At 43.0% G+C, this 72,089-nt stretch overlaps 1 protein-coding gene across 1 annotated transcript; it reads right to left on the bottom strand.

Moving 5' to 3' along the window:
* Positions 1 to 14,439: 14,439 nt before the first annotated feature.
* RAB39A (RAB39A, member RAS oncogene family) lies at positions 14,440 to 48,605 on the bottom strand. Its single transcript, XM_008020744.3, has 2 exons — positions 48,243 to 48,605; positions 14,440 to 15,446 (listed from the first exon to the last, which is right to left on the bottom strand). Exons 1-2 carry the CDS (start codon positions 48,467 to 48,469, stop codon positions 15,020 to 15,022), a joined length of 654 nt encoding a protein of 217 aa, XP_008018935.1. The 5' UTR covers positions 48,470 to 48,605; the 3' UTR covers positions 14,440 to 15,019.
* Positions 48,606 to 72,089: the final 23,484 nt, after the last annotated feature.

The raw sequence follows: 72,089 nt of genomic DNA, 5'->3' as shown, positions 1-72,089 counted from the left end.
AAAGTAGCCATGATGGCAGGGAGGAAGGCTGTACATAGACTCAACAGTATGGGCCCTCACTTATCCAGGTTGAATGTCCACCATCGTATGTCCAATCTGCCTGCAGCAGAGACCAACACGGAGTCATTGACAAAGTACCATCCCTCAAAGTAACTAACTGGCAACTTGGTGGCAAGTAGACTACATTGAAAGGTCAATTGTTAATTCTGGCAGGAATAGACACATATACTAGGTATGATTCTGCCTTTCTTGCTTGCATTGACTCAGCAAAGCATGCAGTATGTCATCACACCACACCAGGGACCCACTTTGTATTCAAGGATGTGCAGGGGTGGGCCATGACCATGAGATCCATGGTTATATTGTATACTGCATCACCCAGAAGCTGCTGACCTGATGGAGCTGACCTGATGGCCTGTTGAAGGCAGAGCTGATGTGCCTGCTCGGTGAAGATACTTTGCAAGGATGGGCACTATCCTCCATGATGCAAAGTTTACCTTGAATAGAAGACCTATGTATAGCACTGTGTCCCCAATAGGAAGAATACATGGATCTAGGAACTAAGGGGTGAAAGCAGAAGTGGACTCACCATCACTCACAGTGAGCTACTTGAGACTTCACAATTGTGTTTCTCTATCTCTGCAATCCTGGACTCTGCAGGTTAAGAGGTCTCGATCTCCAAAGGGGAACATTTTTTCCAGCGGCCACAGTAAGAGTCCTGTTCTAAGAGTTCTAAGCTATGCCTGCACTGGGCACTTTGTATTGTATGGCAAGGGATCAGCTGAGAAGAAAGGGAGTCTTCATTCTGGTAAGGGTAATTGAATTTTCTCAGGAGAGGGTAAGGATACTGTTATGCAACGGGGTAGGGAAAAATATGTGCATCACTTGGGTGCCTTGTGGGACTCCCTTGTCCAGTTTGATTGTAAATGGAGAAGTGCAGTAACCTCAGGCTGAGAAGGGCATATTCTATTAGTTTCCCATTGCTGATGTAAAAATTTGCCACAAGCTCAGTGGCTTAAAACAACACAAATTTGTTATCTTGCAGGTCTCGAAGTCAGAAGTCCAAAAATGGGTCTTATGGGCTAAAATCAAGATGTCAGGAAGTGGAAGGATTTCTTGAAGTTACAATGAGCTATGATTGTGCCACTGCACTCCAGCCTGGGTGAGAGAGCTAGATCCAGTCTCTCTCTCTCTCCCTCTCTCCCTTTTTTTTCTATTCTTTTTTAAGACAGGGTCTCACTCTGTCATCCAGACTGGAGGGCAGTGGTGTGATGATAGCTCACCACAACCACCTTGACCTCCCAGGCTCAAAGCGATCCTCTCACCTTAGCCTCCTGAGTAGCTGAGACCACAGATGCATGCTACCATGCCCAGCTAATGTTTTATATTTTTTTGTAGAGATGGGGTTTCACCATGTTGCCCAAGCTGGTCTTGAACTCCTGGGCTCAAGTAACCTGTCTGACTGGGCCTTCCAAAATGCTGGGATTACAGGTGTAAGCAACTGCATGTGGCCTAAGACCCTGTTTCATTACAAAAAAAAAAAAAGTCCGCAGGTTGCATTATTCTGGAAGCTCTAAAGGAGAATTGGTTCCTTGCATTTTCCAGCTCCGAGAGGGCACCTGCATCCCTTGGCGCATAGCCCTGTTCCAACAATGGCATCACTCCTCTTCTTCCATCATCATAGCTTCTCTGACTCTGACTCTCCTGCCTCCCTCTTTCCCTTGTAATTCCCTTGGACCTACCTGGATATTCCAGAATAATCTTCCTGTCTTGAAATCCTTAACTCAATCACATATTTGCCTGGGGACCCTGCAAAGTCTCTCTCTCTCAATCTTTTTTTTTTTTTGAGATGGAGTCTTGCTCTGTAACCCAGGCTGGAGTGCAGTGGTGTGATCTAGGCTCACTGCAGCCTCTGCCTCCCAGGCTCAAGTTCTCCTACCTCAGCCTACCAAGTAGCTGGGACTACAGGCATGAGCCACCACACCTGGCTAATTTTTTGTATTTTTAGTAGAGATGGGGTTTCACCATGCTGCCCAGGCTGGTCTTGAACTCCTGAGCTCAAGCAACCTACCCTGGGCCTTCCAAAGTGCTAGGATTATAGGCCTGAGCCACTGCACCTGGCTACAAGGTCTTTGTGCCGTGTAAGCTAACACAGTCACTGGTCCTGGGATTAAGGTGCTTGCGGCATCAGGAATGAGGGTCTGTATCACATGACCAGGCAAATCCTTGTAACCAGCAGAGATGCTAGATGAGGGTGAGGGGAATCCAGAATGGATTGTAGAGGAGAAGATGATGAGTGTCAGTTGTGGCCTCGAGACTAGTTGCCGAGGAATCTCCTTGTATTTTGTTCCACTAACCTTCCTCTTCTTCTGAAGTTTCCCTGTAAGGAGAGGTCCACTGGAATCCTGGAGGGTTGCTCCCAAACATAAATGAAGTAGATTGCAGCAGCTTTGAGAGTTGTCATTTGATGGCTTCTGGCACCAAATTTAACTTCCTTTGCCTTGCTTTGTGCTTGAACTCAACAGCATGGGCCCCAACTTGCCGTGTGACCTAGCTATTGCCCCCACTGAATGTCCAACAGAAGAGACCAACATGGGGCCCCTGACTTGTTATTACTCCCCAGGGGGAACAGGCAGAAAAGAGTTAACATAGCAGGCCTGACTGTTATACTTTGAAAGGTCTGCTTACAAGCTCGGCCCTTGGCTGGCATCTAGGAACTTGGATTTCAAGAGGGTTCTCACCATTCCCAGAATGGATAAAAATGGTATATCATGCCTAAACGGTCCATATAAACCATATAGTTTATGCTGAATTCCCACTTTCCTTCAGGGAGTCTGGAACTTTGGCATATTCCAGGAAGAAGCTGCCTGTGTGACCCGCCCTCAGTAAAAACCCTGGGCACTGAGTCTCTTAACAAACCTCTCTGGTAGACAACATTTCACACATATTGTCACAACAGCTGATGGGGAGATTGAGTACATCCTGTGTGACTCTACCCAGAGAGGATCCTTGGAAGCAGGTGCCTTTTCCTCAGACTTCATCCCATGCACCTTTTCCCTTGAGTGATTTGCTTTGTATCCTTGGTGGTAACAAGTCACAACTCTGAGTGCAACTATATGCTGCAACCTGTGAATCCTCCTGGTGAATCACTGAACCTCGGCATGGTCTTAGGAATCCTCCATACAGGAATCAACCAGCCGTCCTTTGCAGATTAATTACACTGGACCTTTTCCATCATGGGGCGGGGACAGAAATCTGTTCTTACTGGAATAGATACAGATTCTGGATGTGGTTTGACCTTTGCTGTCCACAATCATTTTGGCAGCAGTACCATCCTTGAACTTGCAGAATGCCTTATCAAGGTAATGCCATCATCCACAACATTGTGTCTGATCAAGGAACTCATTTCGTGGTAAAGGAACTGCAGCAGTGGGGTCATGCCTATGGAATTATTTGGTCTTACCACATATCTCATCGCCCAGAAGTAGCTGACCTAATTGAAAGGTAAAATGGCTTACTGAAGACTCAGTTATACAGCCATTTAGGAGATAAAAGTCTGAAAGGATGGGGTTCTGTCTCTTAGGATGCAGTACTGTATAGTCTTTGAATCAGAGGCCATTATATGCTAAAGTCTCCCCGTGGGTCTGGGGATCATGGAATAGAAGTGTAAGGGGCTCCTTTCACTACACAATTATTATTTTTTTAGTGTCATTTTGAACTCATAGATTTATAAGTACTTAATGTTCTTTTACTCCACTATTATTCATTTTGATCTTCATATTGTCTCAGCTTTGGCCTCTTCAGGTTTGCTTCTAAGTGCTTTGGCAAGTTCTTAATATTCTTTTGTAGTTTCCTTATTTTCTGGTGTGACAAGATGCCCAGACTCATTTTATACATTTCCTGCCTCAGACTAGGAATCAGCCATTTCACCAAAAAATTTTGGTTCTTTTTAGTGGGAAATAGTATTTAGGGACCATTGTCTGGTTGCTGGTGGGCATGGGGGTGCTTATAGCAACTGGGATGGTCATCATCAAACCATATTTTAAAGTTTTAGTAAATGACAGTGTGGTATTAACTCAACATTGAACCAATAATCAGTGGCTCTGAATAGTCTGGAAACAGATTCAGTATAGATACAGATAGAGCTAAAATATAGATATGTAAATATAGATAGAGTATATATAAAAACCGCAATCCAAATGTTTGGAGAGAGGAATAAATGACATTGGAATAACAAATTACTTACTCAGAAAAAAATCCCAGCTGGGCACGGTGGCTCACGCCTGTAATCCCAGCACTTTGGGAGGCGGAGGCAGGTGGGTCCTGAGGTCAGGCATTCGAGACCACCCTGGCCAACATGGTGAAACCCCGTCTCCACTAAAAATACAAAAATTAGCTGGGTGTGGTGGTGTACGCATGTAGTCCTAGCTACTCAGGAGGCTGAGGCAGGAGAATTGCTTGAACCTGGGGGGCGGAGGTTGCAGTGAGTCAAGATTATGCCACTGCACTCCAGCCTAGGCAACAGAGACTCCAGCTCAAAAACAAAAGCAAACAAACAAACAAACAAACACCCCTCTATATTATACCACATATAAATAAGTTCTGGGCCAATCACAGTAGCTCACCCCTGTAATCCCAGCACTTTGGGAGGCCAAGGCGGGTGGGTCGTTTCAGCCCAAGTGTTTGAGACCAGCCTGGCCAACATGTCAAAACCCTGTCTCTTCAAAAAATTAAGGAAAATTATCTGGGCATGGTGGTGTGCGCCTGTAGTCCCAGCTACTCAGTAGGCCAAGGTGGGAGAATTGCTTGAGCCCAGGTTGGCTGTGGTGAGCCAAGATCGCGCCACTGCACTCCAGCCTCGATGACAGAGCGAGACCCTGTCTCAAAAATAAATACATAAAAAATTAAAAACTAAAAAAAGTTCGCTATATAAAAGTATAAATATAAAAAACAAGATATAGGACAGTATTTTGTAATTTGGGGCTGGGGAAGAAGGTCCTAATGAAGACACAAGTCCTTGAAGACACAAGGAAAAAAATAGACTTGAGATGCCTGAAAATTAAAACTTCACAACAAAAGATAGCATAAACCAGTCCTAACAGACTGGAAGAGAATACTTTCAACACACAAAACAAAGTATTTCTGTCCATAGTATAGAGAGTGTTCCTAAAAAATCAATAAGAAAAATTCTAACAATCCAATAGAGAATTGGAAAAGGATGCAATTAGGCAATTCATCAAAGGAATACAAACAATCAATAAATTTTATGAAAGCTAATGTACTCAGAAGAACAGAAAAATGTAAATTAAATGGGAATTTTTTTGCCCATCATTTGTCAATATATCAGGTTTTGCCATTATTAAGTATTAATGAGGATCTGAGGGAAACAAAGGTTCTTATAATTTTTTTTTAAGACAGTTTCTCATCGTGGCCCAGGCTGCAGTGCAGTGGTGCAATATCGGCTCACTACAGCCTCAACCTCCCAGACTCCAGTGATCCTCCCACCTCAGCCTTCCAAGCATCTGGGACCACAGGTGTGTGCCACTGTGCCCTGCTAATTTTTTTTTTTTTTCAGAGACGGGGTCTCACTATGTTGCCAGAACTCCTGGGCTCAAGCAATTCCCCTCCCTTGGCGTCCCAAAGTGCTGGGATTATAGGCATGAGCAACCACGCCTGGCTCTGGAAACAATCTTAATGTCTATTATTGGAAGTAAATAAATGGTTTTCCGGGCCAGGCGTGGTGGTTCATGTCTGTATTCACAGCACTTTGGGAGGCTGAAGTGGGAGGATTGCTTGAACCCATGAGTTCCAGACCAGCCTGGGCGACATAGATAGGGAGACCCCATCTCTACAAAAAATTATTAGCTGGCCCTAGTCTAATGAGGATTTCTCTCTATCTTTCTATGTTTCTGTATTTTCCAAATGTTGTACAATGAACTAGTATCTATTACATAATGGGAAAATTTTTATTAAAATGATGTTACTACTTTGACTTATTTATTTATTTTTGAAATGGAGTCTTGCTCTGTCACCCAGGCTGGAGTGCAATGGTGTGATCTCAGCTCACTACAACTTCTGCCTCCAGGGTTCAAGCTATTCTCTTGCCTCAGCCTCCCAAGTAGTTGGGATTACAGGCATGCGCCACCACGCCCAGCTAATTTTGTGTTTTTAGTAGAGACAAGGTTTTGCCATGTTGGCCAGGCTGGTCTCAAACTCCTGACCTCAGATGATCCACCCTCCTTGGCCTCCCAAAGTGTTGGGATTACAGGCATGAGCCACCATGCCCAGTCAGGTGCTACTACTTTGAAAACATTAAGCTAATTGAAAGAAGCTGGTCACAAAAGGCCACACACTATATGACTATCTGATGTAGGAGCCGCAAGCCCCCAAATTGGGGCTTAGTCCAGGCAGTTTCTTGGCTTCACTCAGGAAAAGAATTCAAGGGCGAGTGAAGGTGTTAGACAGTAACTTATATCAAAGCAGTGGTGGACTATAGCAGCAAAAGTACTGCTTTTTGCAGAGCAGGGCTACCTCATAGGCAAATGTGCTCAGAGAAGCAGCTCAGAGGCAGGTCTGCAGTCATATTTATACTCACTTTTAATTACATGCAAATTAAGGGGCAGATTATAAGAAATTTCTAGGAAAAGGGAGGTAACTTCCCAGTTGTTGCAATGGAAAGGGGCAGTAACTTTCAGTGTTGCCACGGCAATGGTAAACTGACATGGCACACTGGTGGGTTTGTCTTATGGAAAGCTGCTTCTACCCAGTCCCTGTTTGAACTAGTCCTCAATTTGGTCCAGTGTTCGAGCCCCACCTCCAAGTTGATTCCCACCTCCTACCTGACATCTATGTGAAATATCCACTATAGGCAAGTATACAGATTAATGGTTGTTTAGGACTCTGGTGCTGGGTAGGGTACAGTGAGGGGATGAAGACTGTTAGGGTAATAGCTAAAGGTACAGGGATTTCTTTTTGAGGTCATGAAAATGTTTTAAAATAGATTATGTTGATGGTTGCACAACTGAATATACTAAAAACCACTGTGATATGGTTTGGGTGTTTCGTCTGCTCCAAATTTCACGTTGAAATGTAATCTAGCTGGGCGCGGTGGCTCAAGCCTGTAATCCCAGCACTTTGGGAGGCCGAGACGGGCGGATCACGAGGTCAGGAGATTGAGACCATCCTGGCTAACACAGTGAAACCCCATCTCTACTAAAAAATACAAAAAGCTAGCTGGGCGAGGTGGCGGGTGCCTGTAGTCCCAGCTACTCGGGAGGCTGAGGCAGGAGAATGGCGTAAACCCGGGAGGTGGAGCTTGCAATGAGCTGAGATCGTGCCACTGCACTCCAGCCTGGGCGACAGAGCAAAACTCTGTCTCAAAAAAAAAAAAAAAAAAAAGAAATGTAATCTAAATGTTGGAGGTTGGGCTTGGTGAGTTCCAGCCTCCAAGGAGCTGGGACCAGAGGTGTGTGCCACTATGCCCAGCTAATTTATTTAAAAAAATTTTGTAGAGATGGGATCTCAGTATGCTGCCCAGGCTAGTCTTGAACTCCTGGCCTCAAGTGATCCTTTTGCTTCAGCCTTCCAAAGTGCTGGGATTACAGGCATGAGCCACTGTGCTCAGTCTGGCATTTCTTTAAAGCAATGCAAAAGTGGACACACACACACTGAATTGTACATTTTAAATAATTTAATTGTATGGCATGTAAATTATCTGTCAAAGCTGTTACCAAAAAAAAAAAAAAATCTTTTAGAAAATGATGCTAGTGATAATCATTTTACACAAACTAAAAGCCTAATCCTCTGACCCACAGTCCTTACCACACTGGGCGCATGCACCAACTCTTTCTGCTGGTGAATTTGCAGTGCTGCTGTTGGGACACTCCTTCAAGCCCTCGTCTATCTGGTCAGATGCTGTTGTTGATGACCAGCAATCCCCAGGAGCTCTATGTCCTTTAGGGCACTACTGAAGCATTCTCTAAGAATTAGGCCATTTCAGGGAGTCATGACCACTTAAAATGAACTAACCAGAGAGCCATTATCAACAGTTACTAGCCAACAATAGGGATTAAGATTGGCTTCTTGACAATTTAGTGATTATAATAAGAACAATACTAAAAATAAAACAGGACTGGGAGGAGCGGCTCACGCCTGTAATCCCAGCACTTTGGGAGGCCGAGGCGGGCGAATCACCTTAGGTCAGGAGTTCAAGATCACCCTGGTCAACATGGTGAAACCCTGTCTCTACTAAAAATACAAAAAATTAGCTGGATGTGGTGGCGGGCACCTGTAATCCTAGCTACTCAGGAGGCTGAGGCAGGAGAATCACTTGAACCTGGGAGGCAGAGGTTGCAGTGAGCCGAGATCACGCCACTGCACTCCAGCCTGGGCAACAAGTGCAAAACTCTGTCTCAAAAATAGTAATTATAATAATATAATTATGTGCCAAGCACTGTTACAAACATTTTACATAGTTAACTGCTTAAGCAGAAGGTATAAATATTTTCTGTGTGATTTAACAGCTCAATTCAAAATTTCATAAGCTCCCACTACCTGCAAGGCTGAAGCATGACAAATATGAGCCAAGTAGAGAAAAGTTACACATTTTGAAACATGTGTTAAAGCATAGTACAAGGCATAGTACATAGTACATGACCCTTTTCTGCAATTCTGAAATCCAAAAAGCTCTGAAAAATCCAAGATTCTTTTTATAACTCATTTGACAACAAAAATCTGACCTGGGCTGATGACAGATTATTTACAGATCTTATCTCTTATAGTGTGAATATTCATATATTTGCCGCACAAATATTAATGTCTGATTATGGGGTTCTACCCTACATTCCACCACGGTATAATATAATATGTAAAGCATTGTGGATCTCGAATTGATTATTTTTTGCCCTTCATTTGTGAATACATACACACAAAATTGTAGTTAAATAGTTGTTTCTATTTTAAAAGCACCACCAAAGATGGCTAGTTAAAGATGGATACTGTGAGGCAACCCACTTGGGTCCCCTTTCACGCTGTGGAAGCTTTGTTCTTTTGCTCTTCACGATAAACCTTGCTACCTCTCAAAAAAAAAAAAAAAAGGATGGATACCATGATAATTATATGACAATCATAGTTCTCATTCTCATTCTTTTATTCATTATTTAAAATCAAATAACATTAATAACATACTTCAAAAAGTTTACACTTATCCTACTTCCATTGTCTGTCATCCTGAAAAAAAAAATGCTGAGAGATGATGATAATAAAACATGTTTATTCTTCCATGGAATATATAAATTGAAACCAAATATGTGGAACCCACATTTAATAGAAGTAATTCAACACAATAACTATCAATTAGTAGTCACTGAATGTCACATAGATAAGACAATGTTTTAGGCACTATTTTTTAAAAAGACAAAAAATTTACCCAGAAATAATAACGAGGTACACTAATTTTTTTATACCTTAAAATTTTGTTTTCATTTATTTTCTACCATGATTATGTGCAGTAAGTGAACTAGACTGTGTAATGATTGAAATAGATTGTCACAGCTCATCACTCGTGTCTACTTGCATCAGTCATTAGCAGTATAGAAACACCAGGTCATGCAGCAGTCCATTAAGGTTCAGGAGATTAGTTTGTTATTTTAAGATCAAGTGAAGATCAGTAGCTCAGGAAGATTTGGTGAAAACATTCAGAGTTGAGAAAGATTCTGAAGCAGAGATGGCTATTTATCAGCTGTGAAATTTCCAAGAGTTAGCTTCTGGTTGGGATTGTATCCTACCATTTTAAAATACAAAGAATCTAAGAATAAAGCCTTTATAGGCTGGGCGCAGGGTGACTCATGCCTATAATCCGAGCACCTTGGGAGACCTGGGTGGGAGGATGGCTTGAGGCCAGGAGTTTGAGGCTCCTACGACCTATCACTGTGCCACTGCACTCCAGCCTAGGCGAGGGAACAAGACCTTGTCTCTAAAAAACAAACAAACAAACAAACGAACAGTAAAACCTTTATAGTCTTTCAGTTTTTTCTTTTTTCAGCTCCCCATGCTGAAAGAGGATCTTTCTGTTTTTTCTTAAAGGAAGATTACATGTTTCTTTTGCATTTCCAAGTGAAATCTTTTAGGTAGTTACCGAGAAGCAAATAAGTTAGTTTATGAATGGGTCTTTAGTCTTGCGAGTTCTTCTGTGTGAGACCTAAGGAAATTATTCTTTCTTTCTTTCTTTTCTTTTCTTTTTTTGAGACAGTCTTGCTCTGTCACCCAGGCTGTAGCACAGTGGCTTGATCTCGGCTCACTGCAAGCTCCGTCTCCCGGGTTCACGCCATTCTCCTGCCTCAGTCTCCAGAGTAGCTGGGACTACAGGTGCCTGCCACCATGCCCAGCTAATTTTTTTTCTTTTTCTTTTTCTTTTTTTTTCTGTATTTTTGGTAGAGACGGCGTTCCACTGTGTTAGCCAGGATGGTCTCGATCTCCTGACCTCGTGATCCGCCCGCCTCGGCCTCCCAAAGTTCTGGGATTACAGGTGTGAGCCACCGCACCCGGCCAGGAAATTATTCAAATACAGTGCACTCTTTAAAGCTGCTTTGAAAGCTTTGTTCTTAACTGAACCAAGGGCAGTATAAAATCTGACAAAAATACTCTTAAAATGATTTTATTAATCCATAGATTCATTTTTTTTAATGACGTAAAGTTGGATAAAAAGACTTTGTTCTGATAAAGTTATCTTAACAATAATATAAAAGACTGTTTTGGTTGCCACACACAAAAAGTATGGAATGCTTGAGGTTTTTGGAAATCTAGAATAAACTCTCAAGTTTCCAGGCTCAGGAAATCTTGTTTGCCACTATTATGCCTATAAAGGCCACATTAAAAAACATTCTGATTAAACATTTTGGCTTATACTTACTATCACATCACTACATGAACTGGGAGTGTGAATGCAGCTCAAGATGAGCAGTTTCCATCAGGGACAAGTTTACCATAAGAAGTGGACTGTTTTCATTTCTTTAAAAAAAAATCACATTTACAGCCAGGCGCTGGTGGCTCACGTCTGTAATCCCAGCACTTTGGGAGGCCGAGGCAGGTGGATCACTTGAGGTCAGGAGGTGGAGACCAGCTTGGCCAACATGGTGAAACCCTGTCTCTACTCAAAATACAAAAATTAGGCCAGGCGCAGTGGCTCACACCTGTAATCCCAGCACTTTGGGAGGCTGAGGCAGGTGGATCACTTAAGGTCTGGAGTTCGCGACCAGCCTGACCAACATGGAGAAACCCCATCTCTAAAAAAAAAAAAAAAAAAAAAAGAAAGAAAAGAAAAAAAAATTAGTCTGGCATGGTGGCGCATGCCTGTAATCTGAGCTACTTGGTAGGCTGAGGCAGGAGAATTGATTGAACCCGGTAGGCAAATGTTGCGGTGAGCCAAGATCGCACTATTGTACTCCAGCCTGAGCAACAAGAGCGAAACTCCGTCTCAAAAATAATAATAATAATAATCAGCTGGATGTGGTGGTGCATGCCTGTAATCCTAGCTGCTCAGGAGGCTGAGGCAGGAGAATTGTTTGAACCCAGGAGGCGGAGGTTGCAGTGAGCTGAGTTCACGCCACCGCATTCCAGCCTGGGAGACAGAACCAGACTCTGTCTCAAAAAATCAAAACCCACATTTACTTAAACTATTTAGTAATTAGCTACATCATTTACTGGTTTTAAATTTTAAATAAAGTAACTTTAATATAAAATAAAGGATACTTGATTTCTAAGAAACTTGGTAAAAGCATTTTGCCTGGAGCAAATATTTTTACTATTTTGGCATTGTTATCCATATTCTCTATAACGATGTGTAAGAAAATAGGTCAGCTATTATATATATATATAAATAAATGGATAAAGATAACTGGCTAAGGTTAGACAGATGTTTGGCAATCTTGTACAAGCACTCGGATTTTTGCAGTGATCGTTGTTCACTTTACTATTGTTTTACCATAAATAGCTCCTCTATTATATGAAAATTATTTAACCCTATTTTAGTATTTTGTGGATTCAGTTAGAACACATTTCCCCTTTTCTTGACATCCTCTCTCTCCCTCTCCCTCCCTCCACCCAATACACACACACTAAGCACAGCGTGGTGAATAAGGTGCTAGGAGATGAGTTCTAGGCTTCCTTCTGTTCATGCCTTGAATTTTGGACCCTGCCTTCCTGTTTTTATTCTAGTTCTTTAGCTCTGTTTTAAATCTTGGAACACATGATATCCTTCAGCCCAAATATTAGTCCCTTCCGACATTAGTATTATAAAGGGCGTCCACTGAAATTTAAATCACATTTTACGTTTTAGCTATTTAACTTTAGAAGTAGGCACAGGTGACTGTACTTTCAGCTGCTGTTAGATTTTCAGTGTTTGGGTTTATGCCATTTTGGATTGATGGGAAATTGTCATATAAGATTGAAAACTGTAATAGTAAAATGGACTACTTCACATTTTGGGGGACAAGTATTTTCTCATTTGGTTAATTATGGTTTGAAGTCATGTGAAATTAACTTAAGGATATCAAGAAAATGCTGACAATATAAATAGTGATACCTTATATAGTTATAATTTATATTCTCTCCATAAGCACAATTAAAAATACACGAACTCAGAAAATGTACAAGTATTTGAAATTACAATTAAACATCTATTTCAAAGATGCACAAAAAGTACAAACCTGACTTTTGATTGGGTTAAGACTGCAGGAACGTCCCTCTCTATTATTTCCACTTTGCGGGAACAATAGCTCAAGGGTAAAAAAAACAGAGGAACCTGGCGCGGGGGCTCATGCCTGTAATTCCAGCACTTTGTGAAGCCGAGGCGGAGGGATCGCTTGTGCCCTGGAGTACGAGACCTATACACTGGGCAACACAGGGAGACCCTTCTCTACAAAAAATAAAAAATTAGCCAGGCGTGGTGGCGTGTACCTGTGGTCCCAGCTAGCAGGAGGCTAAAGTGGGAGGCTCGCTCGAGACTGGGAGGTCCAGGATGCAGTGAGCTGTGATCATGCCACTGCACTCCACCCTGGTCAACAGAACGAGACCCCTCCCTCTCCTCCCCCCTCCCCACCAAAATAAGCTAGAGGATATGCATCAATCAAGAATTCCTACGGGTCCACGAAAACACACATCTTTTTCTACTCCCTCTGTATAGGAATGAAAGGAAAAATTATGAGAAAACAAAATTCTCACCCGTTGTAAATATAATGGTATGCCCATGAGCAGCATATCATTCTCAAATCTGTAAAATGCTTACTCTATTTACAAAGCGTTTGTTGCATGATTCACTAGATTCTCAAAATAATTTTCCATGAAACACACTAACGGGTTATTAGCCTAATTTTACAGATAAGAAAAATGGTGCTTAGAGAGGTCAAGTGACTTACTCATGGTTAGATACTGGTAACCAAGTTTTCTGATTTCTTATCAAATATTCTTTCTACTATGCCACTTTGATTTTCAAACACATGAAGCAACTAAAGGTTAAGAGTAAAAACCTTATGACTCCAAAAAACTTCACTTGGTACTCTTTTGCCATTAAGAAGTGTACAGGACAGAATAGAAATGTACATTATAAAATATTTGACACTATGATCAAAATATCCCTTCCAGGAGAGTTTAATCAATAAGTTAAAAGTTAGGAAACTCAAAAGTCATTTTACTGTCTTAATTGATTATTCTATCTTCACTTGTACTGATGAGATTGTAAAATGCAATTTGAAGGCTAAATATATCAAACATCTAACCAATTTTCCCTTGCCCAGAAAAATCTTTTCTGCTTTCTTTTCATATTGGAAATGAGGAAATTTGGAAATTTACTTGGACAAAAATGCTATTATTAAAAACATTCTATGTTTACCTATATTAATAATTTTGACAATAGTTCAAGGCAAATTGCATTTACTTTCTTTGAAAATGTCAATATATAAATAAATTTAGTTTTTCTTGTCTAAATATGAACAGTACACTGTAACAGCAAAACATTTGCTGCTGATAGGCCGGGCACAGCCGCACTTCCTGGAGGTTGAGGTGGGCGAATTGCTTGAGGCCAGGAGTTGGAGACCAGCCTGGGGAACATGGAAAAATCCCGTGTCTACTAAAAATACAAAAATTAGCCGGGCATGGTGGCGCACATCTGCAGTTCCAGCTACTCAGGAGGCTGAGGTAAGGTACTGACAATCACCTGAACCCAGGAAGCAGAGGTTGCAGGGAGCCAAGATTGCCCCACTGCACTCCAGCTTGGGTGACAAAACAAGATCCTGTCTCAAAAAAAAAAAAAAAAAAAAAAAAAAATCAACATTTCAAACATTTGGTGAGTGGTCCTCTGTTTTTAATTTTACAAATATTTGCTTAAAATAGTTTGCTTGGATCCTTTAGATATACTTGTAAAACATAATGCATTTTTAGAAGCAATAAATTAGAGAACAAAAATGAACATAAAACTTATTTTCTTGTGTTGAGGCAAAATTAAGGGAGGGCAAACATTTCCAGACAATGGGGAGAAAATCTGGTACCTTATACAAGGAACTGCTATTTACGTCCTAGTCGATACTTCTGAGATTGTTTATTCTGCAGGTGAACAGTGCATATTTAAATGCATTTTGCTATTCAATATTAATTAACTCAAGAGAATGTAATTCCTAATAAAATCTTTTCAATTGACTGTATATTCACAAAAATCCATTTGAACTGTCAAGAAAAATGAGTAATATTGACATAGTTGGACACTAAGGTCAGCGTATGCTAACAAAGTGAGAATGGAGGTACTTTCAAGAAAAAGGTTGTCTGCTTTGCTTGATAATTTAGCAAAATATCCAATCTAGTAGTGTAACAAGTAAGCATAGTGCTCTGAATCAAATACCTTACAAAATAGTACTGGTGTGGGTTTGTAACCTTTTTAAATGCTTTTATTGCATCATTCTGCTGTTAATGTTGGTATTTATCCTGAAATGACAGCCAATCTGTTCCTGTGAGTTCTTTGGCATGTTTGAAGTCAGCAGAAGCACTCTTTCCTGGGCTTTACTGCTTCCTCAGAAGAATGCACAGTATTTGGAACAAAACCACTTTTAACCCCTTCCCAGCCATCCTGAATACAAATTTCTCCCTTTTTAATAAGTTCGTATATGTCTCTTGTCAAGATTGTGAAGGATTCTTCAACATTTGTAGCATCCTTTGCTGAGGTTTCTATATACTTCATTCCACAGTCTGCTGACAGTTTTTCAGCTTCTTCCCTTGTAACTTGACGTTGTGAAGCTAAATCACATTTATGTCCCACTAGCAGAAATACAATCCGAAACGGCTGTACATACATTTTTGCTTCTTCTAGCCAATCTTTCACATGTTCAAAAGATCGTCGGTTGGTAATGTCAAATACTAAAAATCCACCAACTGAGTTGCGGTAATAAGATCGGGTTATTGATCTGAAAAATAAACAGAAAAAAGGTTGTATAAGGACAACTTGTTCTTTTTCTTCTCCTTCCAACAATCTAGCACCATAATAACATTTGAAGATATCTTAATATGATTTAACTAGAATTTATAAATAAAATATGAGGTATCTCAAGTGAACAAAAATATTCTACAAGACTAATATGCAAGTTTCATACACTGACAGAACAGGAAAGTAGCAGTTATTTTTAGATAGACAAATAAGCACTTACATGCTATGTCATCTCGTACTGTCTGATTGTTTTTGCTTTTAAAAATCTGATAGATTATTACATCGCTGTGGTTAAAAATAAGCATATTGAAAGATTGAGTGAAGGGCACAGGTTGCACAACAAACCAGATCTTAAGAATCTCATTCGTCATAAACTTTAATGAACTCAACTTTCTATCAATTTAGGAAAAAGAAACAAGGGCTGTAATATGGATCGAACGTCTGTGTCCCTCCCAGATTCTTACGTTGAAATGCTAACCTTGATGTGGTGGTATTAGGATTAGGAGGTGGGGCCTTTGGGATGTAATTTAGGTCATGAGGGTGGAACCCTCATGAATGGGATCAGTGCCCTTAAAAAAACATACCCCAGAGAAGGCCGGATGCGGTGGCTCACGCCTGTAATCCCAGCACTTTTGGAGGCTGAGGTGGGCGGATCATGAGGTCAGGAGATCGAGATCATCCTGACTAACACGTGAAACCCCGTCTCTACTAAAAATACACACACAGAAAAAATTAGCCGGGCGTGGTGGCGGGTGCCTGTAGTCCCAGCTACTCGGGAGGCTGAGGCAGGAGAATGGTGTGAACCCGGGAGGCGGAGCTTGCAGTGAGCCGAGATCGTGCCACTGCACTTCAGCCTGGGCGACAGAGAGAGACTCCGTCTCAAAAAAATAAATAAAAAAAAAAAAAAAAAAAAAAGGATACCCCCAGAATGCTCTAGTCCTCTTTCTTTCTACCATGTGAGATACAAGATGGCTGTCTGCAACCCAGAAGAGGGCCCTCACTGGAACCTGACCATGCTGGCACCGTAATCTCCCTGATCATCCACTTCCAGCCTCCAAAATTGTGAGAACTAAATTTCTGTTGCTTAAATCCCCATTCTGTGGTAATTTGTTATAACAGCCCAAACTCACTAAGACAGCAGACTTGTCACAGTATTAGTTACAGGTACAGTCTTGTGTTACACCTATTCAAGAAACAGGAGACTGTATGGACCTGGGATATGAATCCGAGGTGTGCTAGTGATTCTCTGTATGCCTCTCCAGATCTGGTCTCTATCCTTCTCTATGCCTGAGGAAGCTGTCCTTCACAGAAAGCTTTCCCAAAGCCCCTTGCCCTCTGGCTTGCAGGGGGGTTCAGCCAATGGGAGGTGTCCGCTGGAGATGGAAGGAAAGAGAGGTCAGAGTATTTATCCCTCTCTTTGCTTCTGCTGGGCTGTGGTTTAGCAGTGGTGGTATTCCTCTGCTTCTAGTCAGGGTTTCTGTTGGGTAGACCCTTTCCCATGGCTACAGCTGTCACCACGTTCTGGTAATACCATTCTCTGTCCTCTCCTCTTCCAACCAGGTGGCTAATGGCTTCCCACGGTTGCTATCTCTGAGTGCTTCACCATCCTTTATTAGTGTCCTCGATGCTGACTCTATCTCTGGAAATAGTCACTTTATTAAACTCTTCTCGGTTAACCTACAATTGTGCCATCTGTTTCCTGGCTGAATCATGAGGCAAGGTGGCAAGGCTATACTGTTTTATGTTTCTTGCCCCTCCACATGTTGTTTTATCTATCTGGAATGTCTTCTACCCCTTTTCTGTCTAAGAAACTCCTATTTCTGCTTCAGTAGTCAGCTCAATAATCATACCATCTGAGCAGCCTTCCCTGCCACTCACCTCTCTCTTAGGTACGCTTCTTATGGTTCCTCTGAACCACTGGCATACTGCCATTATGATATGTTAATTTTCTTGATATGCTGACTGGATTTGCTGTTATGTCAATCATATTGCATGGCAAATGACAGATGTCATAAAATGTTTGTTATATTGGAGTTTTCTTTTTTTTTTTTTTTGAGACGGAGTCTCACTTTTTCACCCAGGCTGGAGTGCCGTGGTGCGATCTTGGCTCACTGCAACCTCCACCTCCCGGGTTCAAGCGATTCTTCTGCCTCAGCCTCCCGAGTAGCTGGGACTACAGGCGCACGCCACCACCCCCAGCTAATTTTTGTATTTTCAGTAGAGAAGGGGTTTCACCATGTTGGCCAGGATGGTCTCGATCTCTTGACCTCGTGATCCACCTGCCTCAGCCTCCCAAAGTGCTGGGATTACAGGTGTGAGTCACTGTGCTCGGCCAATATTGGATTAATTCACCTAATTGGAGAGGGAAAGTGCTAAATGTTGTATAAGCCAGAGATCCCATGCGTCTGTTTCCAGTTTGTCAATGGTCTTTTAGCAAACTCATCTGACTACATGCCTGAGGCACCAAGATCTTTGTGAATGGCCAGTGGGTTATTTGGTACCGTCATACTTTCCTACTTGTCCTCATTGCTGAAATCACAGCTCAGTTCAGTGACCTGATGCCATAAATAGCTTTGTTGTGGGAGTGCAAACCATTTTACCTCCTCTTTTTTTCTATTTCTCCTGCTTCCCTGTTTCTCCTCAGAATTCTTAGTAGAGAGATTCCCAAGTGGCTATTTTTGAAAAACTTTTGTCGAGGACTATAGTATTATAGAGAAATTGAGTTTTTCACCAACCCGATGCTTAGACTCTAAAAATAAAAAAAAAGAAAAGAACTTGACAATAAGAAAAAATCTCCCACCATCTTTGGCAGGCTATGAATAATGCAGTTGCTATATTTTAACTTTGAGGCATAACTAATTTGTTATTGTTTTGTCACTCATCTTTATATGTGTGAATTTAGGCAGATGTGCAGTGTCTTAAGAGAAATCTAATTATGGCTATGTTCTTAGACTGAAAGCTTGAATTTACTCAGCACCAAGTCTGCATAACTTTTTTCCCTCCTATCCATTTAATTTACCATTACTAGAATATTTAAAAAATGCTTTTTGTGGCTGAAAACTCAATGCTGAAATGCTTATATGTTACACAGAGGCATGTTTTACACTGTAGGAAATACTATGTTTTCTTTTCTTTCTTTTTTTTTTTTTTTTGAGACAGAGTTTTTGTTCTGTTGCCCAGGCTGGAATGCAATGGCACGATCTCGGCTTACTGCAACCTCTGCCTCCTAGGTTCAAGCAATTCTCCTGCCTCAGCCTCCCGAGTAGCTGGAATTACAGGTGTCCGCCACCTTGCCCAGCTAATTTTTGTATTTTTAGTACAGATGAGTTTTCACCATCTTGGACAGACTGGTCTCGAACTCCTGACCTCAGGTGATCCACCAGCCTCAGCCTCCCAAAGTGCTAGGATTACAGGCATGAGCCACCACACCCGGCCAGGAAGTACTATTTTTTCAAAAACTTATCTTTATTTTCTTTTTAAAATAGGCAACCCTATTAACTGATTGTATTTAATTTTGAAAACACATTTAGAATACACTTGGCAAATCATCCTACAGAATAAAATTATAGCAAAGTATACGTAATACACATGATAAAACAACCCTTATTAATAATTAGTTGGGAATAAAAGGACTCAGTGTAACATCTGTCATTTCTATGCAGTAACCTGATTTCTAGTTTCTGTGTGTGGGTCTGTGGGGCTTCAGATTCGAATATAGTTGTTCTGCAGGTAGTGCTTTTCCTAAAACAATTGCGCGCTGCTGCTATCAATCATCTGGGGGAAGAAGCAGGCCTTCAGATGGAAAACTTGAACTGAAAGACAGGTCTTTTAGAGGTGTGGAGGGAGCAGCTATCTTTCTCTTGACCTTCCTCCCGTAAATTGAGACACTTAGGTCTCTAGAAGTTCTTGAAGGAATTATGAGAAGGTAGGGAACAGACACTAAAAGCACTAGGTAGGGAGGCCTCCCTGTAAGGAACTCAAGAGTTGATGATGAATAACAATTCTTTTTAAGCAACAATATCTTGTAGTATGATTCTTTATATCTATTTCCCTCTAGGATTTGAAAGTCTCCCTGAATGGGCCGGGTGCAGTGGCTTTCACTTGAGTAATCCCAGCACTTTGGGAGGCCGAGGTCAGGAATTCGAGACCAACGTGGCGAACATAGTGAAACCCCGTCACTACCAAAAATACAAAAATTAGCCAGCGTGGTGGCGTGCTACCAAAAATACAAAAATTAGCCAGGCATGGTGGCGTGCTACCAAAAATACAAATATTAGCCAGCGTGGTGGCGTGCTACCAAAAATACAAAAATTAGCCAGGCGTGGTGGTGCGTGCCTGTAGTCCCAGCTACTCGGGAGGCTGAGGCAGGACAATTGCATGAACCCAGGAGGTGGAAGTTGCAGTGAGCTGAGATCACACCACTGCACTCCAGCCTGGGCAACAGAGACTCTGTCTCAAAAAAAAAAAAAAAAAAAAAAAAGAAAGAAAAAGAAAAAAAAAAGTCTCCCTGAATTAATGGATGATTTAAGGGAAGGCAAAAAATTGTGGGGTTGGGGAATGGAGGGAAGAAAAGAACAGAAGCAAGGAAGGAAGAGAGTAATAAATGGCATGGATTCTAATCTGGTCTCTCGTATTATGAGGGAATGAAGAGGTGAGACTATTCTCTGGCAAGAATGATAAAGCAGACACAAAACCCCTAAATACAGTGTGAGGGTGATGTGATGATGGGGAAGGTGAATTTTGGAGGAAAGGGATTGGGGTTATAAGCTCCTAGCAGTCCCTTGTCCCTCTTAAGTGGAAGATCTAGTTTTAATAATAAAAGAAAGCTGCTGGTTCTTTCATACTGTGAAGGCTACACTATCAGCAAATCTTATCCCCTTGCCAGAGGAGCAGTCTCCTCTGCTTGCCTTAAGTGAAAACTGCTCGTCCCTGAGAACACTGCTTCCCCTGCAGCACACTCACATTGCCCATTCTCTAGGATCAGGAGGAGACAGCTCCTGTTTCCCCAGTGCAACTTCCTGAAAAATATTCTTTTCCAACCCCTGTTGTAAAAAAAATCCCTGCTCCTTTGAGGCTTATGCCATCTGGCTCTATCGTCTGCTGTCATCTGCCAACTGCTTGGTCATTCTCCATGTACTAAAGATTTTAGCACTTTGTTTTTCTTTCTGTTTCAATTCCTGTCATTCTGCTTACTGATTTCAACATCCATTTGGATGAGCTGCCTGGTGTCACTTCTCAAATTCCTGAACTTCCTCATCTCTAATAAACCTTTCTCTCTATTCTTCCTTTCTTATCTATTTCTTTTTCATCAGAAATATTAATTACTTCCAAAATTGGAAATTTACACAGTCCACTAAAAATATCAAAACCTCATAGCCTGCCAGCCTGTCTATTCTTTTTGACTGTGGTGATTCTTTAGTTTCATCAAGATTTGTAATCCACTGACCAACTCTGTCACTTTCTACCCACTAATACTCTCCTATCTTTGCCTTCTTCCATATCTTGAGTTCAATGAGACATCATTATAATTGTTCTCTTGGAAATATCTCAATTTCCAAGCCCCTATCCCTCTGTCATATTCATCTGGGAAACCTCTATCTCGGGATCAGTCCAGCCTGCAGCTGAATGTTTCTGGGGAAAATCACTCAACCAGGCAGGCTGGTGTCACTATGAATTAATTATAACCCAATCCCAAGTGGGCACTCAACACTGGCAAGGAATACTGCTAATATCAGGAGAAACTCTTCCTTTTTTCCTCACATTTATGCTTCTGCTATAGGAAGAAATGGAAGTTCCATTCAATCTTCCTCTCCCCATAAAAGAGAACTGGAGGCACACTTTAACCCTCTTCCTAATCACTCCACAGAAGGACAAATGGCTGCTCTGTTTGGCTAGAGTCTGTTTCTTAGGCTGTGGGCAGGATCATTGTGTGTTCAAGGTCAGTACTCTTGTATACCATCCTTTTCCCTCCTTTCCTCTTTCTGGATCCATGCTACTGGCTTGCTGATTATCAGAGGCATGCAGGTGCCATGTCAATACTGCTCACTGTTGAATATCAATGGTTTTCAAGTACCTAGCACATAGTGGGCACCCAGTGCACCTTAGTGAATGAATGAATGGCTGATTGGGTCTAAGCCACATACATAGCTGTTGTGAAAACAGGAGAAATATCAGAGAGAGTGAGGAAGTTTGAGGGCAAGAGATACTAGCAGTGCAAAAAAAGAAAGGTGCCCAACATTATGTCTATTACTAGTGTGGTCTTATGTTCTCACACTGAGGTCACTGAGTTGCTGTGAGCATTATCAGTGTTCGAGGGGGTGGATAAATTATATATTCAGAAATACGTGTATCCTAAAGATATATCCAATGAAAATACAGTAGCCAGCAATCTCTGTGAAGCTTCTTGGGGGAAGGGAGCCCTTTAATCAGGGGTATGTTGATGAAACCTCTCCAAAGAAGAAAAGTTACCATATCTTATACCCTCTACTGAGAAAAAAAAAGCCTAATACTTGGTGAACCATTTTTATTTTTTAAATTTTTTTATTGTTTTTTTCTGAGATGGAGTTTCACTCTTGTTACCCAGGCTAGAGTGCAATGGTGTGATCTTGGCTCCCCACAACCTCCGCCTCCCAGGCTCAAGCGATTCTCCTGCCTCAGCCTCCCGAGTAGCAGGGATTATAGGTATGCACCACCACACCTGGCTAATTTTGTATTTTTAGTAGAGATGGGGTTTCTCCATGTTGGTCAGGCTGGTCTCGACCTCCCAACCTCTGGTGATCCGCCTGCCTTGGCCTCCCAAAGTGCTAGGATTACAGGTGTGAGCCACCTTGTCCAGCAAGTGAACCTTTTTTAATTTCAGAGGAAACATTATCAGTATAATGTGCTTCTCTGATCCATTAAGTGGGAAACCCCAAAGCTGCTAGCTTTGATAGAGCTGAAAGCAAGAGAAGTCCCTTCGGCTGGTCCAAGCTACAATGCAAGCAACATTGCCATTTGGCCCATGGTCCATCAGATCTAATGGTACCTGCCTGAAGTACCTCTAGTAGCCTGGAATGCTCCATCAGGCCCAGGAAGCCTCCACTGGACAATTACAGAAGTGACATGCTTTCGGCCGGGCGCGGTGGCTCACGCCTGTAATCCCAGCACTTTGGGAGCCTGAGGCAGGTGGATCATGAGGTCAGGAGATTGAGACCATCCTGGCTAACATGGTGAAACGCTGTCTCTACTAAAAATACAAAAAAAATTAGCCGGGTGTGGTGGTGGGCACCTGTAGTCCCAGCTACTTGGGAGGCTGAGGCAGGAGAATGGCATGAACCCAGGAGGCGGAGCTTGCAGTGAGCCTAGATCGTGCCATTGCACTCCAGCCTGGGCAACAAAACGAGACTCCATCTCCAAAAAAAAAAAAAGCATGCTTTCTTTGTTATATACTATTATACTTTTGAAAAATAATTCTTGGCTTATAACTTGGTTTTGATAGAGACTAAATGCCTGATGGTGGAACACCAAGTGACTGTGCAATCTGAATGTCCATCATGAGCTGGGTGTTCTGATTCACCAGGCTGGAGCTTTATCACCAAAGAGAGGTTGCATATATAGGAAGGAATATGGAGTGGGACCTGAATGGACCTGGAATAACAAAGTTCACAGACTCAGCACATCTATTCTTACAGCACCCTCTCAACTCATGGCCTTGTCTGGATTTCCCTATAATAACAGAGGAAAAAAAATTCAAGTCTGCCTTACAAATGGCTCTAAACAATATGCTAGCATCAGTAAGCCCCACTCAATGGAGAACTTGAAGGTCAGTGAAAAAGTTCCATTTGTGGAACCTCTAGTGCTACATCTCACTGTCTGCTTTTTCCAGAGGAAGAGATGGAGAGATGTAGGTAAAGATCCATACCAATTCATGAGCAGACATGAAGGGTTTGGCATGTTGGGTAAAAAACAAGATCAGGGGGCTGGTAATTAGGAGGTTTGAGGAAGAGGTCTGTTGATGAGTCTAGAGTATGCGCATACTTGTATCTTATGTGAATGGCCACCAAAAGTCCCCTCCATGAAACAATTTTCATAATCAATGGAACAAAATGTTCTGTCCTACAATTGTCAATCAGTATTTTCATCCTACTTTGAACTCATGGTAGGGAGATGGAGGCTGTACCTGGGCTCAGTATTAATCTTACCTAGGTTGGCCTGAACTGTTATTGCTTATTGCTTACCACCCAGTTTTCCAGCAGCTACTGACATCCTGAATATGGTACCATATTCTGGGGGACCATCATGGAGGGGACACAGATATGTCCTCATTGTAATATATTTAATCTGGATTTAGGCCATGCTAGTACCATCATCCATAAACATACAGAATGTCTTATACATAGTCATGCTATCCTACACATTGCCACAGATCAAGTAATTCACTTAACAGTGGTGGAGATAGGGAAATGGAATGACGCCATGGGATTCATTGATCATATCACACCACTATCACCTAGAGGCGTCTGGCCCTATAAAACTGTGAAATGGGTTATTAAGAGGTAGGCATGCCCATTTCCAGGAGATGACACCTTGTAAGATTTTAGCATAATCCTTCAGGATGTCTATGTTCTAAATTAGTGAGCAAGATAGTAGGTGGTATTTTCCCCCATAAACAGAAGCTGTGGTATGGGAAGCAAAGGGTGAAAATAGGGTGATGTGCCTCTCACAATTCCACTTAATGAGTCACTAAAATTTTTTGTTGCATCTAATCCCTGTGACTCTGAACTTTGCTGATATAAAGGTTTTAGTATTCAAGGGAGAAATGCTTTCACTAGAAAACCCCGTGATGCTTCTACTGAATTAACAGCTGAAGCTGCCGACTGGCCATTTGGAGCTTCTTATGGCAGGGGGTGAGCAGGCAGAAAGGGGGCAACTGCATCATGGGGACCACACTGGCCTCCTGCAGTTCTTACTGCCCAGACTCCCGGGATCTTTTGATTCATTCCAAACCTGGTCCTCCATCTTCCCATCAAGTCTCTGCACCTCAAACATGCTTCTACTAACTCCCTTTTCTGAATAAGGTTCTCAAGCTGGTTTTGTTGCAGGCAACCAAGGACCTGACCGATAGAGTCAACATCGACTTTGTAAGAAAAAAATGGTACAAAACAAGCTCACAAATCTCTTATATCTTTCAACATAGTTTTATAAGACTGAAGTTCAGTTTTAAAAAAAAACTGTAGTGAAGGACACATAGCATGAGATCTAGCCTCTTAACAATTTGTAAGTGTATAGTGAAGTGTACAGCATTGTTAATTATACGTGCCAAGGTGTACAGTAGATCTTTAGAAATTTCTCATCTTGCATGACTAAAATCCTATCCCTAAGAACAGCAACTCCCCATTTCCCCAGCCCACAGCCTCCAAGAGCCATCATTCCACTTTCTGCTTTTGTGAGTTTTGACTATTTTAGATACCTCATGTATAGGTGGAATCACACAGAATTTGTCCTCTGACTGACTTGTTTTATTTTTTATTTTTATTTATTTTTTTGAGACAGAGTCTCGCTCTGTCGCCAGGCTGGAGCGCAATGGCGCGATCTCGGCTCACTGCAACATGCACCTCCCAGGTTCAAGTGATTCTCCTGCCTCAGCCTCCTGAGTAGCTGGGACTACAGGTACGCACCACCATGCCCAGCTAATTTTTTTGTAGTTTTAGTAGAGATGGGGTTTCACCATATTGGCCAGGATGGTCTTGATCGCTTGACCTCATGATCTGCCTGCCTCAGCCTCCCAAAGTGCTGGGATTACAGGCGTGAGTCACAGCAACTGGTCTTTTTTATTTTTATTTTTGAGACGGAGTTTCACTCTTGTTGCTCAGGCTGGAATGCAATAGCGCGGTCTCAGTTTACTGCAACCTCCACCTCCTGGGTTCAAGTGATCCTCCTGCCTCAGCCTCCCAAGCAGCTGGGATTACAGGCATGCGCCACTATATCCAGCTAATTTCTGTATTTTTTGTAGAGACAGAGTTTCACATGTTGGCCAGGCTGGTCTCAAACTCTTGACCTCAGGTGATCTGCCCACCTCGGCTTCCCAAAGTGCTGGGATTATAGGCATGAGCCACCATGCCTGGCCTGACTGGCTTATTTTACTTAGCACAGTGTCCTCAAGGTCCATCCATGTTGTAGCCTATGACAGAATTTCCTTCTACTCAATGGAATAATGTTCCATTGTATGTATATGGCATACTTGCTCTATTCATCCACAAGGTTCATTCTTATACATATTTGCTTTAGCATAATGAGACAAAGTGGTTGCTTTGTTTATATAAACATTTTTAACTGCTTGATTTTCCTCTATTTAATTATTTTTCCTAAAATAATAAATAGACAAGGGATTATTTGACAGCACTGGAGTTTGCATACATTTACAAAGAATTACTTAATATATGATTAATGCAATCAAGTGTGAATTATATGTTGGGGAATTTGGAATTTTACACAAATGACATGATTGCTGAGGTTCTAAAAAATGTAAATGATATCTCAGAGTAAACAGTTGTCTAGTTTCCTAAAAGGCACTGAAGATAAGATGCTGTTTTTAAATGAAGGACAAAACTCCAGAGGCCCTGGACTGCTCAAGATTATTTTTGGTAGATGCCAGGCACAGTGGCTCACACCTATAATCCCAGTGCTTTGGGAGTCTGAGGTGGGAGGATAGCTTGAACTCAGGAGTCCAAGTTTGCAGTGAACTATGACTGCGCCCCTGCACTTCAGCCTGGGTGACAGATTGAGACCCTATCTCAAAAAAAAAAAGATCTGACAATGGCAACATTATATAGATCTTTTTTTTTTTTTTTTTTTTTTTTTTTTTTGAGACGGAGTCTTGCTCTGTCGCCCGGGCTGGAGTGCAGTGGCCGGATCTCAGCTCACTGCAAGCTCCGCCTCCCGGGTTTACGCCATTCTCCTGCCTCAGCCTCCCGAGTAGCTGGGACTACAGGCGCCTGCCACCTCGCCCGGCTAGTTTTTTGTGTTTTTAGTAGAGACTTATGTGTTATTATCATGAACTTTGTTGGATATGCACAGGCCTCTTAAAAAAGCAACAAAATAGTAAGCACTTGCTGACTTACTTAGGTAAAATGAACCAGATGTTCCTACCCTGGAACTTGTGGCTTTGCCAATTGTAAAATAGGCATTTAGAGGACAAAAGTACTTTGATGCCAGAGTCTCTTGGCATCAAGTAGCCTGTGAATGCATTAGCCTTGTGGGTGCCTGTTTTTCAGCATGACATTACATTCCTACTGCCCTTCTGGGAACAGTCGTTGTGTTGATGCTTTATTTTATTTGCTTCACTTGCCTTGTGGCCCTCAGCACTGTTTTCAAGAGGCTAAAACACAAGCCTCCCTACTCCTTTGATTATTATTGACTCTAACAGTCCCTGCCCTCGTCTAAGATTCTGAAACTTCGCACTTGTAACTTAGAATATTCTTTCTTCATACAAACAATCTTAAGATTCTTTTTCTTTGTGTAATTCCAGGGTCTTTCCATCAAAAATCAAGTGTGTGGTTGTAGAGGCCATATATATACTGACAAGACGTAATGGGTCATATTTCCCCTTTGAATATATGAATCAATTCCCCTATGGCTACCTTTTATTTTTCTTTCATGAAGTGATGCTTTCTTACTGTCCCTAGGACTCTCTGTTCAGCATTTACACTCTGTTTTCCTCTGTAGCAATTAATACATTCTGATATCCTATATAAATTTTACAGTTTATTTGGTTATAACCCAATTAGAAGATAAGCTCTATGAGAGCAAGGATTTTGTCTTTTTTTATTTTTATTTTTGAGACAGAGTCTTGCTCTGTGGCCCAGTCTGGAGTGCAGTGGTATGATCTTGGCTCACTGCAACCTTTGCCTCCCAGGCTCAACTGATCCTCCCACTTCAGCATCCCAGGAGCTGAGATTATAGACGCCTGCCACCTTGCCTAGCTAATTTTTGTATTTTTTTGTAGAAACGAAGTTTCGCCATGTTGCCCAGGCTGGTCTTGAACTCCTGAGCTCAAGTGATCTGCCCGCCTTGGCCTCCCAAAGTGCTGGGATTACAGGCATGAGCCACCACGCCCAGTCTTTTTTTCTTTCTTAAACGTTGTATCCCTAGTGTTTAAAACTGAACTGGGCATGCATGAGTCCTACCAGTATTTGTAAATGAACAAATAAACAACTGAATACATTCATACCTCATTAGCTTGTGCCCAGGCAGCATTCAAATGCTGAGGAAATGGGAGAATAAAAGAGATATATAAAAAAAGTTTATTTCTTTTCAATACTTATAGTAGAGATTTATAAAGTCAAAAGGGGAGAAATGGGCTGAAAATTGCACACTCTATACACATATAGGTGAAATAATCCACATTTTCTAAAGAACTAATGCATTTAAATGGGTAGTAATTCAAATTGTACTTTGCAGTGGATTCTGGAAGGCAGAACAAGTTATGTGTGAAAATGGAAATAATTTATTTGGAAATTAAAGAGAAATGTTTCTAGCTTCACTAATTGTCTTCAAGGTGTTAATGAAAGGATGCTTATTTTCTATTTGATACGGTACCAGAAAGTGTATAAAAGACTTCGCACTTATTCCAGTGCTTTCTGGTATCCTTTTGCAGAACAATAATGAGACAATGACCAGCTTCTCAAGATTATTTTATATTCCATATAACACAGTGGATTATGTGATCTAACATAACGAAAGGATATGTTTTCTTGGGTTGTAATTCTCCCACCATTTCTATGACTGCTGTTTGTTTCCATATGACTTTTTCTATATGGCTTTGTTTCATATGGCTTCATGTATCTTTCTACATCCTGGAATTTGTAACTGATGTGAATCCTTTTCTCATTTCATTTTACTTCTGAAATTATTCAGCTTTTATTTTCAAGTCATTTACACTCATTCTGTTCATTCTTTTGTCTATTTTTTTTTTTTTTAGATGGAGTCTCGCTCTGTCACCAGGCTGGAGTATAGTGACACAATCTCAGCTCACTGCAACCTCCACCTCCCAGGTTCAAGCAATTCTCCTGCCTCAGCCTCCTGAGTAGCTGGGATTGCAGGCACGTGCCACCACACCCAGCTACTTTTTGTATTTCTTTGTAGAGATGGAGTTTCACCATGTTGCCCAGGCTAGTCTCAAACTCCTGGGCTCAAGCAATTGGCCTGCCTTGGCCTCCCAAAGTGCTAGGATTACAGGCGTGAGCCATCGGCCTGGCCCCAAATTCTTTAATGTTCTTCCTATTGATAATTGGGTTGTTTGTTACTGTAGCATAACCTGGCCCATCTTGACTAATATGCAAGATAATTAACTGGAAGGAAAAGTTGTGCAGGAAAGGAAAAGAAAGTCATAGCGTATTCCAGGGCTCAACAATGAAAAGTATCTACATGGTCAGAGTAACCTAAGTGCTAAGAAATGACCTTACTAAAATTATGGTGTAACAATATTGACAAGTTTGGGGAGTGGGAAAAGTGAGGATATATGGTAAGTGTACAGATAACATAAAAACACAAACTTTAGCTGGGCACAGTGGCTCATGCCTATAATCCCAGCACTTTGGGAGGTTGAGGCAGGAGGATCATGAGGTCAAGAGATCAAGACCATCCTGGCCAACATGTAGTCCCAGCTACCTGTAGTCCCACCTACTTGGGAGGCTGAGGTGGGAAAATCACCTGAGCCCGGAAAGGTTGAAGCTGCAGTGAGCTGAGATCACACCACTGCACTCCGGCCTGGGGGATGGGCAATGGACTGAGAATCCTTTTAGGCTGGGGGTGGTGGGTGTGGGGGGTGGTGCGGGGTGAAGGCTGTGCTTTAAAACCACCACATGCAACTTCTGCTCAAATCCCCTGGCCAGAACTACTCACATGACTCTGCCTAAGTGCAATAGAGAAGGGAAATATAATCCTCCCATGTGTCCAGAAAAACAAGAAGCATTAGATATGAATGAACCCTAAATGTCCCTACCACATCGTCTTTTTCTTGTTTTCTGCTTTTTGCTAAATTTTCCATGTACTTCTCAATAATTCAATCTCAAACTCTGCCAGTTGCCTTATTGTAAGAAGTTTATTTCCATTAGCTTTTCTATCAATTTCATCTTCCCGAGGTCTCTCCTACAACCTTCTGCCCTGCTCCAATCTGGCATGGCTGTCCTTGGTATCTGCAGCACATATGTGATCCTAAGATCTCCCTTCACCATCTTCCTGGGGAGTTCCCTTGCCTTTCTTCAGAGGTGGAGCTGTTCCTTGTACCCCATGTCTTCTTCAGCCCTGGTTTACTTGTGTGTGTGAATGTGTGTGTGTAGCACATCTTCAAGTAGCTTCCTTAAAAAAAGTTGCATGAGGTAATATTTTGAAATCTTGCATATTGATTTATTCTGCTCTCACAGTTGAGTGATAACATGGCAAGACAGAGAATTCGCCCAGATTTTTATTCTTTTTTTTTTTTTTTTCCAGTTGATGCTATTTCTTTCTCAAAAATTTGAAGTCATTTCTCCATTGCCTTTCAGTTTCCACTGTTGTTTTTGGAAAGTCTCAAGCCAATCTGATTCCGGATCGATATTTTTTTTCAATGTGTCCTGTTTTTTCTCTCTGGAAGTTTGTAGGAACTTCTCTGTGGTTCCAGTGTTCCGAAATTTCCTAATGACTGCCTTCGTGTTTCTACTTTCATCTATTGTGTTGGGTCATTCTAATCTGAAAACTCAGGTCCCTACATTTTAGAAAACTTTCTTGAATTGCTTTACTAATTCTTTCTCTCCTCTGTTTTTTCTCTTCTATCTTTCCAGAATGCCTAATATTTGCATATTGAACTTTGTGGATTATAGTCCTTTATTGTTTTTTAAAAAAATCATCTTGGTGGGGTGCCGTGGCTCACGCCTGTAATCCCAGCACATTGGGAGGCCGGGCCAAGGTGGGTGGATCACGAGGTCAGGAGATCAAGACCCTCTTGGCTAACACGGTGAAACCCCGTCTCTACTAAAAAAATTACAAAAAATTAGCCAGGCGTGGTGGTGGGCGCCTGTAATCCCAGCTACTCCGGAGGCTGAAGCAGGAGAATGACGTGAGCCTGGGAGGAGGAGCTTGCAGTGAGCTGAGATGGCGCCACTGCACTCCAGCCTGCATGACAGAGCAAGACTCCATCTCAAAACACACACACACACACACACACACACACACACACACACACACACATATATATAGTATCCTGTTCCTTTATGGTTGCAATTTTTTCCTTATTATCTCTTAGAGAAAATTAAGGACAGGTTTTGTTTTTGTATTTTAACATTCTCGTTTTCCCTTATTAAGTTTCTGTTTCTCCCGTTGCTGTTTCCTGTCTGTTTGTTTGTTTTGGTCCCTAGGTTTCACATTACAAATTTCCTAATATTTCTTGTCATCTTTCATGAAGACTAAATGCTTCACTGTAAGATGATCATGCTGGACCATTTAATTCAGCAAACTCGAATGTTGGTATCTTTAATTCTTTCCTCTTGGCTTGGTCAGACTCCCCAGAAATAATTTTACCAGGGTTTTGCCTGAAGGGTGAAGGCTTGACTGCCAGCACTTTGAGGAGCTGAGTGGGGAAAGGGGGCTAGACAGTTTTAGCATCCAACATGACAATATTCACTTAAAGCCCTTACTTTCAATAAGGAACCCCAACCTCAAAATGCCTGGTGCTTCCAGCCAAAGACCCTATTTTTGATTCTTTTCAAAGAATAAGTTTCCAGTTTTTTTGCCAATGTGGTTGGCGGGGGAGAGAAAATTGTTTGATATATGGAATGGGGGAAGAAATGGCAGAATCCCATCCTTCTTAAATAGACTGACACTCAATGATCCTTATTTTAGTACTGCCACTTCCAGAAGTATCTGGTGCCACCATTTCCCAAGTCTTTGGAGGGAGGGATTCAAGAGTATACATTGGGTTGGGTTTTAGATTTTTTTTTTTTTACCATTAGCTCAGAAATCAGTTTTCTTGAATCTGCGAATTCATTTACCATTCCCCATTTGCTTTCCTGCTTCCAAAATTTTGTTGCTCTTGGCTCCTACCTGTTTTCCTTGTTCAAGGATTTATGGTTGGAAAAAATACTATTGTCATTTTAGTAAGGTTTCAGGAAAAAAAAAGCTAAAATAGACACAGATGTTCCATCTGCTATCTTCACAAGAAACCCCCCCCCCCTTTTTTTTTTGTAGAGATGGGGTTTTGCTGTGTTGCCAGGCGGTCTTGAACTCATGAGCTCAGGCGATCTGCTGACCTCAGTCTCCCAGAGTGCTGGGATTACAGGCATGAGCCACCATGGCTGGCTGGCTTCTTTTTTTTTTTTTTTTTTTTTTGAGATGGAGTCTTACTCTGTCACCCAGGGGATTGTAGTGGGACAATCTCGGCTCACTGCAACCTCCGCCCCCCGGGGTTCAAGCAATTCTCCTGCCTCAGCCTCCCAAGTAGCTGGGATTACAGGCGCCTGCCACCACGCCTGGCTAATTTTTGTATTTTTAGTAGAGATGCCGTTTCACCATCTTGGCCAGACTGGTCTTGAACTCCTTACCTTGTGATCCACCCGCCTCAGCCTCCCAAAGTGCTGGGATTACAGGTGTGAGCCACCATGCCTGGCCTGGCTGGCTTCTTTTTCTATTGTTATTGTTTCCTACTGTCCTCTTACTACTGATAAATCCAGCACGTCCCAGAATCAAGCATCACCTTCTTTGGGATACATCCCCTGAAACTGGTCATCACCCTAGGCACAGATGACAATTCCTCCTGTTCTGTCACTGAAACTTAATTAAGTACTCACCAGCTCTTTCTGCAATTGTTTGATTATTTTCTTTCTGGCCTGGTGCGGTGGCTCATGCCTGTAATCCCAGCACTTTGGAAGGCCGAGGTGGGCAGATCATGAGGTCAGGAGTTTGAGACCAGCCTGGCTAACACAGTGAAACCCTGTTTCTACTAAAAATACAAAAGTTAGCCAGGCGTGGTGGCATGCGCCTGTAATCCCAGCTACTTGGGAGGCTGAGGCAGGAGAATCTGGGAGGTGGAGGTTGCCTTGAGCTGAGATTATTTTCTTTCTTTGCTATAAGTCTGTGAGAAAGACGTCTGACTAGTCTCCAGTATCTATTAACAGAACTCCAGGAGTTTTAGCTGACACATAGTAACCCATCGAGAGACTATATTCCCCCAGCTTCTCTTGCAGCTAATTGTGGTGGCCATGACACTAAATTTGGATCAACGGGATATAAGAAGGATTGTATGCAGTCTGACATTCATCTACATGAAGAAGTCAATTGCCCACACTTCCTCTTTTTCCTTCCTGCTTGCTAAGAAATGAAAATGACCAGAGAACCCTAGAAACTGATGTTGAGGCAGAGCCCCCTGATTATCCAGGACCGCTCATTCTGGATTACTACTTTTTTTTTTTTTTTTTTTTTTGAGATGGAGTCTCTGTTACCCAGGATGGAGTGCAGTAGCATGATCTCAGCTCACTGCAACCTCTGCCTCCTGAGTTCAAGCAATTCTCCTGCCTCAGCCCCCCGAGTAGCTGGGACTACAGGCAACTGCCACTATGTCCAGCTAATTTTTGTATTTTTAGTAGAGATAGGGTTTCACTATGTTGGCCAGGCTGGTCTCAAACTCCTGACCTCAAGTAATCCACCCGCCTCAGCCTCCCAAAGGGCTGGGATTACAGGCATGAGCCACCGCACCCAGCCTCTGGACTACTATTATAAGAGAGAAATAAAGCTCTACCTTATTTAAGTTGCCATATCTTGGCAGTCTATTATAACAGTGTAGCCTGGATTCTACCCGATACAGAGACTGTATGGACCTTGAATGTGAGATTATAACTTATTTATTTTATCTTTAATGCCTGGCATATATTTAAGGTAAATAAATGCATGGATTTCCACAAGTAAATCCTTGTCTTGATTAATTTCATCTTCTCCAGGAAAAAAAAAAATGGGACAGCATTTAAGGTTTGGAAAGTTATTTCATAGTACTTATGAAGCTTTAGGACATCACATTCAGTATGTGCCCAGCTTTGCCCAATACCCAGCACTTCTTATCTAACAAGGCTAACCATTTCACAGAAGTTTCTCCACTTCAGTGTTAAAGTTCATTGCTGTTACTAAGTGTAGCAGTGTAGTCACTGAGTATTGCACAGAGGGGAGAGTTATTTGTTACTGATGCCACCGGTGTTTGCTGACAGTTATCTCTATTGCTACTACTGTGTAAAGCTATTTCTCCTTTTGTTTTCAGAATATAGCAATAAAATAATGGTTTGGGTAAACATAATAATTAACTTGGGTGGATGGGAAGTTGAGTTGTATGCAAACCAAAATACTTCTCAGGACAGAAATCATACAAAATTCTAGCTTGCCCTCTGGGGGGACACACACACACACACACACATACACACCCCCCCACCCACACACACACCCATACACCATGCCATTAAAACTTGTTTCAACCATGACAAGAAGATGGGCATAGCAGAAAGAGCATTGAAAACGTTCAGAGAACTGGGTTATTGTGCAAACCAATAATAAACTATAAGTCCTTGGGCAAGTAACAGCCTCTATGGACATTAATTATATTATATAAGAAATGAGGCTGAGTGTTGGTGGCTCATGCTTGTAATCCCAAAAGGCCGCGGCAGGAGGATCGTTTGAAGCCAAGAGTTACAGCCTAGGCAACAAAGCAAGACCCCATCTCTAAACAAGCAAGCAAACAAACAAATAACAAAAATTAGCCCAGGAGTTCCAGGATGCAGTGAGCTATGATCATGCCACTGCACTTCAGCCTGAGTGACAGAGCAAGAACCCCTCTCAAAAAACAAATAAACCAAGAGACTATTGTTTTAGATTGTCTCTCTGCTCCTTCCCAGTCCGATGGCTGTAGTTACTTACCTATCAAAATGGCCAAAATGTTCACCACAGTGCGGTTGACCTCTGTAGTTTTCTCATGTGTCCTTGCTTCTTCACTTGGACTTTGTTTTCAATTTACCTCTTACTCTTTTTCCTCTCTTCCAAAAGTTCTCTGCTATACAATAATTATACTTTCTATTCCATTTTTGATTATCTTTTTAGCATCTACCCATCTGTTCTATCAAATGTCAGTCTTTTTTTTTTTTTTTTTTTGAGATGGAATCTCTCTCCGTTGCCCAGGCTGCAGTGCAGCAGTGCGGTCTCGGCTCGCTGCAACCTTCCCCTCCCAGGTTCAAGCAATTCTCCTGCCTTAGCTTCCTCAGTAGCTGGGATTACAGGTGTCTGCCATCACACCCAGCTACTTTCTGTATTTTCAGTAGAGACAGGCTTTCACTAAGCCAGGCTCGTCTCCAACTCCTGACCACAAGTGATCTGCCTGCCTCAGCCTCCCAAAGTGCTGGGATTATAGGCATGAGCCACTGCGACTGGCCCAAATCTGTCTTAAATTTCCCCTCCTATTAGCTTCATTAAATTTTGCTTTCTTAATGCCATTGCCTTTCTACAGTCTTTTATATCTAAGAAATCTAAAATCATGATCATTTGTCCATTTGCTCCTTTATCTTTCATCCAGATTTACTAGTGATCCTCATCGGAAGGCTTTGTGCTTAAAACAAGTGCTAATAGTTTATATGATCTGTGTAAAAATATGACAAGTGGCTAGAAGTCAGGCAAGAAGATAAATCTTTTAATTTTGAATGAGGGGACAAAAAGTAGGGACTCTCAAGAGCTATTAGATCTCTACCTAAAATATAGTAATCAAGTATTTAAAAAAGCAGAGTTGAGGAAATCATCCAGAAGCATCACTAACACATAGAGAATCATATGAGAGAATAAACGGCAAAGGTCCTCAAATATATTCCTAAAATTTAAGGAATTGCCTACACTTTTTCTTTAAAGTATCAGTTCCTAAAGTGTGTTTTGCAGAACACTAGTACTGCAAAACACTGTGTAATAGAACTGTGGGTTGGGAAACACCGTATCTGCCTTGGGGGTTCACAATGTGTATTAGTATAGTAAAAGTCCTCTGAGAAGTCCTGCAATGACCCAGCATTTTCAAAACTATTTGATCAAGAAACCCTTTTCTCAAATTACATCTATTAATATCACGTGGAAAAATGCTACTGTAAAGAAAAATGATAGGCAATGCCTATAATTTGAGAACATATACTCTGTCTTCATAATGCCTTCTCTTATAGCTAGGAACTTCTTAGTATCTACCTAACTTAGGTAGATTGTGCGAGGTGGAATTTTTTTTTTTTTCCTGAGATGGAGTCTTGTTCTGTCGCCTGGCTGGAAGGCAGTGGCGTGATCTTGGCTCACTGCAACCTCTGCCTCCCGGGTTTGAGCGATTCTCCTTCCTCAGTCTCCTGAGTAGCTGGGATTATAGGCACTTGCCACCACGCCTGGCTAATTTTTTGTATTTTAGTAGAGACAGGGTTTCACCATGTTGGCCAGGATGGTCCCGATCTCTAGACCTCGTGATCCAACCACCTCGGCCTCCCAAAATGCTGGGATTACAGGCATGAGTTACTGAGCCCAGCCGAGGTGGTCATTTTTAAAACAAACTTCCCTGAATCATATATTACCAGAATTGATTAACAGTTACTGACATTTAGAGGCAGATTTATTAAAATCATGAAGGATAAGCTTGTAGCAATTTTGCTTTAGAAATAATTAAAATAGGCGGGGCACAGTGGCTCACCCCTGTAATCCCAGTACTTTGGGAGGCTGAGGCAGACGGATCATTTGAGGTCAGGAGTTTAAGACCAGCCAGGCCAACATAGTGAAACCCCATCTCTATTAAAAATACAAAAATTAGCCAGGCGTGGTGGCGTGTGCCTGCAGTCCCAGCTACTTGGGAGGCTGAGGTGGTAGGATTGCTTGAACCGGGAGGCAGAGGTTGCAGCGAGCCGAGATCATGCCACTGTACTAGAACCTAGGTGACAGAGTGTGACTCATCTAAAAAAAAAAACTAATAATAATAATAATATTGCTTAAATTATATCTGATGATGTTCCCTGGTGTGTGTGTGTGTGTACCTCAATATCACTTAAGGGGCTTACCTTTCTTTGCCACTGCTTGACAGAGCAGGCCAGAAGAAAGCAAATTCCCTCTAAATCAGTCAGGATACAAATAACTGGCTCTTTATATATTAAAGTAAATATTTTTGGACAATTTCAAGAAATTCCTCTTCAAACTTTTAAGTCACATTGCTATGGAAGGTAAATTATCAAAAAATCATTGCATGCTAGCCAAATTGACTGACAACGCCTGGAAATTTCCTCTCTCTCGGACTGAGTAAAGCACTTTTCTTCCCACAACAACTTCACTGCGGCGATCCATGGACTCACAACCATATCTCTAACTTTTTCTAGCCCTTGTTTTGAAAGCTCAATATGAAGCCAGTGAGTCAGAATAGGTGATCACTGCTACGGCATGATGAGAGAAAATTCCAACACCCATCGACCACGTATGAATACTTCTGCAACAGGGAAATGTTATTTCCAGATGAAATAAATACTCCAGGCAGGTCTCTCATTACATTCTTTTCTTTTCTTTCTTTTTTTTTTTTTTGTGTTGCCCAGGCTGGAGTGCAGTGGTGCGATCTCGGCTCACTGCAAGCTCCGCCTCGCGGGTTCACGCCATCCTCCTGCCTCAGCCTCCAGCCGGGACTACAGGCGCCTGCCACCATGCCCAGCTAATTTTTTTTTTTCTATTTTTAGTAGAGACGGGGTTTCACTGTGTTAGCCAGGATGGTCTCGATCTCCCGACCTTGTGATCTGCCCGCCTCGGCCTCCCAAAGTGCTGGGATTACAGGCATGAGCCATCAAGCCCAGCCCCATTCCTTAATGTTCTATCTTAGCTTAAGAGAGAGAAGTGGCTGGACATGGGTGGTTCATGCCTGTAATCCCAGCACTTTGGGAGGTCGAGGCAGGCAGATTGCCTGAGGTCAAGAGTTCAAGACCAGTCTGGCCAACATGGTGAAATCCCGTCCCTACTAAAAATAGAAAAAAGTTAGCCAGGCATGGTGGCATCCCCCTGTAATCTGAGCTACTTTAGAGGCTGACGCAGGGGAATCACTTGAACCTGGGAGGTGGAGGTTGCAGTGAGCTGAGATGGTGCCACTGCACTCCAGCCTGGGCGGCAGAGTGAGACTCTGTCAAAAAAAAAAAAAAAAAAGAGAGAGAGAGAGAGAGAGAGAGAAGTAGCTGAACAACCAAGACACACAAAATTATTAATAGTTGAAAATAACGTGGCCGGCCATGGTGGCTCATGCCTGTAATCCCAGCACTTTGGGAGGCCGAGGTGGGTAGATTGCTTGAGCTCAGATGTTTGAGATCAGCCTGGGCAACACAGTGAGACCCCATCTCTACCAAAAATACAAAAAAAAAAAAAAAAAACAAAAAATTGCCAGGTGTGGTGGTGTGTATCTGTGGTCCTAGCTAACTAATTGGGAGGCTGAGGTAGAAGAATCAGTTGAGCCTGGGAGGCAGAGGCTGCAGTATGTTGGGGGTTGGGGGAAAGAACATTAAGAAATGGCTTTTCGATTGAGATATAGGGAGAGTAAAAGGGAGGATAAGTCAAGGTTTTACTATCCAAAAACATAAAGAAAGGTGGGAAGGTCCCACATGCCCCAAGAGTGAGCTTTACCTACTTTACAATTTTGCCTGTGGTTGGCCCAGGGCCCTCAGACATTTGGTGTAGAATATTTAGTTTACTTCAGGGTGTATTAATCACCTACACAGACTAATACAACACTGAGGCTGTGGCTATATACATGCTAAACCAATTAATTTATTGGTGAAAAAAAGAAAGAAAAATAATCACAGGTTTTCAAATGTCTGGCTAGCTTCTAGACTAAACTGATGATACAACCACACAAAATGTTCTGAGTGCTCTGAGTAGACACTGAAAATAATCTTTTTCTCCTTTTTTTTTTTTTTGAGACAAGGCCTCTCTCTGTTGCCCAGGCTGGAGTGCAGTGGCACAGTCATGGCTCACTGCAGCCTCGGCCTTCAGGACTCAAGTGATACTCTTACCTCAGCCTCCCATGTAGCTGGGATTACAGGGGCACACCACCATGCCTGCCTAATTTTTTTATATTTTTGTACAGACGAGGTCTCACTATGTTGCCCAGACTGGTCTCGAACTCCTGGGCTTAAGAGATCCACTCGCTTTAGCCTCTCAAAGTGTTGGGATTACAAGCATGAGCCACGTGCCCAAAAATGTCTGGCTACACAGATTATCTCTTGGCACTCTGGTGCACTTGTTAGAAATGATGCTGTCTCATTCTTTTTTTTTTTTGAGATGGAGTCTTGCTCTGTTGCCTAGACTGGAGTGCAGTGGTGTGATCTCGGCTCACTGCAACCTGCCCCTTCTGGGTTCAAGCAATTCTCCTGCCTCTGCCTCTCGAGTAGCTGGGATTACAGGTGTGCCCCATGCCCAGCTAATTTTTGTAGTTTTAGTAGAGACGGGGGTTTCACCATGTTGACCAGGCTGGTCTCGAACTCCTGACCTCAGGTGATCTGCCCGGCTCGGCCTCCCAAAGTGCTGGGAGAACAGGTGTGAGCCACCACGCCCGGCCATCTCATTCTTATATGCCATTTTACTCTCAAACACCATAAAATAGACACTTTGGAGGTGACTGCTCATTTCCCTTGTCTGTGAATTTCTCTTTCCAAAAAAGTGGACCTTTACAGATACATTTACATTATCTGACTCATAATACCTACTTAGCATATTTATGTTATAATACATTTGCATTATATGTATGTGTAACTCAATAACCTGACTGCAGGGGAGCTGATTCACTAGCTAGTTAAATAGTCAATGAGCTATTTTTTCTTTCAAGAGTTTGAATAAGAGGCTCAGAGACTGAAAGTTGGGAGCCAACAGAGTTGGAGAATGGAAATAGACTAGAGGGGAAGTCCACAAACTCTCATTTTAAAATTTTCCATACTTCCTAGCCGGGCGTGGTGGCAGGTGCTTGTAATCCCAGCTACCCGAGAAGCTGAGGCAGGAGAATCACTTGAACTCAGGAGGCAGGGCTTGCAGTGAGCCGAGATTGCGCTACTGCACTCCAGCCTGGGCGACAGAGCAAGACTCCGTCTCAAATAATAATAATAATAATAATAATAATAATTCCGTACTTCCAAACACCTGGATGTTCAGTGAACTTTTGCTTTCATGAAATCTGTATCGTTTATATAATTTATTCCCTACTACTTAAACTAATTTGGGCCTGGTGCAGTGGTTCATGGCTGTAATCCCAACACTTTGGGAGACCAAGGAGGGAGGACCACTTGAAGCAAGAAGTTCAAAACCAGCCTGGGCAATATAGTGAGACCCCATTTCTACAAATTTTTTTTTTTTTTTTTTTTTTTTTTTTAATTAGCTGGGTGCCCTAGCATGTGCTTGTAGTCCTAGCTACTCAGGAGGCTAAGGTAAGAGGATCACTGGAGCTGAAGAGTTTCGGCTGCAGTGAGCTGTGATCGTGCCACTGCACTTCAGCCTGGGCCACACAGCAAAATTCTGTCTCTAAAAAAATAAATAAATAAACGAATTTGGCTAGATTTCTACTACTTACTACACAATTTTAACTAAGACATTATATTACCTGATGACACAACTATAGCTTACCTTTCTATTAATAACTTGGAACTACAGTAGACTGCAGTGATTATGGTAATCTCTGCTCTGTTACCTATGCAATTATGAACCCACCAATCGTTTTCTTCATTTTTTTTTTTGAGATGGAGTCTCGCTCTGTCACCCAGGCCGGAGAGCAGTGGCGCAATCTCAGCTCACTGCAACCTTGCAACCTCTACCTTCTGGGTTCAAGGAATTTTCCTGCCTCAGCCTCCCAAGTAGTGGAGATTATAGGCATGCACCACCATGCCCAGCTAATTTTTTTTTGTATTTTTAGTAGAGATGGGGTTTCCCATGTTGGCCAGACTGGTACCAATCATTTTCTACTGAAGGAACAAAAAATCATTTTCTGTTGAAGGCCATGAACCGCAGTGAGGGAGCTGAGAATCAAATGAGAGCCTTTTTAAAAAGAAACAAAACCAAAAACAACTAATTTAGTTTAGAGATTTAAAAAAGTATCTTAGGAAGAAATTTAAAATGTTAGTATTGCTTGCTTTTAAAATTAAGAACAGAGTACATAAATGAAATCACTTTGAAACATTAACTTTATATGGATGTTTTGAAGAGGCGGAAGAGAAAACAGACACATGCGGGAGCCAATGGGAGAAAAGAAGATAAGCCACTGGGATAAGGGAAGATAAGCTAAAAGGAAATGGAAGAGTAAGAGACACATTAAAATAAAAATGAGGGGGAGGAACAGAGGATGAGAGTAAACTATGAGTATGGAGAGATGAGGAAAGGGGTAAAGAAAAATAAAAATAAGCTGGAGGAGGGCTAATGTCAGAGGTGTTCGAACCAGAGTGACCCATTTTGAGCGAGGGCTAGGAAAATGATGCCGTGGCCGGGTGCAGTGGCTCATGCCTGTAATCCCAGCACTTTGGGAGGCCAAGGTGGGCGGGTCACTTGAGGTCAGGAATTCGAGACCAGCCTGGCCAAGATGGTGAAACCCTGTCTCTACTAAAAATACAAAAACTAGCTGAGTATGGTAGCACACACCTGTAATCCCAGCTACTTGGGAGACTGAGGCAGGAGAATTGCTTGAATCCAGGGGGCAGAGGTTGCAGTAAGCCAGGATGACACCACTGCACTCCAGCCTGGGTAACAGCGAAACTGTCTCAAAAAAAAAAAAAAAAAAAAAGGAGGCCAAGACTTGCTGGGCTGCATTCCCAGAAAGTTAGGCATTCCTAGCCTCTAGATGTTTGTGGCTACGGGAATAAATTAATAATGTTTGCTAAACAGACCCAGACTTGGGAGTGTCCAGCTATTCCAATATCTGGAGAACAAACGCGTTCCTAATTTTGCTTTAAAGATAATAGTATCGATTCTTGCAAAATATAGTCATTAAGAAAATTAATCCTTTATCACAAACCCTTGCAGCAGAGCACATCTCCTCATATATATACAAGCATTGTACCTAGGGTGGATGCGTTCCTCCTCCTACTTTCAGGCACGTCCTACTCTGTCTATGGAGTAGCTGTTCTTTTACCACTTTACTTTCTTAATAAACTTGTTTTTATTTTGCACTGCAGACTCGCCCTGAATTCCTTCTTGTGCGAGATCCAAGAACCCTCTCTTGGGGTCTGGATCGGGACCCCTTTCCTGTAACAGTAAGACACCTGGCAAGGAGAAAGATACATAGCATAGGAGGAGCTAGGGGAAAAAACACGGAGAGGCAGGCAGAGGCCGGTAGATTTAGTGGTAATAGTTAGGGGTCGCTCCCAATTTTGTGGGGGAAGGGGAAGGGAGAGGAGGGAGGCTGTTTTTTTTTTTTGAGACGAAGTCTCGCTCTTGTTTCCCAGACTGGAGTGCAATGGCATATTCTTGGCTCACTGCAACCTCCGCCTCCCAGGTTCAAGCGATTCTCCCACCTCAGCCTCCCGAGTAGCTGGGATTACGGGCGCCTGCCACCACACCTGTCTAATTTTTGTATTTTTAGTAGAGACAGGGTTTTACCATGTTGGCCAGGCTTGTCTTGAACTCCTGACCTTAGGTGATCAACCCACCTCAGCCTCCCAAAGTGCTGGGATTACAGGTGTGAGCCCCCATGCCCGGCCTAAGGCTGTCTCTTATAGCACTTACTGCTTACAGCCCTTAACTAAGTTAATTAATTGGTTAAGTTTGTCTGCAGGTCTTCCATTGCTACAAACCTCAAGTATTTAGTGGTTCTGCTCAAAGAATATGCTAAGGCAACTTATCAAGGGAGCTATTCCCAAATTATACTCCTTAGAGCACCGGTTATCATAGATTTTCTTTTTCTTCTTTTTAGAGACAGGGTCTAGCTCTGTCACCCAGGCTAGAGTACAGTGGCATGATCATAGCTCACTGAATCTCGACCTCCTGGGCTCAAACCACCTTCCTGCTTCGGGCTCCTGAGCAGCTGGGGCTGCAGGTCCATGCCACCATGCCCAGTTAATTAAAAAAAATTTTTTTTTGGTTAGAGACAGAGTCTTGATATGTTCTCTATGCTGGACTTGAACTCCTGGCCTCAAGTGATCTTCCTGCCTCAGCTTCCCAAAGTGTTGGGATTACAGACGTTGAGTCACCGCACCCAGCCTAGATTTTCATATTTTAAAAATAGCCTCTAAAATAAGTTGGGAAATACTAGGTTAATCAAAGTTAAACAGGTTTCTTTGCTGCAGTACTTCTTTGAGCCTTTCATATGAATTTTAAGAGAGTGCCATATGGAATACAGGGATTTCCAAACTTACTTGATCACAGAATGCATCTTTTAAAAAGAATCACAGGCTGGGTGCGGTGGCTTACGCTTGTAATCCCAGCACTTTGGGAGGCTGCGGCTGGTGGATCACTTGAGGTCAGGAGTTTGAGACCAGCCTGGCCAACATGGTGAACCCTCGTCTCTACTAAAAGTACAAAAATTAGTTGAGCATCGTGGTGGGCACCTGTAATCCCAGCTACTCAGGAGGCTGAGGCAGGAGAATCGCTTGAACCTGGGAGGCAGAGGTTGCAGTAAGCCGAGATTGTGCCATTGCACTCCAGCCTAGGCGACAAGAGCAAGACTCCGTCTCAAAACAAAACAAAACAAAACAAAATAAAAAAGAATCACAGGTGAGGCACAGTAGCTCATGCCTGTAATCCCAGCACTTTGGGAAGCCGAGGCGGGCAGATCACTTGAGACCAGGAGTTTGAGACCAGCTTGATGAAACCCCCATCTCTACTAAAAATACAAAAATTGGCCGGGTGCCATGGCGCATGCCTGTGATCCTAACTACTCGAGAGGCTGAGGGAAGAGAATCGCTTGAACCTGGGAGGCGGGGGTTGCAGTGAGCCGAGATCGTTCCACTGCACTCCAGCCTCAGGTGACAAAGTGAGACTCCGTCTCAAAAGAAAGAAAAATGTATATATATAATCACAGGAATGAGTTTTCTGCAGAGCACTCCTTGAGAACACTGCACGAGGAGAACATTAACACCCCAAAGGCCAGGCAACGTCAGATAAAAGGCCAAACCTGGTTCAAAGCCTAGAGGTTTCCTATTCCTATAGCTAACATCGCTATGTATTTATCTCATATTATATTCATATAACTTTAAATGCTTTTTATGGGAAAAGTTCAAAATTTCTATTCTTACCTTTAATGCTCTCCGTACACCTAGCTCTTCCAATATATTAACACTGTATTAAATAATATTCTCGTTTCCTCTACTGCTAACCTAATCCCAGCACTTTGGGAGGCTGAGGTAGGAAGATTACATGAGCCCAGCAGCTCGAGACCAGCCCGGCCACCCTGGTGAAACCTCATCTCCACTAAAATTACAAAAAGTAGCTGGGCGTGGTGGCACACACCTGTAGTCCTAGCTACTCGGGAAACTGAGGCATAATAATTGCTTGAACCTGGGAGGCATAGGTTGCAGTGAGCTGAGATCTGGCCACTACAGCCAGCCTGGATGACAGAGCAAGATTGTCTCAAAAAACAAAACAAAACCAAAAATGATAAAAACATGATTACTAGCTTCCCCCAACACCCACAATGCCAAAGGCATCTTTCCTACATCCTAGGCACATAGTGGCCCAGTCTAAGTGTCTTCTTGTAACTAAGTTCTCCCCAGTCAATTGAGAGCCGAAAGAATCTATACCGTGTTGGCCTCACTTGCTTAAAAGAAACTTTGCTTGGTTTAGAGCGGCTCTTTCTTCTTCCCCTGACACACAGTGTGCTTACAACCCAGCTTTGCTCTCGTAGATGATGGTAACATCCTAGGCATGGCAGAAAATGAAGGGAGAAGGAACCTAATGATGGCCTGGTGCAGAACCACTCCACCAACTGGGACCACTCTATACACAAGAGAAAAATAAACTTTCATCTTTAATGAAGGCACTATACTTCTAAATTTCCTTAATATACAAATCTACAGATATGCTCACATATACATTCTTTTTCTAAACCTTTTTCACTTTCATTTTGTCCCTTTTTATTTCAGGCAAGTAGTTATCCTCTATTCGCATGTTACTCTGAACATTGAAAACTAAGGCTGGCCAGGAGTGGTGGTTCAGGCTTGAAATCCCAGCATTTTGGGAGGCTGAGGTAGGTGGATTGCTTCAGCCCAGGAGTTTCAGACCAACCTGGGCAACATGGCCAAACCTTGTCTCCACAAAAAAAACATACAACAATTAGCTGGGCGTGATGGCGTGTGCCTGTAGTCTCAGCCACTTGGGAGGCTGAGGCAGGAGAATTGCTTGAGCCTGGGAGGTGTAGGTTGCAGTGAGCCAACATTGTGCCACTGCATTCCAGCCTGAGTGACAGACCCTGTTTAAAAAAAAAAAAAAAAGAAAGAAAGAAAGAAAACGAAGGCTAATCATGATCATAATCATAAACTCACTATCCTATTGTTCTGTAATACATTTACTATGCTCTCAAGCTACCTCATGAGCTGTCTAAGTAGGTTCCTTTTTGTAGGTTTATATCCAATCACCAATAAACCTTCAAATATGACATTTCCCACAAATTCTTCATGATATGATTATGACTAATGACAGGAATACATCTTCATGATATACAGTACCTTTCTACAAAATAAAATATGCAACGGTATCTATTATTCAAAATTAGAATCTGTAATTTCTTGACGAAAGATACAGAGTGATTTAATAGTAATTGTTTTAAATGCAATCTTATGGAAAACATTCTGGTAAATGAGAGAAAAGCAAGTATTTGGAGGTAGCTACAGAAATATGTATGTATTTACAAACAGAACTTTGGTAAAGAGCCAAACAAAATAAAGTATGACTCACTGTCAGTAAACATTCCCTAAATGTCATTGCATTATAATGCGAGAGTTACTGTTGGGTTTTAATAATGTATATAAAATGAATTATTATTTACATTCTTCTTCAAGGCATTAAAAAGCAATCATTTAGGCCAGGTAAGGTGGCTCACACGCCTGATATCTCAGCACTTTGGGAGGCTGAGGCGGGTGGATCACCTGAGGTCGGGAGTTCAAGACCAGCCTGACCAACATGGGGAAACTCCTGTCTCTATTAAAAATACAAAATAAGCCGGGTGTGGTGGTGCACACCTGTAATCCCAGCTATCCAGGAGGCTAAGGCAGGAGAATTGCTGGAACCTGGGAGGCGGAGTTTGCAGTGAGCCAAGATCACGCCATTGCACTCCAGCCTGGGCAACAAGAGCGAAACTCCGTCTCAAAAAAAAAAAAAAAAGAAAAAAGTTAAAAAACAATCATCTATATCATCTATTTAGCATACAGGTCTTTAAAGTCTAACAAATTAATTATCCTTTAATTTCTTGTCAATAAGTTGACCTACTTTTTGTTTTTTGTTTTTTTTTTTTTGAGATCAAGTCTGGCTCTGTCACCCAGGCTGGAGTGCAGTGGCATGATCTCGGCTCACTGCAAACTCTGCCTCCCAGGTTCAAGCGATTCTCCTGGGATTACAGGAGCGCATTACAGTAGCTGGGATTACAGGCGCGCATCACCATGCCCAGCTAATTTTTGTATTTTTGGTACAGACGGGGTTTCACCTTCTTGGCCAGGCTGGTCTCGAACTCTTGAGCTTGTGATCCACCAGCCATGGTCTCCCAAAGTGTTGGAATTACAGGCGTGAGCCACCCTACCCAGCCAAGTTGAGCTACTTTTTTTTTTTTTTTTGAGACAGAGTCTGGCTCTGTCGCCCAGGCTGGAGTGCAGTGGCCGGATCTCAGCTCACTGCAAGCTCCACCTCCCAGGTTTACGCCATTCTCCTGCCTCAGCCTCCCGAGTAGCTGGAACTACAGGCGCCGGCCACCTCGCCCGGCTAGTTTTTTGTATTTTTTAGTAGAGACGGGGTTTCACCGGGTTAGCCAGGATGGTCTCGATCTCCTGACCTCGTGATCCGCCCGTCTCGGCCTCCCAAAGTGCTGGGATTACAGGTTTGAGCCACCGCGCCCGGCCAGTTGAGCTACTTTTAAGGAAATAATTAAACACCAAGATTTTACTACCCACGTTTCTTGTAGTTGCAACTCAAAGTAGCTGTTAGAAGTTTAAGACATAAAGGTTTATATTGTATTCACTTCAGAGAGTGGGTCAAGAGCTAACAGTAAATGCTTTTATTCTGAGCCTGATGTATTGCAAAGTTTACCTCTGATTGAGATCACATGTCAAGGAATTGGCAATCAACTTTAGAATGGTAAAACTGGAAGGAATGTTAGAGATCATAATGACTTTCATTTTACAGATGAGGAATGAAAGGTTTGAAAAAGTATTTTAATAAAAGGAGGCTTCTTGAAAAGGAAAAACATTTTTCATGGAATTCTAAATGTTGTACAAATCCAATCAATAATCTTTTAACACCTCTCTGAAGGGCTGGCCTTACCATCTTTCCACTTCACACACAGGAAAACTAAGGTATAAGCAAGCTAAGCAGTTCACTCATTATCTCTATGAATCAGCATCATTGCTGGGAACGGAAGCCAAAACTTTGAATGTTGGACCATTCTCACAGATGTAGGCTGATCTCATTCGCAGTGATGCTGGCTGGGGGCGAGGGGAAGCCATGTTTGGGAAGTCCCCTCATGGAACACTGCATTTCACAGAGTACTTGCTGACTAATGCAAAATGCTTCCTTAAATGAGTTCCAATGGATAATGCAGTCTTTAAGAAACAAAACAGTGCAACATGATTTCACCATCTTCCTCTAAAACGAAGTGCCTTTGAATCCTAGACATTTAAAATTTGCTTTAAACCTGCTTCCATCTCAAATATGGAAGTGCATATAATTTTATTTACTTTTTATTTACACGAGTCGCCTTTGTGAAGCCCTTCATGTCCCCAGTGAATATTTAGGAGGAGACTATTCATTTGGATCCCTCCTTCTGTCTTTATAAATATTATCACCCTGGAATGTTAAGTACTGATCATAAGCAAAATAAAAGTTCCTGGCAAATCTCAATATATGTCTTTTTCCCACCGAACATTACAAACTTCTAAAGACAACTCAACCCTTCACACACACACACCCTCTGCCGTGCCAGTGTCCCTGATGTTGCATCTAGTTAACCTACAAGGCCCATTCCCACGGGTCATGACCCAGTATTTCTATGACCACATTCAGTGCTGTGAGGTGCCCAAACCATTACCGCATACACCTCTCTGTGAACCATGCCCAGTGAGCTCATGCAGGAACCTGGGTTGGAGCGCTCCTTGCAAAAGGATCCATCACGAATCTGGGAACCCTCCCTCTCGGTTCTCCCTGGCCACACAGCGTGGGAGCCGCTGGGTTAGGGCAGGAAAAGGGGCGCCTGCTTGGAGGAGGGTGGTCGGGTCAGGCTGTGCGCAGCCAGGGAAGCCGAGTTTGGGGAGAAGGCAGCCGGGGAGTCGAAGGGGATCAAAATACCCACAGGGGCAGAAAGATTTGGGGAAGAGGGGGCGGCGAGGACGACCCCAGTTCAGGCGGGAAAGGAAAGATGGAAAGGGGGCGCAGGAAATGGGCGCCAAAGAAAGAAGTGAGAAATTGCGGAGGAGGAAGTCGTCCCTGGAAGAGGAGGGGCAAAGGGGAAGCGAGAATGGAGTGTTTGCACTTTCGAGAGGGAAGGGCCAGAGCCTCCCTCGACCAGGGCCGGCGGGGCGGGCGCCTGGGGAAGAGGCGTCCGGGCGGGCCGAGGGGGCGGCGCGGTGCCCGAGGTCCCCGGGGTCCCTACCTGAACCGCTCCTGTCCCGCCGTGTCCCAGAGCTGCAGCTTGATCCTCTTGCCCGGCTCGATCTCCAGCAGGCGGGAGAAGAAGTCCACGCCGACGGTGGGGTCGCAGGCGGGGGAGCGCAGCCCGGGGAAGCGGCCCTGGGTGAAGCGGTGCAGGAGGCAGGACTTGCCCACGGTGGAGTCCCCGATCACGATGAGGCGGAACTGGTAGATCCAGATGGTCTCCATCGCTCACGTGCCCCGCTGGCTCCCGGGCCGCCCCACCCGCGGGGTAAGTTCGGCGGCGGGAACTGTCCTTTCAGCACCTCGCGGGCGCCTGCCCGCCGCCTTCCAGCATATTCCTGCGGCTGTGGCCACCGCCTGGTGCCCGCCCTCTCGGGAGAGAGAGGCGGGGCCAGGCCCGGCTAGGGGCGGGGCCTCAGGACGGGGGCGGGGCGGGGGCGGTGGCGCGTGGGAGGGGGAAGCAGGTTTGCTGCCGCGAACTCCCGCCCCTGACCGGCTGCAAATCATTCTCCCTCAACGCTCACTGGGCACCGGGAGGAAAGTGGGCGCGGCGAGAAGACGTGACGGCAGCAACAACCAAGGAAAATGAAGCAAGGGCTCAACTCCGGGAGGGTCAGCCAATGAAAAGTGAGAGTCGTTTTCTTACAGTCGTCAGGGCGGGTTCGTCAGATTTGGGCTCCGATTTTGGAAGTCCCTGAGGCCATGACTTGGGTCATTGCTTTGTTTCCTCTTTTTTTTTTTTTTTTTTTTTTTTTTTTGTCTTCAAGGCTGGAGTGCAGTGGTGAGATCTCGGCTCATTGCAGCCTCAAGAGATCTGCCCACCTCAGCCTCCCAAGCAGCTGGGATCACGGGTGTGCGCCACCACACCTGGCTAATTTTTTCCTGGGTTTAAAAAAAATTTTTTTTGTAGGCGTGGTCTCGCTATGTTGCTTAGGCTGGTCTCGAACTCCTGGGCTCAAGCAATCAATCCACCTCAGCCTCCTGAGTAGCTGGGACTACAGGCGGGGGCTACCACAACCCGCTAATTTTTTAAACTTTTGTAGAGATGGGGACTTGCTGTGTTGCCCAGGCTGGTCTCAAACTCCTGACCTCAAGGGATCCTCCTGGCTCGGCCTCCCAGTGCTGGGATTACAGGTATGAGCCACTGCACCCTGCTTTCTTGTCTTGATGAGAGCCATCTCCAAGGCTTTTTAAGGTGAAGGAGTTTTGGGCAGGATTGAAATAAATTTGCACAGCCAGTTCTGGGTGCTTCTAGCAAGGGCTCTGGCTGTTGCTGCCTGCTCCCACTGTCTGTTCTTCACTGCTGTGAGAAGAGTGAGAAACTCAAAGTATCATCCACATACCCTCTGGGGCCCTCCAACCCTGGGGACAGTGGCAAGAGAAAAAAAAAAAAAAGCGGGGGAAATGTTGAGATGCTCATGAGAGTTTCAGCTCTCCTTAGTCTCCATTGTTTAAGTCAGAAGGCGAACAGGTGGTTTCTTAGCTCATGTCTGATCAATGATGTAAGCAAACAAAGCAGAACTTAAAATTCTGGTGAGATCTTACTACTTTCTTGTGCCTTTCCTCAAACTGAGTAATAGTGATGTCAAGGTTTATCTTTAAAAAGTTAAACAGTTTAAAAGTGTGTGTTTAGGCCGAGCGCGGTGGCTCACGCCTGTAATCCCAGCGCTTTGAGAGGCCGAGGTGGGCGGATCGCCTGAGGTCAGGAGTTCGAGACCAGCCTGGCCAACATGGCGAAACCTCGTCTTTATTAAAACTACAAAAATGGCCGGGCGCAGTGGTTCACGCCTGTGATCCCAGCACTTTGGGAAGCCGAGGTGTGTGGATCACGAGGTCAGGAGTTCAAGACCAGCCTGGCCAAGATGGTGAAACCTCGTCTCTACTAAAAATACAAAAATTAGCCGGGCGCGGTGGCAGGCCCCTGTAATCCCAGCTACTTGGGAGGCTGAGACAGAAGAATCGCTTGAACCTAGGGTGCAGAGGTTGCAATGAGCTGAGATCGCGCCACTGCACTCCAGCCTGGGCGACAAAGCATGACTACCTGTCTCAAAAAAAAAAACAAACAAACAAAGAAAAAAAGAAAGCTACAAAAATTAGCCAGGCATGGTGGCACATGCCTGTAACCCCAGGTATTTGGGAGGCTGAGGCAGGATAATCGCTTGAACACGGGAAGTGGAGGCTGCAGTGAGCCGAGATTGCGCCATTGCACTCCAGCCTGGGCAACAAGAGTGAAACTCTGCTCAAAAAAAAAAAGTGTGTGTTTACCAAAACAAAATTTTCAACAGTTCCACTTTTTTCTTGTGCACATCCCAATTTCTGATATCGGTATTCATGCTTATTTCCTTTCCTGTTTTGGAGGAAGAGGTGTTGCTCTGTTTAATCCCCTTCCATTTATGTTTTTGGGGCTTTTCCTCAACAGTTGACTTTTATTTCATACCTTTTATACCTTGAATCTCCCCTTCTCCAGTGGCTTCTGCTCCTCAGCCTATAAACATGCTTAATTATCTACAATTCTAAAAGTAAGCAAAACACCTCTCCATGACGCCTCCGCTTCAGATTGTTGACTTCTCCATCATTCTCCTTTTCAAATATCAGAAATGACGATCTATTATCACTTCTCATCTACCAGTTAGTCTTCAAGGAGGCTTATATACCCTTAACATACTCTCTGTACTAATATACCACTGCTTTTGATAAGACTGTCAGGGACTTCCTGATTATTAAATCCAAGCTCCCACCCCCACCATCCTCACCACCACCCCACTGCACTGTCATCTAGCTTTAGTTGTCATTCTCCTTTTTTTTTGAGACGGAGTCTCGCTCTGTTGCCCAGGCTGGAGTGCAGTGGTGCAATCTCGGCTCACTGCAACCTCTGCCTCCCAGGTTCACACCATTCTCCTGCCTCAGCCTCCTGAGTAGCTGGGACTACAGGCACCCACCACCACGCCTGGCTAATTTTTTGTATCTTTAGTAGAGACGGGGTTTCACCGTGTCAGCCAGCATGGTCTCCATCTCCTGACCTCATGATCCTCCCGCCTCAGCCTCCCAAAGCGCTGGGATTACAGGTGTGAGCCAGCGTGCCTGGCTTTTTTTTTTTTTTTTTTTTTTTTTTTTTGAGACGGAGTCTTGCTCTGTCTCGATCTCGGCTCACTGCAGCCTCCACCTCCTGGGTTCAAGTGATTCTCCTGTCTCACCTTCCTGAATAGCTGGGACTACAGGTGTGCACCACCACACCCAGCTAATCTTTGTATTTTTAGTAGAGATGGGGTTTCACCACGTTGGCTAGACTGATCTCGAACTCCTGACCTCAAGTGATCCGCCTGCATTGGCCTCCCAAAGTGCTGGGATTACAGGCATGAGCCACCACGCCTGGCTGTGACTGAATTTTCTGTAAGCACAACCTGAACACTGTTACTCCTTGGCTTCCACAAAAGCATTCTCTCCTAATTTTCTGTTCTTTTTAACCTTCTTCAATGACTCCTCTTTCTATGATTCATTTCTTTAATACTGAAGATCTTAAGAGATCCATCCTTCATTTCTTCTCCCTCTCCCCCCCTTTTCCTTCACTTTGGGCTTTTTCTGGCAACCTCATGTACTCCGGTGACTTCAGTTACCCCCTTACCCATATCAAATGTCTTCCCCCAATCTCTGCTCTGTATTCAGGACCCGCATTTCCAACTACTTCTCTTAGATGTTGGATATGCATTTCAGACCCAACGTATCGGTGTTGGTTAGGATTCTTTGAAAAAAACTTCAGTTAGGGTGATATTAAAAGATGAGCGTGCTTATTCTAAAGATACAGAGTGTTTTTACAGAATCCACAGACAGGAATGATGTTGGCTTCAGAAAGGTATTTGAACTGGGAAAGAGAAAGCTGCCACCGGCTGGGCACAGTGGCTCATGCCTCTAATCCCAGCACTTTGTGAGGCCGAGGCAGGTGGATCACCTGAGGTCAGGAGTTCGAGACCAGCCTGACCAATATGGTGAAACCTTGCCTCTACTAAAAATACAAAAATAAGCCGGGTGTAGTGGCATGCACCTGTAGTCCCAGCTACTCGGGAGGCTGAGACAGGAGAATTGCTTGAACCTGGGTGGCGGGGGTTGTAGTGAGCGGAGATCATGCCACTGTACTCCAGCCTGAGCAACAGAGCAAGACTCCGTCTCAAAATAAATAAATAAACAAAATAAATAAAAGAGGAAGCTGCAAGAGACTCAGGCAGAATGTCTGTCTCTTTCATCTCCACTTCCTTCTGACATCTGCTAATTCTTAACTTTCTGCGGGCCCACTTTCTCTGCTGCTTAGTCCATGTTGAAGACTATAGCTGCTGCAGTTTCCTGTTAGATGTCCAGGCACGCACAGACACTTATTTTCATTTCTCTGTAAAGACAACCTAGTTGTCTCAGTTTGGAACAGATGTTTGTACCAAAGAGATACAGTGGGCGTGGTGGCAGGCCATGCAGTAGGTCAATCTGTTTTGATAGGATATAGGGAATCTTTGCAGTCCTAGATAAAGGGTGGATCAATGGCTTCTCTTTGGATCAAAAATATATTTTCTAGAATGTCAGAAAATGAACTTAGTAGCTTTCTTGCCATGTCTTCTTTTCCTGTATTTTATAGGTTGGTTAATGGCTTTTAATACCTATGCTAGCTCCCTAGACAAGTGAGGGCTTGTGCGGAATCTAAGCTGGAGGCTGGGGGTTTTTATTGCATATAGCAGAGAGATGGAATGGATTAAAGGTGGTTGAATGTAGAGCTAAAGATAATTTCATAGGTAGCATCCAAGGCAAAACTAATAAAATGGAAAGGAAAGCTGTCAGGTCAACTGAACCCTCTTAAAAGGCCTGGGTAGAAGGAGCGGAATATAGCTATAATGGCCAGGTGCAGTGGATCATGCCTGTAATCCTATAACTTTCAGAGGCTGAGGCAGGAAGATCACATGAGCCCAGGAGTTTGAGACCAGCCTAGGCAACATAGTGAGACCTCAATCTCAAGAAGAAGAAGAAGAAGAGGAGGAGGAGGAGGAGGAGGAGGAGCAGGAGAAGGAGAAGGAGAAGGGAAGGAGACAAGGCTGGATGCTGTGGTTCACACCCATAATCCCAGCACTTTGGGAGGCCGAGGTGGGCAGATCACTTGAGGTCAGGAGTTTGAGACCAGCCTGGTTAACATGGTGAAACACTGTCTCTACTAAAAGCACAGAAATTAGCCAGGTTTGGTAGCATGTGCCTGTAATCCCAGCTACTCAGGAGGCTGAGATAGGAGAATCGCTTGAACCCGGCTGAGATCACACCACTGCACTCCAACCTGGGTGATGAAGGAGGAGGAGGAGGAGGAGGGGAAGGGGAAGGGGAAGAGGAAGGGGAAGGAAGCTGTAAGCCAATAGAATGAAAACTGAGGACTCCAGTCCAAAGAAAGTTTTAAATTTAGCCAGTGGAAAAAGCATGGGGATTTTTACAAGGTCCCGGGCCTCAAGAACAATCTAATGATGACACTACAATAGTTTAGACACCACATTGGTAGATTAAGGTAGAATAAAAGCTTCATCCATCTTGGACTCCTTTTTCTCCTTTGCCATATTCAGCCAATCACTAAACATTGCTGCTTTTACCTCAGCGATATTTTTCATATTTGTGACTTTTTCTCAACTCCCCACTGTCAGTATTTTTGTTCAATCTCTCATTGCTTTAGACTGCACTGTTCAGTAGCCTCTGTATTAGTTCCTAGGGCTGCTATAACAAAGTGTATAACAAAGCCACAAACAGAGCAGCTTAAAATAGCAGACATTTATTGTCTCACAGTTTGGGAGGCTAGAAGTCCAAAATCCAGGTGTCATCAGGGTTGGTTCTTTGTGAGGGCTGTGAAGGAGGATCTGTTCCATGCCCCTCGCCTGGCTTCTGGTGGTTTGCTGGCAATCTTGGCAACACTTGGCTTGTAGATGTATCACTCAATCCTCTACCTCCAAACGGCATTTTCCCAGGCTCTTCCTGCAGTCTTCCCTCTGAGCATGTCTGTGTCTGTGTCCAAATGTCCCCCTTCTATAAGGACATCAATTATGTTGCATTATGGCCCACCCTAATAACCTCATCTTAACTATTTGACTTCATCTGTGAAGACTGTTTCCAAATAAGGTGATGTTCTTTTTTTTTTTTTTTTTTTTTTTTTTTTTAAAGACAGGTTCTCACTCTGTCACCCAGGTTGGAGTGCAGTGGCATGATCTCAACTCACTACAACCTCCACCTCCCAGGTCCAAGTATTCTTCTGTCTCAGCCTCCCCAGTACCTGGGATTACAGGCATGCACCACCACCCCCAGCTAATTTTTGTATTTTTTTAGAGATGGAGTTTTGCCATGTTGGCCAGGCTGGTCTCAAACTTCTGACCTCAAGTGATCTGCCCACCACGGCCTCCAAAAGTGCTGGGATTACGGGCGTAAGCCTCTGTACCCAGACCCAAATAAGGTCACATTCTGAGGTGCTGGGGCTAGGACTTCAACATATCTTTTTTAGGGAACTCAATTCAACCCAAAACAGCCTCATGTTTAGTTTCTATTTTGCTTCCAGAATTACTTTATTAAACACCTTTGATGATTCCTCATTTGCTGTAGAATAAAATCTAAATGCTTAACCATGTCATGTCCAACCCATCATAAGAGGGCATCTACGGTCTAGTCAGATGATTCTTCTACGTGACATGCTTTTCATGCTGTACTTTTTCTTTTTATTCATACTATTCCCTCCTCTCTTTATACCTGTTTTACTATTCATCTGGTCAGCAAATTTCCACTCATCTTTTAAGGTGCAAAACAAATATTTTCTCCTCTTTTTAGTCTTTCTGAACCGTCTCTACCCCTAAGGAGAATTAACTTAACCCTCATCTGTGTTCCCACAGTAGTTAAGGAACGAGTACTCTGTACTTCTCTGATATTGCAGATATCAGATATCTCAGATATCAGCTATATATCTTCTCATATATAGCTCATATATCTTCTAATATTGAATTATGGCTATTGGTCTGACTATCTCTCCTACTAGATTGTAAGTTCCTCAAGGCCAGAAGGACTTATTAATTCATGGTTATTGTCCCAGCATGCACAATTAGCACATAGTAGATGTTCTTTTTTTAAATTTTTTATTTTTTTGAGACCAGATCTCACTGTGTCTCCCAGGCTGGAGCACGGTGGCACAATCATGGCTCACTCCAGCCTCAACTTCTTGGGTTCAAGCAATCCTTATGTCTCAGCCTCCTGTGTAGCTGCAACCATAGATGTGCGCCACCATGCCTAGCTAATTTAAAAAAATTTTTTATAGGGATAGGGTCTCCTATGTTGCCTAGGCAGGTCTCAAATGCCTGGCCTCAAGCAATCCTCCCACCTTGACCTCCCAAAGTGTTGGGATTATAGGCATGAACCACCACGCCTGGCCAGTAGATGTTCTTTAAATGCTCATTGAGTTGAAATGAACTATGTTAACCATAGTTGTGTATGACCTTGAACTTTTATATGTGCCGTCTGCACACAACCTCATGAGCTTTATGACTTATTTGATTAATGTTATGATTATGAAAATGTGCCTTTGAATAATTCATGGGAGAATTTAATTTTAAGTATATTTGTATTATGCATGCTGGGTATAAATACTTTAATATTTTAATTAAAAATATTATGTTATATTTGTGCTTATAAAAGTTTAAGCTTAAAAAATAAGGCAAGTAGGGCACATTTAAGAAACCTAGTTAAGCTATTACTCAGGAAATTCTGCTTTAATATGTTTTCTTTAAGAAGAAAGTGAAAATGGCTGGGTGTGGTGGCTCATGCTTGTAATCCTAACACTCTGGTGGGTCAAGGCAGTAAGATTGCTTAAGCACAGGAGTTTGAGACCAGCCTGGGCAACATAGTGAGACCTCATCTCCGTAAAAACCTAAAAAAGGCTGGGCGCGGTGGCTCATGCCTATAATCCCAGCACTTTGGGAGGCCGAGGTGGGCAGATCATGAGGTCAGGAGATCGAGACCATCTTGGCTAACACGGTGAAACCCTGTCTCTACCAAAAATACAAAAAAATTAGCCGGGTGTGGTGGCATGGGCCTGTAGTCCCAGCTACTCTAGAGGCTGAGGCAGGAGAATTGCTTGAACCCAGGAGGCGGAGGTTGCAGTGAGCCGATATTGCGTCACTATGCTCCAGCCTGAGAGACAGAGTGAGACTGTCTCAAAAAAGAAAAAAAAAAACAAACCCAAAAACAAAAGAAAAAAACAAAACCAACGAAACAAGTAAAAACTCAGAAAACTAAAGTGAAACATGAGAAGTGCTGGAGAGCAGGATTTGGCTTCTTTTTGTTGTACAAAGCCCTGGACCAGGAGCCGGGAGACCCGGGTTCTTGTCCAAGCATTGCCACTACCTTTGGGAAAATTTTGACAAATCACTTACTCTCTCTGGGTCTCTGTTTCCTCATCTGGATACTAAAAAGGTTGAGCTACAACTGAAAGGGTTGAGTGTTTTTCAAAATGAGAGTTGTTTATTTCTGCTATGCTTTCTGAAGGCTAAAGAAAGCCCCCAAAATACAAAAATAGCCGGCCATGGCGGTGTGCGCCTGTAAGCCCAGCTACTTGGGAGGCTGAGGCAGGAGAATCGCTTGAACCCTGGAGTCAGAGGTTGTGGTGAGCCAAGATTGCGCCATTGCACTCCAGCCTGGGCAACAAGAGCAGAACTCTGCAAAAGAAAAAAAAGCCCCCCAAATCAAACAAAGAAACAGAGATAAGAAAGGGAAATTGTAAAATCAATTTGATGAATAACCACCAGAATTCAAAACAAAACATCAGGATGCATCATAATAAATATGTTTTGTAGATTTTGTTTGTTTGTTTGTTTGAGACAGAGCCTTTCTCTGTTGCCCAGGCAGGAGTGCAGTGGCACGATCACAGCTCACTGCAGCTTTGAACTCCTGGGTTCAAGTGCTTTTCCCACCTCAACCTCCCGAGTAGCTGGGACTACCGATGCACGCTGCTGAGCCTGACTTATTATTATTTTTTTTTGTAGAGACAGGATCTCCCTTTGTTGTGCAGACTTGTCTCAACTCCTGGCTTCAAGCAATTCTCTTGACTCAGCCTCTCAAAGTGCTGGGATTACAGGTATAAGCCACTGCACCTGGCCTGTTTCATAAAATTTTTGTTTCATTACTATGTGTGTTTGTGTGAATGTGTGTGTATGTATGTACACATGTGTGTGCCATGTCAGTAAATAAAATGTATTTATTTTGGATCAAACTAAACAAATGTCAAAACCCAGTGAGCTAGATGATCTCAAATGCATCTTCTGGTTCTGAGATTCCCTTAAAATGCTCAGAAATTATCCATGTGCTCTGTGATTGCTGACACTCATTACCTCTTGAGTCTCATCTTCTACCTTCCCTTTAGTGTCTCCTCAATAACCATACTGGCTTCCTTGATGGTCCTTAAGCATCTAGGAAGGCTGCCACCTCTGAGCCTCAGCAATTGCTATTCCCTCTGGAGCAACTCCTCCCCTTCATCTTTACATGGCTTGCTCCCTTACCTCATTCACCCTGCACTCAAATTATCTCCATGAAGCCTTCCCTTTCTACCCTATGTAAAACTGCACCTTCATGGCCAGGCGTGGTGCCTCATGCCTGTAATCCCAGAACTTTGGGAGGCCCAGGTGGGTGGATCATCTAAGGTCAGGAGTTCGAGACCAGCCTGGCCAACATAGTGAAATCCCGTCTATACTAAAAATACAAAATTAGCTGGGTGTGGTGGCATGTGCCTGTAGTCCCAGCTAATTCAGAGGCTGAGGCAAGAGAATCGCTTGAACAAAGGAAGTGGAGGTTGCAGTGAGCCAAGAGGTGCGAAACTCCGTCTCAAAAAAAAAAAAAAAAAAATTGCACCTTCATGCCCTTCTATGCTTTATTTTTCTCCTTAGCACTTATCATCATGTAATGTAATATGTATTTTACCTATTAATTTTGTTCACTGTCTGCCTCCACCAAGATACTGTGAGCTCCCTGAGTCTAATTTTTATTTTGGTTTGTTTTATTCAAAAATGTATCCACCTGGAATATAGTAGACACTCAAGAAATATTTGTTGAAAATAAATTTAAAGTTTCCATAAGTTTCCTTCTAGAAGACAAAATCAGGATAACTGACCTTTAAATTAAAAAGATAATGATATTTTATTTCAGACATGAAGATTGAAGATTTTGGATGAGAATTAAAGAAAAAAAAACGTAGGCTGGGGGGCAGTGGCTTAGGCCTGTAATCCCAGCACTTTAGGAGGCTGAGGCAGGTGGATCATTTGAAACCAGAAGTTCAAGACCAGCCTGGTCAACATGACAAAACCGCATCTCTGCTAAAAATACAAAAATCAGGTGGGCCTGGTTGTGTGCACCTGTAGTCCCAGCTACTTGGGAGGCTGAGGCACAAAACTCACTTGAACCCAGAAGGCAGAGTTTGCAGTGAGCCAAGATTTTGCCACTGCACTGCAGCCTGCGTGACAGAGAAAGACTGTCCCCGCACCCAAAAAATAAAATAAAATAAATAAATATGTAAAAATTTCTAATTTATGGAGAGTGAAGAATGGGTGTTATCAGCTACAATTTTGTACACTGTTTATTAACTGAATGTTTTATAACTTTTTTATCTACCTACCAAGGGTTACTTTTGATAATAAATTTGATGTCAGAACTGGATATTTTCCTAATGGCTCTACCTGAGAATCATGAGCTAGACTATTGAGGGTCCATATGGAGTGATTAATATCTTTACTATCGTTAATCCCTCTATTCTCACAATCGGGCTGATTAAACTGGAACCAAAGTTGCGATTTGAACTGATTAGCTTGTCTCATCTATCTAATGGGACTGCTTGAGAAGGAAAATTTTCCAGAGTTTATGAATAGAGTGAACTGATAGGTAATTTCATAAAATTAGATGTCATGTTGGAATATATGTTCATGCCATTCTTTTTTTTTTTTTTTTTTTTTTGAGATGGAGTCTCACTCTGGCACATGTTAGAGTGCAGCAATGAGATCATGGCTCACTGCAGCCTCAACCTCCCCAGGCTTAGATGATTCTGCTACCTCAGCTTCCTGAGTAGCTGGGACCACAGGTACACACCACCATGCCTGGCTAATTTTTTATATTTTTGATACAGACAGGATGTCACCACGTTGTCCAGGCTAGTCTCGAACTCCTGGGCTCAAGCGATCCGCCTGCCTCTGAAACTGGAGGAGTTCCCTTATCCCCCTCACAAGGCATGCGACAGGAATGTGGCTCACTTCTTCAGTGCCCGGCTGCTCAAATCCCTAGGGGAAGCACGTAGATGGGCAGGTACTGGGGTGTGTTTTTGGGCTCCGACCCCACAGCAGCATCTAGGATTGAGTGTTTACAGCTCCTGAAGCCCCAGTGGGCATGTGTTACACTGTGCTCTTTCAGTTTTGCTGTCTGCAGGTGTCTTGTGTTAAGCAGCTCGATTAGACTCTCTGCCTTATCACAAGGGCTTTTCTGTATCCCAGGTTCTTGCCCTAGTGTACTGGAAAAATCGGATCACATGTGGGCTTGGAGGATGGATGCGAGGTTTTATTGAGTTGGGGAAGTAGCTCTCAGTGAGATGGATGGGGAACCAGAAGAAGGATGGAGTGGGAAGGTGGTCTTCCCCTGGAGCTGGGCCACCTAGCGGCTGGGCTCTCCTCCGACCACCTCTGACCGAATTCCACGTTGTCCTGTTGTTGATGGCTGTCAGTATCTGCTGGTGTCTGTCGGTGTGTTCTTCTACTCCTCTGCTTCTCTTAATGTCCAGCCCCTTGTGCATGTGCCTGCTATGGGTCTTGGGTTTTTATGGGCACAGGATGGGAGGCATGGTGGGCCAGAGTGGTCTTGGAAAATTCAACATCTGGGCATGAAAACAGGAGTACCTGTTCTCACTTAGGTCCGTAGGCACAGACCCGAGGGTGGAGCCCTTGCCAGGGACCCCACCTTTCTCTACTCAGCACTTCCCTGCCCCTCTCCTGTATCACCTCGGCCTCCCAAAGTGCTGGGATTATAGGTGTGAACCACCTTGCCTGGCCATGCCATTCTTAACACTTTAAAACATCACCATTTATGTCTTCACAATTATTTTCTGAGTAGGACAGGCTATCAGAAGTGAATTAGAAAGGGTAAAGGGAATCAGAAGTCAATTTACACTTTAAAAATGTAATAATAATTTTCTAACTTGTATAGCCATTATTTTATTTTGTCGTATTTGCAGTGAGGGGCGTCTGAGTGGTTGTATTTTCTCTATATACTCTTCTGTACTTAAAACATAAGACCCAGGATGGGCATGGTGGGTCACACCTGTAATCCCAGCACTTTGAGAGGCCAAGGAGGGAGGACAACTTGAGATCAACCTGGGCATCATAACAAGACCTTCCCTTAACAACAACAACAACAACAACAAAACCCTATGGCTATTGCATTAGTGAAGTCCTTTGTCATCTCTCAGTTGGACCAATCGTCAATTCCACTCCCTACAATCCAGTTGTTACCCCCACAATAGGTGAGTTTGGATGCTTCGGGAGTGATAGCCCAATGACCACAACCAAGGAGGATTTAGCAAGGGGATTTTCTTACTTGCAACAAGTAAGGAAAACACTGGGGATAGCTCCCAAAGCAGTATCTCAGCAGGTTGGGGACTGGGTCAGGTGTTACAGGCATAAGGTAAGGAGAATGGGATCTGACTGAATCTGGCAATAAGGTGATGCTGGGAAGCATGATCTGACTAGATCCTGCCACAGGGTGACACCAAGGCTTGATCCGATTGGATCCTGCCTTGTGGTTTCCAGTTCTTAATTCAGTCCCCCGCTTCTTGGTTTGAGCACTTAGGTTCTCCATGTGGCTGCATGCTTTGTTCATGTGGGTATGTTCAGGTTATAGTGACGTGAGGGTCCATGGCAACTGAAAAACAACTCACAACTTTGAACCAGGCCTGGCGTGGTGGCTCATGCCTGTAATCCCAGAACTTTGGGAGGTCGAGGCGGGCAGATTCCTTGAGTCCAGGAGTCGGAGACCAGCCTGGGCAATGTGGAGAAACCCTGTCTCTACTAAAAGTACAAAAAATTAGCCAGGTGTGGTGTGGGCTCCTGAGGTCCCAGCTACTCAGGGGGCTGAGGTGGGAGAATCACTTGAACCCAGGAGGGAGAGGTTGCTGTGAGCTGAGATCCTGCCACTGCATTCCAGCCTGGGTGACAGAGTGAGATCCCATCTTGGAGAAAAAAAAAAAAAAAAAGGGCAGGGTGCAGTGGCTCATGCCTGTAATCCCAGCACTTTGGGAGACGGAGGCGGGTGGATCACCTGAGACCAGGAGTTTGAGAACAGACTGGCCAACGTGACGAAACCCTGTCTCTACTAAAAATACAAAAAATTAGCGGGGGGTGGTGGTGGGTGCCTGTAATCCCAGCTACTCGGGAAGCTGAGGCAGGAGAATTGCTTGAACCTGGGAGTCGGAGGCTGCAGTGAGCCGAGATTGTGCCATTGCACTCCAGCCAGGGCAACAAGAGCGAAACTCTGTCTCAAAAAAAAAAAAAAAAAAGTGGTTGAACCAGAACCAGATTGGTCTGGTGCAGCTACACAATGAGCTCGTATAAATATCCAGGTGTTTAAATGACCTGAACAAATATGGAAAGAGGGAAAAAATATCTTGAATTGACAGAGTTTAAATCTATAATGCCTGGAAAAAATGTCTTCAATAGCTAAATGTCTTAAATAACTCTAACCACTTATGTCACCAAGTGGAATGGAGGCTGTAGGTAAAGACGAAGTTGAGTTGTAGAAAGATAAAGTTACAGTTCAGTTGCATGCCTGAGGCAGCAGATTGAAGCTATCTTTGCTTGCTACAAGAGGAAGAACTGATCCAAATGATAACTGACATGTAATAGTGATTTAAATATATGTACCCTCCAATAAACTGTGCCCATTCATTCAGACAACATGCATGTGAATCTCAGAACTTTTGTGAGAACTATATATGAAAATAGTAAATGAAAAATTATACAGCATAGATGTCTGCATTTAAAAAAATATCATCTCTCTGCAATGCTACTTCTAATATCAGCTGTGGTATTCTTATAATAGGATCTATCTGCCTCTGTCACTTCAGAAGTCGTTCAGACTGGCCACATTTTGGCCAATTCTGCCTCCTATATGTCTTTCAAATCTATCTCCTTTTTGCCTTCTCCAGTACTGTTGCCCTGAGTTTGACCTTTATTGTCTCTTGCTAGAGTTGTTGCAAACTCAGTTCCCCTGGTCTTGCCCACTTCCAAAATATCCATTGAAGCACATGAAGAATCTTTCTAACGTATAAACAATCTAATCATTAACTTCTAGCTCAAAATATTTCAACCCTCTCCACCCCTTGTATGTACACACATATTGCTTAAAGAATAAAATTGATTAAGGTGGTATAAAAGATGGTTTGGTCACCATTAAACTTTCTTTCATCTTCTACTTGTTAAAGTTTGCTCTTACATTATAACACAGTATGTGGCTCCTAAGATGCCATCGTCTATCTTGATACATGCACTTGGCATTCATCAGGATTAGATTAGGTTGTGAGTGACAGAAAAAAAAAATAAAAGTGGTTTAAACAAGAAGGAAATTTTTTTCTCTTTCATGTAAAAAGAAGTATAAAGTTGAGCCCTCCAGGACTAATAGAGTAGCTGTCTATATTGCTAGACTCTGTCTATATTGCTGCACTGCTGTGTTCTACAAGTGGCTTTTACCTCAAAATTGCTGCTTAAACATCAGCCATCGTATCCACATTCTAGCAAGACAGGGAAGGAGGGGATGATGTGCACATCATCGTAACGATTCTTAGTGAATCTCAGGACTTTTATAAAAACTCTTTAAAAAAGGGAATCTCTCTTGTGGTTGGATCTAGGGTTGTGAGGCTAAAGAATGCAACCTCCTTGGCATGATGGGAGGAGAGCCTACCTGAGAATGCAACCAACCTAGAGGAAGCACTGCTCTTAAGCCCAGGAAAAAAACTGGCTTCTTGTGACATCATTTCATCCTCTGCGTCAAAATATAGCCAAAGGAAGAAGTACTGTTGGATTTTTAACATTACATGAGTGATTATAAATTGAGGCCTTGACACAGAAAGACAAGTATCACATGTTCTCACTTATTTGTGGGATCTAAAAATCAAAACAATTGAAGTCATGGAGGTAGAGAATAGAAGGATGGTTACTAGAGGTTGGAAGGGTAGTAAGGGGGCAGTGATGGTGGGGAGGTGGGGATGGTTAATGGAAACCGAAAAAGTAGGGGCCTGGTGCGGTGGCTCACACCTGTAATCCCAGCACTTTGGGAGGCTGAGGTGGACAGATCACTTGAGGTAAGGAGTTCAAGACCAACTTGGCCAATATGGTGAAACCCTGTCTATACTAAAAACACAAAAATTAGCTGGGCGTGGTGGCATGTGCCTGTAGTCCCAGCTACTTGGGAGGCTGAGGTAGGAGAATCACTTGAACCCAGGAAGATTCGGAGATTGCAGTGAGCTGAGATCACGCCACTGCACTCCAGCCTGGGTGACGGAGCAAGACCCCATCTCCAAAAAAAAAAAAAAAAAAAAAAAAAGTAAGAAAGAATGAATAAGACCAGTATTGGATAGCACAACATGAGGACTATAGTTAATAACAATTTAATTGTACATTTAAAAATAACTAGAAGAGTATAATTGGATTGTTTATAACACAAAGGATAAATGCTTGAGGGGATGGTTGGATACTCAATTTTCCATGATGTGATTATTACGCATTGTATGCCTGTACCAAAATATCTGATGTACTATGCACCCACAAAAATCAAAAATAAAAAAAATTTTTAGAAGATGAAAAAAATAAGGCTGGGCATTATGGCTCACACCTTTAATTCTGGCACTTTGGGAGGCTGAGGTGGGCAGATTGCTTGAGTTCAGGAATTCAAGACCAGCCTGGCCAGCATAGCAAAACTCTGTCTCTACAAAATATACAAAAATTAGCTGGGAGTGATGGTGTGTGCCGGTAGTCCCAGCTACTCAGTAGGCTGAGGTGGGAGGATTGTTTAGAGCCCAGGAGGTTGTGGCTGCAGTGAGCCGTGATCACACCACTGCACTCTAGCGTGGGTGACACAGCGAGATCCTATCTTCAAAAAACAAAAGCGGACAAAAAATTTAGGCATTAGTACCTAAGGTGGATAAGGAAGGAAGTGGGCTGGGCACGGTGGCTCACACCTGTAATCCCAGCACTTTGGGAGGCCAAGGTGGGCAGGTGGATCACCTGAGGTCAGGAGTTTGAGACGAGCCTGACCAACAGGGAGAAACCCAGTCTCTACTAAAAATACAAAACTAGCCGGGCGTGGTGGCAGGTGCCTGTAATCCCAGCTACTCGGGAGGCTGAGGCAGGAGAATTGCTTGAACCTGGGAGGTTGAGTTTGTGGTGAGCTGAGATCCAGCCATTGCACTCCAACCTGGGCAGCAAGAGCGAAACTCCATCTCAAAAAAAAAAAAAAAAAAAAAAAAAAGGAAGGAAGTGAAGATAGGAAAACCCTGACAGACTGAAAGTGGTAGTGTCAATGTGTCAATGGATCGGCACTCTTTTTGAGACTGAGTTGTGGCATTGGGCTACTTGAGCAAAGGAGTTGCATGGACAACAAGGAAGCTGAGATCCAATTCCAGGATGTCACTCTAGAAAGTGAGTACCTCAGATGGTGTAGATGAAAAATGTCTATGAAGATGAGGACGTCAAGAAACTGAGAGGCCAGTGGGTTTTATAGTTTCATGTAAATGCCCTTCAGTGTAAATCAATGGCATCATGTCTGAGCATAATTCAGCAAGAAGAGATAAGAGGCTGGGGCCTAGCTAGCTCTCTTCTGGTTTGGTCTTTCCTAGGATAGCTCTTGGCATACACTAGGGGTGTAGACCACTCAGTCAAACTTCCATAAATACTATTTGTCTTACTTTGGATGAGGATTGTGAGTTCAATGTTATTCTCAATGCCCAGCACCTGGAGTATAATCCCAGCACTCAAAAAGGTAGGGTCCTAAATTTTTATTTTTATTTTTATGTATGTATTTATTTATTTATTTTTGAGAAGGAGTCTTACTCTCATCACCCAGGCTGGAGTTCAGTGGCATGATCTCAGCTCGCTGCAGGCTCCGCCTCCCAGGTTCAAGCGATTCTCCTGCCTCTGCCTCCTGAGTAACTGGGGTTACAGGCATGTGCCATCACACCTGGCCAATTTTAGTATTTTTAGTAGAGATGGGGTTTCACCATGTTGGTCAGGCTGGTCTCGAACTCCTGACCTCAAGTGATCCACCTGCCTCAGCCTCCCAAAGTGCTGGGATTAGAGGTGTGAGCCACCACACCCTGTCCAATTGACTTTTTAGATGCATTTCCTGTCTGAAAATAGAGATCAGATCAGTGATGGCAGAAACATTAATAGTGATTCACATTTGAGATGATGGTTGTTTTTTGTTGGTTTGTTTTTGTTTTGCATTATGTCTAGGGGTCTGTTATCTATTCAATTATAAAGAGTATCATGTAATTAAGGTGCAAATTAAAAACTAGTGGGGACAGAACATAGTGTGTTTACCTCACTGAAAATTGCTACCTGATTTATCAAAAGACGCTCTCTACCTATCAAAAGGTTATTCACACAAAAAAATGCATAAACGGCCATTAATCACTAAAAAAAAAAAAAAACCAGCCTCACTAGTAATCAAATAGAGGCAAATTAAATAAATGACATGCAATTTTTACCTATCAAATGGACAATTTTGCTGCAGGCGACTAACTTGATGATTGATCTCTCCAGTTTTTCCTTACCTCATGTTTCCCACCACTGAAAATTAAATGACTTAAAGGTTAGAGTATAAATTATCACAGTGAATTTCAAGATCATTAAGGAAAGCCATTTTGTTTGAATTTCGGAACTGTGAAAGTTTTGAAATTTTCCTCTGGTCCCAAACCTAAAACATTCAGAAAATTTTACTTTACAAAGATGCTAAAAAATCAATATTATTGAGGGAGAAGAAAGAGAAAGAATTGGCTCTCTTCCAATTCTAAGCCCTCTCAGACACCAGTTATTTCTGATTGGAAATCTACCAAAGGGTGTTTGGGATCTATTCACCTTATCAGAGCTAAATGCTTGGACTCTGATTATTCCTTAAGAAATGGCTTAGCTCTTACTACATTTTCTATCAAGCAACATTTCATTAGTAATAGGCAGCCTGAATGTAGCCTTCATTCTTCAAAAATGCATCCATGGAGTTACTGAAGAATGCCATCTATTTTTATTAAAAAACATACAGACATGGTATATTATAAAAGAGTCACTATTATTGTCCTCCTGAGAGTTTAATATATTGAACTGTATTTCCCTACCATCCTAAAGATCTCAAAATGGAGAAGAATTTTTTTTTTTTTTTTTTTTTTTTTTCCGAACCACTTCCTTTCTTCAGGTCTCTTCAAATGATAGTATCTGGCCACTAGTTCTTTGAAGTCTTGTGTGGTTATCCTTGCAGCTAGCTCTTCTTGTCCTCCAAAGCTTTTGGGGGCAGTAATGGGGAATGCATCATGGCCAGCCGCTATACCCTTACCTGACCACATCACGCCACACAGGTGCATAAATTCTCTTCTCAGTGTCACCATTGTTAGCATTTTGCTCTTCTCTTCAACTATACCTCTCCCTACCCACACAATACAATTTTAGAGCTGTAGGAGAACTTACAGATGATGCAGTTTAGTGACAGCCTGTCATTTTAATTTTTCTTAAAGAGTAACAAAATACGATGGAAATCTCAACTGAATCCCCTGCACAATGGAGAACATATTCCAAAGTAAGGGTTCAGACCAAGATACAAAGATTTCAAAGGAGACATCTCAAACTGGCCATTCAACTCATAAACCCATAACTATATACAGAACATAAAGAATCACCTAGGTTGGGTGCAGTGGCTCAGGTCTGTAATCCCAGCACTTTAAAAGGCTGAGGCAGGTGGATTGATTGAGCTCAGGAGTTCGAGACCAGCCTGGGCAACATGGTGAAAACTGGTCTCTACAAAAAATACAAAAATTAGTTGGGTGTGGTGGTGAGTGCTTGTAATCCCAGCTACTCAGGAGGCTGAGGTGGGAGTATGGCTTGAGCCTGGGAGGTGGAGGTTACAGTGAGCTAAAATCGCACCACTGCACTCCAGCCTAAGTGACAGAGTGAGACCCTGCCTCAAAATAAATAAATAAATAATCACTTATAAAAAGTAGTGGGTTGCAATATAAAAAAGCATGAGGCCAGGCGTGGTGGCTCACACCTATAATCTCAGCACTTTGGGAGTCTGAGGCAGGTGGATCACCTGAGGTCAGGAGTTCGAGGCCAGCCTGGCCAATATGGCGAAACCCCCATCTCTACTAAAAATACAAAAAAGTTAGCTGGGCATGGTGGGGGGCACCTATAATCCCAGCTACTGGGGAGGTTGAGGCAGGAGAATTGCTTGAGCCCGGGAGGCGGAGGTTGCGGTGAGCAGAGGTTGCACCACTTCACTCCAGCCTGAGAGAAAGAGTGAAACTCCATCTCAAACAAACAAACAAACAAAAAGGCATGGGTTGCTGGTGATGAGGAGGAAGTTTTGCAGAGAGCTGGTAGTGTTCTGCATGTTCTTTCTCTCCTCTGCAAGGGTACATGCTTCCCATCTCAAGTCCAGGGAAAGAGCCTCAATGGGACCACTCACCAAGGTCAGTATGTACCCCCTGCAGTCGCGGGGCGTGTTTAGCTCCACTTAGGAGATCTAAAAAGTGAGCACCTTGCTGATTATCCCTCCTAATGGAGGAGCCAAGAAGAGATTGCCTATGTGTTGGAACTAACCTGCATTTTTTGTTCATTGGGCAAAGGATGAGTGAGTGTTTTCTATGGATACAAGAAAGTCATGCATGTGAAAGAGCCAGCATGGAACTGCCTAAAATTCTGAAAGCATTTCTGGAGCTGTACCACTGGATTCCTGTGGATGACTGCAGAAGGAGACGCAAACAACCAGCCAGAATACAGAACAGAATATATCTCCTCCTGCTGGGTGTGGGGGCTTATGACTGTAATCCCAGCACTTTGGGAGGCCAAGGCAGGTGGATCGCCTGAGGTCATGAGTTTGAGACCAGCCTGACCAATATGGTGAAACCCTATCTCTACTAAAAATACAAAACACTTTGGTAGGCTGAGGCGGGCAGATCATGAGGTCAAGAGATGGAGACCATCCTGGCCAACACAGGGAAACCCCGTCTCTACTAAAAATACAAAAATTAGCTGGGTGTGGTGGTGCATGCCTGTAGTCCCAGCTACTCAGGAGCCTGAGACAGCAGAAATCCTTGAACCTGGGAGGTGGAGGTTGCAGTGAGCCGAGATCGCACTACTGCACTCCAGCCTCGTTACAGAATGAAATTTTGTCTCGGAAAAAAAAAAAAGAGCTGGCTGTGGTGGCGGGTGCCTGTGGTCCTAGCTACTTTGGAGGATGAGGCAGGAGAATCGCTTGAACCCCAGAGACGGAGGTTGCAGTGAGCAAAGATCCCGCCCCTGCACTCCAGCCTGGGTGACAGAGTGACACTCCATCTCAAAAAAAAAAAGAAAAAAAAAAAAAAGAAAAGAAAATTTATCCTTCTTGGCCGGGCGGTGGCTCATGCCTGTAATCCCAGCACTTTAGGGGACTGAGGCGGGCTGATGGTGAGGTCAGGAGATTGAGACAGTCCTGGCTAACACAGTGAAACCCCATCTGTACTCAAAATAAAAAAAAAACTAAAAATAAAATTAGCTGGGCATGGTGGCATGTGCCTGTAGTCCCAGCTACTTGGGAGGCTGAGGCAGGAGAATCACTTGAACCTGGGAGGCGGGGGCTGCAGTGAGCCGAGATGATGCCATTGCACTCCAGCCTGGGCGACAGAGAGAGACTCCATCTCAAAAAAAAGAAAAAAAAAAAAGTCTCCTTCTTTCTTGATAAACTTTCAGTTTGGTGTACCACATTCTCCAATAGTTTCCCACCAAAAGGATACATAGCAAGTCACTTTTTGAGAACTTTTGTGCTCAAAAAAAGTCTTTATTTTACTCTTATATTTACTTAACACTTTTCCTGGCTATAGTGTCATGATTGAAAATAATTTTTTATCTGAATTTTGAAGACATCCTTGTATTGTCTCCTAGATTCCCGTGTTGTGATTGAAAATTTCAATGCCATTCTCATTCTTACATGTTTGTTTGTAATCTACTTGCTTTTTTCCCTCTCTGGAAGCTTTTAGGATCCTTTTAAAAATTTTCATAAAATTTTACAATATATTCCTTTCCTTTTTATTGTGGGCTCTTTTATCATGGAGACTCTCACTTTTAAATTCTGGGATGTTTTGTATTGTTTTTTCTTTGAGAATTTCCTTTTATTTCTTTTTTTTTTTTTCCTTGAGACAGGGTCTCACTCTGTTGCCTAGGCTGGAGTGCAGTGGTGTGATTATAGCTCAATCTCCTGGGCTCAAGCAATCCTCCCACTTCAGCCTCCTGAGTAGCTGGAATCACAGGTGTGCACCACCACACCTGGGTAATTTTTTTTCTTTTTTTGTAGAGATGGGGCTTCTACATGTTGGCCAGGCTGGTCTTGAACTCCTGGGCTCAAGTGATCCTCTTGCCTCAGCCTCACAAAGTGCTGGGATTACGTGTGTGAGCCGCCATGACTCCATGACTGGACCCATTTCTTATTCATTTTTTTTTTTTTTTTTTTTTTTTTTTGAGATGGAGTCTGGCTCTGTCGCCTAGGCTGGAGTGCAATGGTGCGATCTTGGCTCACTGCAACCTCCGCCTCCTGGGCTCAAGCAATTCTGCCTCAGCCTCCTGAGTACCTGGGATTACAGGTGTCTGCTACTACGCCAGGCCAATTTTTGTATTTTTAGTAGAGATGGGGTTTCACCATGTTAGTCAGGCTGGTCTCGAACTCCTAACCTCAGGTGATCCACTGGCCTCGGCCACCCTAAGTGCTGGGATTACAGGCGTGAGCTACCATGTCTGGCCCCATTTCTTGTTCTTTTCTCTAAATGCCTAAAAGTTGGATGTAATATTTTTTGTATATATGTTCTGATTTTCTTTTTTCTTTTTTTTTTTTTAATAGAATTGCTTTATTAATCTTAGAAATCAGTAATTCCAAGGGGTATCTTAACCCTGGCTCATGTTGTCAGCAGTACATTGACTTATCTCTTCTCTCTGGGAAACTAGTGATGAATGCTGCTGCTTCTCCACAGACCTTCCAAAAAGAAAAGAGCAACTTTGGTAGATGATTTTGTTGTATCTCCCATTTTCTGTCTCTCTGTGTTCTTGTTTTAGTTTTTGATAGAGCTCGTCAACTTTATCTTCCAATCTTTCAGTTGAATTTTTAATTTTTGCTGTCATGCTTTAATTTCCAAGTGTGTGTGTGTGTGTGTGTGTGTTTTTCTTTTTGATAGGGTCTGGGTCTGTCACCCAGATAGGAGTTCAGTGGCACCATCACAGCTCTCTGCAGCTTCAAGCTCTTGGGCTTAAATGATCCACCCACCTCAGTCTCCCAGAGTAGCTGGGACTACAGGTGTGTGCCACCATGCCTGGCTGATTTATTGTTGCTATTTTTTTAAGAGATGGGTCTTTCTATGTTGCCCAGGCTGGTCTTTAACTCCTGGGCTCAAGCAATCTTCCCACTTTGGCCTCACAAAGTGCGGGGATTACAGATGTAAAACACCACACCCAGTCAGTTTTTGGTTGTTTTTGTTGTTGCTCTCTGATTATTTTCTTTTTACACTATACTCTTATTGTTTCATGATATTAATTATTATCTTCGAAGTTTTCCTTTAGTCCCTGCTTAGTCTATGTTTGCTCTGAGTTTGTTTTGCTCTTTCTGGTGGATTGTTTTGGCTTCTGACTTTCCACAGGATGCTTTAGCTTCCTCAATTCCATGGTCAGTTGCCATGTGTTTGATTACTTTTCTCTTCCAAAATGTGGTTGACATCCTTGTTTACTGTTGTCTTTTCTTCTGTTGTCCTTGTGGGCTTAAGTCTCCCTTTTTTTTTTCTTTTTTTTTGGTTAATTTGTTTACTGTTACTCACTGAGGTTTTGGAAAAGAACAAATATAAACACATAAGCTCAGTACATCATGTTTCAAAATGACTTTTATTTGATGTGTGATGAACTTAGATCTAAGGGAGTGAGGTGAATTACCCAAGCACCAAACTCTAGTGTGTGGTAAAGCTAAGCTAGTACTTAGTGCTTCTGATTTCAAGTTCAGGGTTATTATTATCAATTTCTGCTTTCCCACTGTTCCCTTTCTACCACAAGCACTTATAACTATCAGGTAGTCTTCCTATGTATTATTTAATTGCTCATTTCCCCACCCCATGTTCCATGCTATGTATTATATAGTACTGAGACAGTGCCTGACACAGAGTAAGCACTCAGAACTTAATGACTGAATGAATGAATGAAAAGGTAAGTGACCTGTACCTTAGATTTCCCCTCACTTAGGATTTTGCTTTTGAGAAAAACAACTTCTCCACGCGATGGCTGGTGGAAGAAGTACAGACATTTTTTCTTGCGGTTTTGGAAGATTATGCCTAATCTTCTTAATCGAAAAGCAGAAATTGAAATAACTAAATTGAAAAAAATGTTTTGAGCAGTTTCTCAAAAAGTTTTATAAACCTAAGGTTGATTAACAGTATGAAATTAAATATATACACCTATTATATACCCACAAAAATAAGAAAAAAAGAATATGATTTGAAGACAGGGGTGGGTTTTAGTACTTGGATTCAAATTCCAGTTTCTTCACTTACAATTTTGTGCAACCTCTTCCT

This window comes from Chlorocebus sabaeus, chromosome 1 (genome assembly GCF_047675955.1).
Source record: "Chlorocebus sabaeus isolate Y175 chromosome 1, mChlSab1.0.hap1, whole genome shotgun sequence".
Lineage (NCBI taxonomy): Eukaryota > Metazoa > Chordata > Mammalia > Primates > Cercopithecidae > Chlorocebus > Chlorocebus sabaeus.
This window is presented reverse-complemented; position numbering and strand designations above follow the sequence as displayed.

What these genes read in the sequence shown, in the direction of transcription:
- RAB39A (XM_008020744.3), bottom strand. Translation starts at nt 48,469, where the DNA reads ATGGAGACCATCTGGATCTACCAGTTCCGCCTCATCGTGATCGGGGAC. An exon ending in GCGGGACAGGAGCGGTTCAG is followed by an intron (nt 15,447 to 48,242) that starts GTAGGGACCCCG and finishes TTTATTTTTCAG; the next exon opens with ATCAATAACCCGATCTTATT.